At 43.8% G+C, this 72,089-nt stretch overlaps 1 pseudogene; it reads left to right on the top strand.

Moving 5' to 3' along the window:
- The first annotated feature begins 23,406 nt into the window (after positions 1-23,406).
- LOC138089596 (succinate dehydrogenase [ubiquinone] iron-sulfur subunit, mitochondrial pseudogene) lies at positions 23,407-24,332 on the top strand (annotated as a pseudogene).
- The last annotated feature ends 47,757 nt before the right edge of the window (positions 24,333-72,089 follow it).

Raw genomic sequence — 72,089 nt, 5'->3', positions numbered from 1 at the left:
CCTTTTACTCAATGTAATTATTGATATGGTTGGTTTTAAGTCATGTATTTTACTTTACATATACATTATAAACCCCATCTTACAATGCTAGTATTTTTAATTAAATAATTATTTATCTGTTGCAGAAATTAAGAGAAGAAAAGATGTATCTTTTGTATCTATCCATATATTTAACTTTTTTATGTTCTTTAGTCATTCTTATATATCTGTGTTTCCCTCTGATATCATTTCCTCTCACAATAAATAACTTCTTTTAATATTTCTTGTAATGAAATTCTGCTGGAAACAAATTCTCTCAGCTTTTATTTATCTGAATATATCCTCTTTTAAAAAAAGATCTCTTTAAAAATTTCATAACATTGTCTTCTGGCTTCTGTTGTTTCTGATGAGAAGTTAACCATAATTTGAATTATTGTTCCTCTGAATGTAACAGATCATTTCTTCCCACTCATTTTATCTTCCCTTCCATTTAAAAATTTTCTTTATCTTTGACTCTGAGAATTTTGACTACGATCCAGCTTGGCCTGGTTTTCTGGACATGTTGGCTCTGTGAGTTGGTGTGTTTTCACCAAATCTAGGGAAATTTCGATCATACTTTCTTTTTTTTTCTGCTCTTTGACTTTTCCTTTTTTAAAATTAATTTATTTATTTTAATTGAAGGTTAATTTCTTTACAATATTGTAATGATTTTTGCCATACTGATCATACTTTCTTCCAATATATTTTCCTGCTTTTATTCTTCCTCTTCTTTTCTGGGGTTTATTACATGCACTTTAGATCATTTGCTACCCATAGGTCACTGAAGCTCTGTTTATTTTGGCTTGCTCTTACTTCTCTCTATTCTTCAGATTGAGTAATTTATAAGGATCTGCCTTTGAATTCACTGACCATTTCTTCGGTCATATCTAATCTGACCACTAATTCATATTTTCATTTTAAATTTTGTTGTTTTACTTCTGGAATTTCCATTAGTTTCTTTTTTATAGTTTCAGTTTCTCTGCTGAGACTATCTCTTTGTTTATTGAGATCATAATTTCCTTTAAGACTTTCAGCATATTTATTACACCTGTTTCAAAGTTCTTGTATAGTAATTCTAATATCTGGGTCATTTCAGGGTTTGTTTTTGTTTACTATTTTTGTCCTTGATTGTGGGTGAAAGCTGTCTAAAAATTTTTGTTAATATGCTGGACATTTTGGACAATTCAAATGGTCTTTAATTTCTGGAGCTGTATTTATACCTAAGGATTGGTCTTTCTGGTGCCTCAGCTGAGTACTTGAGATGTTAATAAGGTCTCTCCACTGTGGGTGAACTAGAATTCCACTCTATTTAAGAACAATGTATCTTTAATATCTCTGTTCTTCTTTCAACCTTGTAGCAGCTCTCTCTGCTAAGCCTATTGGAACAATACTGAAGCCAGCCCCTGACCAAGGACTCACTGAGAATTATTATATACATTCTTGCTGCTTCCCACTTCTATCTTCCTTCTTCCCCAGGGCAACACCCTTCTCCCCCAAGGCAACACCCTTCTCTCTTATATTCTAAGCCCTGAAATCCAAACTATGCTTTCCCATTTCAGGAGGACCTCCCTCCTTGATCTCCTTGCTGTCCAAGTGGCCCTCAAGAGTCTTCTCTAGCACCACAATTTGAAATCATCAATTCTTGGGCACTCAGCCTTCTTTAGATCCAACTTTCATACTGGTAAATGACTACTGGAAAATCCATAGCAAGGAGATCACACCAGTCAGTCCTAAAGGAAATCAACACTGAATATTCATTGTAAGGACTGATGCTGAAGATGAAGCTCCAATACTTTGGGTACCTGATGCAAAGAGTCAACTGACTGGGAAAGACCTAATTCTGGGAAAGCTTGAGGGCAGGAGAAGAGGGTGACAAAGGATGAGATGGTTGGATGGCATCACAGACTCAATGGACATGAGTTTAAGTAAACTCTAGGAGAGAGTGAAGGACAGGGAAACCTGTGTGTGTTGCAGTCCATGAGGTCACAAAGAGCTGGACACGGCTTAGCAACTAAACAACAGGACTGCCCTACTCTGAATTCTACCTCCTGATGCCCAAAGTTAAGAAATTATCCCCAATTCAGACCCCAATTGAGACCTCACCCCATAGAGCGAGGATGAACATTGGACTCACATTGTGTACTTCCCTTTTTTCTGGGATCCCAGTGTGGCAGTGCCTATTGTTCAGTCCCTGAAAACAAAGTAGTCATGTTGGTTCAGGCTTATAGCTGTTCAGGCTTCTCCTATGGCTCAGTGGCAAAGACACAGGAGACGTGGGTTCAATCCCTGGATTGGGAAGATCCCCTGGAGAAGGAAATGGCAACCCACTGCAGTATTTCTGCCTGGGATATCCCACATGCAGAAGAGCCTGGTGGGTTTATAGTCCATGGGATCGCAAAGAGTCAGACATGACTGAGCACCCATCCATATCAGAATTGTTTGTAGTGTAATGGTAAATCTGGTCCCAGTTACTCCAATCTGGAGAGAAAAAGAAGTTTCTCTATATGTATATTTGAAATGCATAAAATAATAAAATAAAGAGAAAAATCAAAATGTAATCATCTTAGGGCATCTCTTTTAATTCTAAATCAATTTGAATTTAAAACACTTTATAAGTGAATATAGATGACATGTAAATTTTATGTTGTGAAAAAATCTAAACATAAGATATATCTATTTAGAATTTTGCATTTGGGTGTGACAGGCAGGAAAATTCTTATGTTGCTAACAACTCCTGGAGATTTTAGCATGAATTGAATAATCTTATTTTCCCATTGAGAGTTTCCAAGAATGAAGTGAGTGTTTCCGTTAATAAATTGGCCAGACCAGAGGAGCTTGGAATAGCAAAAAAATAAATGACTTCAAGAGAGATGATTTAAGTAGAATGGAGAGGTTGAGGTGGAGATATAGAATGAAGTTGCTGTTCCATTTTGAATACTACAGAAAGTGTGACTCAAAGAGGAGACAACTATTTATTTTAGCTGCTTGAACTCTAGTGGGGCGAGCGTGTGATTGACATCCCAGAATACTACACAACCGTCCTCCAGTCACCAAGAGGCTCACATAAGCCCTCTGGGAAGTTCTTTATTTAATGTTCTCTTTGCTTCAGTGGTCAAATCTGGGCTCCCCAGGGAGAGCCTAACGGGCCAGCCACATTTCAAGCTGAAACCTAATAAATGCAATGAAATCTTAAATGTACTCATGTTTAAAGGACTCATAAAAGAGGTATTGTTATGTGCCAAATATATTGAAGAAAGACTGTGTCCATAACATAAATGAAAGGAAATGTCAGCTCTCTATGCTTAATTCAATTGCAGGTAATTTTTCAGTGTCTGATTTAAACGATTGCTTCCTATTACAGTCAGCTAAGACCTTCGGTCCAGGCAGGATGTATTACAGCACCTGACCCTGAGGAATATGTGGTAACCAGGCAGAGGCAGATTCCTCCCTGGACCGTGGAGACTTATTAGGGTTCACCTGAGGCCAAGATTAAGGCAGGGGAGCATGTGACTGACAAAAGATCAAGGCTATGTGAGCTGGTGCTGAGAGCTCAGGCTTTGGAATCACACCTGCCTGGGTCACAGTGCTGACTGTGACTCTAAGTAGGTTAACTTGACCTCTCTGAAGGTAGTTGACTTATCTGCAGAATGTTGATCATAATTGCATCAACTTCTCAGAATCCACATGATGCTTCAATGAGACTGTTTGTAAGGTCTGAGCACAGATCTTGAAGATCTTTTTAAATTAACTTTAATTATTATTATTATTTTTGGTTGCCCTGAGTCTTTGTTGCTACACACAGGCTCTCTCTAGTTGTGGCGAGCAGGGCTACTCTTTGTTGCGGTGCCTGGGCTTCTCATTGCCGGGGCTTCTCTTGTCGCACAGCACAGGCTTTAGGTACACGATCTTCGGTAGTTGTGGCTTGCACACCTTAGAGTGGGTACTCAGTAGTTGTGGTGCATGAGCTTAGTTGCTTCACAGCATGTGGAATCTTCCTGGACCAGGGATCAGACCCATGTTCGCTGCATTGGCAGGCAGATTCTTATCCACTGTACCACAGAAAAGTCCTTTGAAGATCTTAATGTTCAGTGAGGGGTTCAGTTCAGTTCAGCTCAGTCACTCAGTCATGTCCGACTCTTTGCGACCCCATGAATCGCAGCATGCCAGGCCTCCCTGTCCATCATCAACTTGCAGAGTTCACTCAGACTCACATCCTTCGAGTCCGTGATGACATCCAGCCATCTCATCCTCGGTCATCCCCTTCTCCTCCTGCCCCCAATCCCTCCCAGCATCAGAGTCTTTTCCAATGAGTCAACTCTTCCCATGAGGTGGCCAAAGTACTGGAGTTTCAGCTTTAGCATCATTCCTTCCAAAGAAATCCCAGGGCTGATTTCCTTCAGAATGGACTGGTTGGATCTCCTTGCAGTCCAAGGGACTCTCAAGAGTCTTCTCCAACACCACAGTTCAAACGCATCAATTCTTTGGTGCTCAGCCTTCTTCACAGCCCAACTCTCACATCCATACATGACCACAGGAAAAACCATAGCCTTGACTAGACGGACCTTAGTCAGCAAAGTAATGTCTCTGCTTTTGACTATGCTATCTAGGTTGGTCATAACTTTCCTTCCAAGGAGTAAGCATCTTTTAATTTCATGGCTGCAGTCACCATCTGCAGTGATTTTGGAGCCCCTCAAAATAAAGTCTGACACTGTTTCCACTGTTTCCCCCTCTATTTCCCATGAAGTGATGGGACCAGATGCCATGATCTTCGTTTTCTGAATGTTGAGCTTTAACCCAACTTTTTCGCTCTCCTCTTTCACTTTCATCAAGAGGCTTTTTAGTTCCTCTTCACTTTCTGCCATAAGGGTGGTGTCATCTGCATATCTGAAGTTATTGATATTTCTCCTGGCAATCTTGATTCCAGCTTGTGTTTCTTCCAGTCCAGTGTTTCTCCTGATGTACTCTGCATAGAAGTTAAATAAACAGGCTGACAATATACAGCCTTGATGTACTCCTTTTCCTATTTGGAACCAGTCTGTTGCTCCATGTTCAGTTATAACTGTTGCTTCCTGACCTGCATACAGATTTCTCAAGAGGCAGGTCAGGTGGTCTGGTATTCCCATCTCTTTCAGAATTTTCCACAGTTTATTGTGATCCACACAGTCAAAGGCTTTGGCATCGTCAAGAAAGCAGAAATAGATGATTTTCTGGAACTCTCTTGCTTTTTCCAGGATCCAGTAGATGTTGGCAATTTGATCTCTGGTTCCTCTCCCTTTTCTAAAACCAGCTTGAACATCAGGGAGTTCACAGTTCACGTATTGCTGAAGCCTGTCTTGGAGAATTTTGAGCATTACTTTACTAGCATGTGAGATGAGTGCAATTGTGCGGTAGTTTGAGCATTCTTTGGCATTGCCTTTCTTTGGGATTGAAATGAAACTGACCTTTTCCAGTCCTGTGGCCACTGCTGAGTTTTCCAAATTTGCTGGCATATTGAGTGCAGCATTTTCACAGCATCATCTTTCAGGATTTGAAATAGCTCAACTGGAATTCCATCACCTCCACTAGCTTTGTTCGTAGTGAGGCTTTCTAAGGCCCACTTGACTTCACATTCCAAGATGTCTGGCTCTAGATTAGTGATCATATCATCATGATTATCTGGGTCATAAGATCTTTTTTGTACAGTTCTTCTGTGTATTCTTGCCACCTCTTCTTAGTATCTTCTGCTTATGAAATGCATGTCCCATGACCTCTCTATAACCTGCACGTCACTAACAAAATAAAGTCAACACCTTGTGGTTTCTGCAGTGTTAAGATGCTAGTGGATCACAGGTTGCTGCTAAGTCACTTCAGTCATGTCCGACTCTGTGCAACCCTGTAGATGGCAGCCCACCAGGCTCCCTCATCCCTGGGATTCTCCAGGCAAGAACACTGGAGTGGGTCGCCATTTCCTTCTCCAATGCATAAAAGTTAAAAATGAAGTCGCTCAGTCATGTCCAACTCTTAGCGATCCCATGAACTGCAGCCCACCAGGCTCCTCTGTCCATGGGATTTTCCAGGCAAGAGTACTAGAGTGGGATGCCATTGCCTTCTCCGGATCACAGGTTAGGGATGAACAAGAGTCCTCTCCCTTTTCCACCCCTCCCCCACCCCTGCAAACTTACCCTCAAGGGACCCTTGTTCTCTGCAGCACCTGGGAAGCCCCACATTCACCCACTGACTAATTAGGTCTAAGAGAAGGCAATGGCACCCCACTCCAGTACTATTGCCTCAAAATCCCATGGATGGAGGAGCCTGGTAGGCTGCAGTCCATGGGGTCGCTAAGAGTTGGACATGACTAAACGACTTCACTTTCACTTTTCACTTTCAGGCATTGGAGAAGGAAATGGCAACCCACTCCAGTGTTCTTGCCTGGAGAATCCCAGGGATGGGGAAGCCTGGTGGGCTGCCATCTATGGGGTCACACAGAGTTGGACATAACTGAAGCGACTTAGCATAGCAAAATTAGGTCTGTCACTGTCATTTCAAAATGCTTTTGTTGTTGATGTTAAGCAGATATTTGCACACACTATTTAGGATAATGGCAAAGATTCGTCCTGGAATTTGAATTGGGTGAGCAAAGCTTTTTGAGGCTGAAAAAGGAGGCCCCAGGAATGTAGGAGGCTTTGGGAGAAGGCTACCCTGTTTAGTTCACCACTGCTCAAAGGATGCTTTCTGGTAAGCAGGGTGCTGGGAAGAGCTCATTAAATGCTTGAAATTTATTTGCACAAGTAACAAAAAATCCAGAGACACTGATTTTGAGATGACCATTATATCTATTACTGTGGGCAGGAATCCCTTAGAAGAAATGGAGTAGCCATCATGGTCAACAAAAGAGTCTAAAATGCAGTACTTGGATGCAATCTCAAAAATGAAAGAATGATCTCTGTTTATTTCCAAGGCAAACCATTCAATATCACAGTAATCTAAGCCTATGCCCCAACCGGTAATGCTGAAGAAGCTGAAGTTGAATGCTTCTATGAAGACCTCCAAGACCTTTTAGAACTAACACCCAAAAAGATGTCCTTTTCATTATAGGGGACTGGAATGCAAAAGTAGGAAGTCAAGAAACACCTGGGGTAACAGGCAAATTTGGCCTTGGAATATGGAATGAAGCTTGGCAAAGGCTACTAAGAGTTTTACCAAGAGAACACACTGGTCATAGCAAACACCCTCTTCCAACAACACAAGAGAAGACTCGACACATGGACATCACCAGATGGTCAACACCAAAATTAGATTGATTATATTCTTTGCAGTCAAAGATGGAGAAGCTCTATACAGTCAGCAAAAATAAGGCCGGGAGATGACAGTGGCTCAGATCATGAACTCCTTATTGCCAAAATCAGACTTAAATTGAAGAAAGTAGGGAAAACCACCAGACCATTCAGGTATGACCTAAATCAAACCCCTTATGATTATACAGTGGAAGTGAGAAATAGATTTAAGGGCCTAGATCTGATAGATAGAGTGCCTGATGAACTATGGACGGAGGTTTGTGACATTGTACAGGAGACAGAGATCAAGACCATCCCCACGGAAAAGAAATGCAAAAAAGCAAAATGGCTGTCTGGGGAGACCTTACAAAGAGCTGTGAAAAGAAGAGAAGCAAAAAGCAAAGGAGAAAAGGAAAGATATAAGCATCTGAATGCAGTGTTCCAAAGAATAGCAAAGAGAGATGAGAAAGCCTCCTCAGTGATTCAGCAATGGAATAGAGGAAAGCAACAGAATGGGAAAGACTAGAGATCTCTTCAAGAAAATTAGAGATACCAAGGGAACATTTCATGCAAAGATGGGCTCGATAAAGGACAGAAATGGTAGGGACCTAACAGAAGCAGAAGATATTAAGAAGAGGTGGCAAGAATACACAGAAGAACTGTACAAAAAAGATCTTCACGACCCAGATAATCACAATGGTGTGATCACTCACCTAGAGCCAGAATGCAAAGTCGCATTCCTGGAATGCGAAGTCAAGTGGGCTAGTGGAGGTGATGGAAATCCAGTTGAACTATTTCAAATCTTGAAAGATGATGCTGTGAAAGTGCTGCACTCAATATGCCAGCAAATTTGGAAAACTCAGCAGTGGCCACAGGACTGGAAAAGGTCAGTTTTCATTCCAATCCCAAAGAAAGGCAATGCCAAAGAATGCTCAAACTACCGCACAATTGCACTTATCTCACACGCTAGTAAGGTAATGCTCAAAATTCTCTACGCCAGGCTTCACCAGTACATGAACCGTGAACTTCCAGATGTTCAAGCTGGTTTTAGAAAAGGCAGAGGAATCAGAGATCAAATTGCCAACATCTACTGGATCCTTGAAAAAGCAAGAGAGTTCCAGAAAATCATCTATTTCTGCTTTATTGACGATGCCAAAGCCTTTGACTGTGTGGATCACAATAAACTGTGGAAAATTCTGAAAGAGATGGGAATACCAGACCACCTGACCTGCCTCTTGAGAAATCTGTATGCAGGTCAGGAAGCAACAGTTAGAACTGGACATGGAACAACAGACTGGTTCCAAATAGGAAAAGGAGTACATCAAGGCTGTATATTGTCAGCCTGCTTATTTAACTTCTATGCAGAGTACATCATGAGAAACGCTGGACTGGAAGAAGAATAAGCTAGAATCAAGATTGCCAGGAGAAATATCAATAACTTCAGATATGCAGATGACACCACCCTTATGGCAGAAAGTGAAGAGGAACTAAAAAGCCTCTTGATGAAAGTGAAAGAGGAGAGTGAAAAAGTTGGCTTAAAGCTCAACATTCTGAAAACGAAGATCTTGGCATCTGGTCCCATCACTTCATGGGAAATAGATGGGGAAACAGTGGAAACAGTGTCAGACTTTATTTTGAGGGGCTCCAAAATCACTGCAGATGGTGACTGCAGCCATGAAATTAAAAGACGCTTACTCCTTGGAAGGAAAGTTATGACCAACCTAGATAACATATTCAAAAGCAGAGACATTACTTTGCCAACAAAGGTCCATCTAATCAAGGCTATGGTTTTTCCTGTGGTCATGTATGGATGTGAGAGTTGGACTGTGAAGAAAGCTGAGCGCCGAAGAATTGATGCGTTTGAACTGTGGTGTTGGAGAAGACTCTTGAGAGTCCCTTGGACTGCAAGGAGATCCAACCAGTCCATTCTAAAGGAGAGATCAGTCCTGGGTATTCATTGGAAGGAATGATGCTGAAGCTGAAACTCCAGTACTTTGGCCACCTCATGCGAAGAGTTGACTCATTGGAAAAGACTCTGATGCTGGGAGAGATTGGGAGCAGGAGGAGAAGGGGGCAGTAGAGGATGAGATGGCTGGAAGACATCACTGACTCGATGGACGTGAGTCTGAGTGAACTCTGGGAGTTGGTGATGGACAGGGAGGCCTGGTGTGCTGCAATTCATGGGGTCACAAAGAGTCGGACACGACTGAGCGACTGAACTGAACTGACTGAATCAAGTATCTATGTAATTAACTTATTTTGTTGTATCTGCTTGCTGGCTTTGCAGGGCTTTGAAGAATGGGGAGGCTCTTCAGGGGTGAGTGGGGCTGATTTGAAGGTCATTAAAGGTGAAGAGGAAGTGTGACTGGTTAAAACCATTTGTTGTCTCACTGCCCTGGGACCACTGTGGTTTGGGGTCTCTCCGCCACGACATTTATATTGGGCCACCCTGCTCCCACCCCTCTCTTTGTGGAATGTTTTACTTTACTTCCTTTATCAAAATTGTGTCCATATTTGGTCCCTTCCTTCCAGGCAGTTTTCTGTGTATTGGTGGTAACTTTACTGCTGCTAAGTAGCTTCAATCGTGTCCAACTCTGTGCGACCGCACAGATGGCAGCCCACCTGGCTCCCCTGTCCCTGGGATTCTCCAGGCAAGAACACTGGAGTGGGTTGCTATTTCCTTCTCCAATGCATGAAGGTGAAAAGTGAAAGTGAAGTTGCTCATTCGGGTCCAATTCTTAGCGACCCCATGGACTGCAGCCTGCCAGGCTCCTCCATCCATGGGATTTTCCAGGCAAGAGTACTGGAGTGGGGTGCCATTGCCTTCTCTGGGTGCTAACTTTGGGGAGTGCCTAAAATCACACCTCGTATTTGGCCACATACAGTGGTTGACGGGGAGCAGAGGCTCTGGAGATGGGTTCACACAGCTAATGGGCCTCCTGGTCCTGGAATTCAGACCTGGCCGTCCTCCCCATATGCTTCAACCGCATGCTGACCTCCGTGGGGGCTGCAGCCGTGGGCTCTGAGAAATCCCCTTGGGGTCCTGACGAGGTGTGAGGGGAGCGGCACGTCACCAGCAATGTGAGGAGGCCCTTCCCTCTCCTGCTGGCCCATCTCGTCAGGTGTGTGAGTGCAGAGGCTTCTCCAAGGGGCTTCCCCATGGTCTCCAGCCCCAGGCCCAGGGAACCCTTCAGGGGCAGGACGGGTAGCAGGGATTGAGTGTGGCCACATGCTGGATGGTTGGGTCTGGAAGAACCAGGGCCTTCCTTCTCACTGGAAAGAAAAAAAGGAAAACATGTTAGGAGACTACTAAAGCACCACAGAAAACCCAGAAGAGTGTGTGTTTCTATGAAAAACCAACCAAGCAACCCCCTGTGGTTACTCCTTGCTGGACTTGCCTTTGAAAGTGGATAAACCCTAACTGCCCTTAGTCATGGTCTCCTGTAAGTGTCCTGTGAGTCCCTCAGGCCAGGTCCTCAACCCACCAGGCTCTGGGTCCTCTTGATCTTGCCCTCTTCCCTGGAGTGAGAGAACACTTTTTTTACATTATGATTTGTGATGCTCTTTGACTTGATTATTAAAACTGCTCTCCACTCCCTGAGTATCTACAGAGACTCCCTGACCGTCCACCATGCTCCTCACTCTGCTGGGGGTCCTTCTATCCATCACCATTTCACACCCTGCATCTTGTCTGCAAAATGAGAAAGATTTTAAACATCAGAAGATGTCATAAATACAAAATCATGTTCCCTGTAGATAAGTTTCAGTCAAGTTCAGTTGCTCAGTCGTGTCTGACTCTTTGTGACCCCATGAATTGCAGCACACCAGGCCTCCCTGTCCATCACCAACTCCCAGAGTTCACTCAGACTCACGTCCATCGAGTCGGTGATGTCTTCCAGCCATCTCATCCTCTTTCATCCCCTTCTCCTCTGCCCCCAATCTCTCCCAGCATCAGAGTCTTTTCCAATGAGTCAACTCTTCGCATGAGGTGGCCAAAGTACTGGAGTTTCAGCTTCAGCATCAGTCCTTCCAAAGAAATCTCAGGGCTGATCTCCTTTAGAATGGACTGGTTGGATCTCCTTGCAGTCCAAGGGACTCTCAAGAGTCTTCTCCAACACCACAGTTCAAAAGCATCAATTCTTCGGTACTCAGCTTTCTTCACAGTCCAACTCCCACATCCATACGTGACAACTGGAAAAACCATAGCCTTGACTAGACAGACTTTAGTCAGCAAAGTAATGTCTCTGCTTTTGAATATGTTATCTAGGTTGGTCATAACTTTCCTTCCAAGGAGTAAGCGTCTTTTAATTTCATGGCTGCAGTCACCATCTGCAGTGATTTTGGAGCCCCTCAAAATAAAGTCTGACACTGTTTCCACTGTTTCCCCATCTATTTCCCATGAAGTGATGGGACCAGATGCCATGATCTTCGTTTGCTGAATGTTGAGCTTTAACCCAACTTTTTCACTCTCCTCTTTCACTTTCATCAAGAGGCTTTTTAGTTCCTCTTCACCTTCTGCCATAAATGTGGTGTCATCTGCATATCTGAGGTGATTGATATTTCTCCCAGCAATCTTGATTCTAGCTTGTTCTTCCAGTCCAGCGTTTCTCATGATGTACTCTGCATAGAAGTTAAATAAGCAGGCTGACAATATACAGCCTTGACGTATTCCTTTTCCTGTTTGGAACAAGTCTGTTGTTCCATGTTCAGTTCTCATTGTTGCTTCTTGACCTGCATACAGATTTCTCAAGAGGCAGGTCAGGTGGTCTGGTATTCCCATCTCTTTCAGAATTTTCCACAGTTTATTGTGATCCACACAGTCAAAGGCTTTGGCATCGTCAATAAAGCAGAAATACATGTTTTTTTTGGAACTCTCTTGCTTTTTCCATGATCCAGTAGATGTTGGCAATTTAATCTCTGGTTCTTCTGCCTTTTCTAAAACCAACTTGGACATCTGGAAGTTCACGGTTCACATATTGCTGAAGGCTGGCTTGGAGAATTTTGAGCATTACTTTACTAGCATGTGAGATGAGTGCAATTGTGCAGTAGTTTGAGCATTCTTTGGCATTGCCTTTCTTTGGGATTGGAATGAAAACTGACCTTTTCCAGTCCTGTGGCCACTGCTGAGTTTTCCAAATTTGATGGCATATTGAGTGCAGCACTTTCACAGCATCATCTTTCAGGATTTGAAACAGCTCAACTGGAATTCCATCACCTCCACTAGCCTTGTTTGCAGTGATGCTTTCTAAGGCCCACTTGACTTCACATTCCAAGATGTCTGGCTCTAGATGAGTGATCACACCATCGTGATTATGCAGGTTGTGAAGAGCTTTTTTGTACAGTTCTGTGTGTTCTTGCCACCTCTCCTTAATATCTTCTGCTTCTGTTAGGTCCATACCATTTCTGTCCTTTAGATTAGTTTAGAAGCTAGAAAAAAAAGGAAATTTCAAAATGACTTTTCATACTCACTCCCCTTGCCCCAATTCATTTGGAGATCAGGTAAAACGTGAGCTTGGAGGTGGCAACTCATGATGAACCAAAACTACAAATCTAGACGGCGTGTTAAACAGCAGAGACATTATTTTACCGACAAAGGTCTGTCTCGTCAAAGCTATGGTTTCTCCAGTAGTCATGTATGGATGTGAGAGTTGGACCATAAAGAAAGCTGAGAGCTGCAGAATTGATGCTTTTGAACTGTGGTGCTGGAAAAGAGAGTCCTTGAGAGTCCCTTGGACAGCAAGATAATCAAACTGGTCAATCCTAAAGGAAATTAACCCTGAATATTCATTGGAAGGACTGATGGTGAAGCTAAAGCTCCAATACTTTGGCCACCTGATACAAAGAACTGACTCATTTGAAAAGACTCTGATGCTGGGAAAGATTGAAGGCAAAAGAAGAAGGGGGCAACAGAGGATGAGAAGGTTGGATGGCATCACTGAGTCAATGGACATGAGCTCAAACAAACTCTGGGAGATAGTGAAGGACAGAGGAGCCTGGCATGCTGCAATCCATGGGGTCACAAAGAGTCAGGCACAACTTAGCAACCAAACAACAACAACAGGTTCAAAAAGATCATGTCACCCCTTTAAGTGAAAGGTGCTTGAGCAACTGAGTCATCACAATGAGAGCCTGTGGAGGCTCTGATTTAGAGCCTGGATAGGAGGCAGTGATGACCTGAGATCCTGCACACGGGGAGTCTCCTGAACCAGAGGAAGGTTAGTGTAAACACACTGAGACATTTTTACTTCCTTTTAAGAGGATGAACCATACGTTTCTGGGTGTTGTCACAGATTTCCTGTGTGAAGGATTCTCTCAAGCGTCTCAATCAGAAAATGCTTTTACTGGGACCAGAAAGACAAATGAAAAGCATGACCCTCCCACCTGGGACGAGAGCAATTCTTGGCCGCCAGTTCCAGTGGACACGCAGGAGCCAGGAGTGCCGAGGCCAACACTGACCTCAGCTCTGCTCCTCGGGCTCCCAGCCTGGGTCACAGGGCCTCAGGGCCTTGACCTTGACCCTCAATTCAGCCCCAAACCCCAAGGCTCCCCATCCCAGTGTCTGAAGAGGTCAGAGGTGGAAACTTTATTGACTCACCGTGGGACTTTCCAAGTGGGAAGCTAGGCTCTTCTTCCCGTATATTACAATAATAAAAAATAATCACCGCTGCCATTGAATTTTTATGCTAACCACACCAGGTCCAGACATCTGCATTAAAATAAGCTGCAGAACCTTGGGTAAGGATTTTTCCACAGCTGCAAAGCTCTGCAAAAACTAGGAAATGTCCAACAGCTGCTGCAGCCACGAAAATATTACAGGAATGAAGACATTTCAAATGTAAGAGAAATGGCTGATTACGCACATCAAAGCGGCCTTAATGAAAAGTAGTTTCTTTTGGCTAACACTACAAAAGTGAGGAATGAGCCATTAGTTAAAACTATGAAGATAAAGACCTTTCATTAATCATGTAGGAGACTGGAGAAAGGGGTTTTCCTGCGCTAGGTTGAGGAGATCATATTCAAATGAGAGGCAGCCTGAATAGCATGGGATGGGATAGAACCTCATTCCTGTCAAAGAGGAAGAATCAGCTGGAAAAACTTTGAAAAGGACCAATTTTAATGCTGCTTTTGAGGACCCAGTTTAGTATGATGGAAACTGAAAACATTATCATTACCCAATCTTGTTGCAGTAAATAAATATGGCAGTCATATCTTTCATTAAATGTGAAATCACTTGTCTTTTTTAGAAGAGAACAAACTTGTAACATTTGCAGAAGTGTCTCAGCCTCTCTTGCTTGGTGCATTCAGAGGTCAGCAGGCCCATGTGTCCTGGGCAGGAAAGAAGTTGCTTATCTGACTCGGCCACCCCTCCCTGTGTGGACTACTTTCACCTTCCTGAGGTATCCTTTTTCGGGATCCTGTGAGATTATTTCAGAGGACACAAATCAGGATCCTCTGGAGAAACAGACCAAGAGGATATACAGAAATGAGAGAGAGAGGGAGAGATTTGGGGCTAGAAAGTCCGAAGTCTGCAGGGTAGACCAGCAAACTAGAAATTCAGGCAGTATTCTCATGCTATAGTCTTGAGTCAGAAAATTCCTTCATTTTAGGGAAAACCATATTACTGTTTTTAAGGCTTTCAACTGATTGGATGAGGCCCAACAACATTATGGAGGATAATCCTTACTTAAAGTCACCTTATGCTGAGCATATCTGCAAAATACTTTCACAGCAACACCTAGACTAGTGCCTTACCAAGAAACTGGGTACCATAGGCCAGTCAGGATGATACATAAAATTAACTTCACACCCTGTATTCATTTCAAGAACATTCCAGAAGGTGGGGGTGGGTGTGGAAAAACGTGAGTTGGTGGGATAGCGTTAATACTATTTCCCAGAGGTGGAGTAAATGTCATTCTCTTATTTTCAAATTTTAATAAAATTTCCAAATTCTAAAGACAATAAGGATTATTTAGGGCTAAAAGGATATTGCCATTTAAAATCAGGCCATAGGTTGTTACAGCTGTGAAGCCAGGTTGTGAAAGTGTGAAAATCTCTCCTTTGCTCACTCAGACACACAGTTCACACTGGAAGGTGTGAGGATCCAGACTGTAGAAGGCCCCCAGCACACCTCCTGCTGCCCCTGGGCAGGGGGAGGCCCCTGGGCACCGTGATGCCCGGCTACCACCTGTGCAGCATGAGGGGATCTATTTTCAGAATGTGAACTGTTTCAGGCTGCCCAGGACTCTGTGCTGTTGCTTTTTAATTGGAATATAGTTGCTTTGCAGCATTGTTATTAATAGTTTCTGCTGTACAGCAGAGTGATTCAGCCATATATATGTATAGATATATCCCCTCTTTTTAAAATTTCCATTTAGATCACCACAAACACTAAGTAGAGTTTCCTGGGCTCCACAGCAGGTTCTCAGTAGTTACCTACTTTATACACAGTAGAGTAAATCCCCATCCGCCAATCCATCCCACTCTCCCTTCCCCCCTTGGTGTTCATACACTCATATGTCTGCATCTCCATTTCTGCTTTGCAAATAAGTTCATCTATACCATCCCCGACTCAATGGACATGAACTCAAGCAAACTCCGGGAAATAGTGGAAGACAGAGAGGCCTGGCATGCTGCAGTCCCTGGGGTCACAAGGAGTTGGACACGACTTAGCAACTGAACAACAATACCATATTTCTAGATTCCACACATGTGCGTTAATATAGGACTCTGTTTTGCAAAGTGTCTGCCAGTCCTTGAGAGATAGGATCTCTGGCCCCACAGCCACGGGCATGCTGGGGTTCCTGCCTGCAGGACCACACCCTTGTCCTTGATGCAGGCCCCTCTCCATCCTTCTTGCCCTTTCTGCCGTCTCTGGAAGAGACATTCATGACTTCTTGACGTTTAGGTTCTTGATCTGCAAATTCAGAGAGAAAAGCTTCCTGGTCTCCTTTTCTCTTTTTCACCTGTGGAATCTGCCTCTTCCAGGGTGAGTGCAGACCCTTGTCTTCAGTTAAGCCCTCCAGGGCCCCTCTGGCCACGACTGACCTCCCCCTCCTCTCTTCTTCTGGAGGCTTATTCTTTCTATCATTCATTTGAAAAACATTTGATCTGTTGCTAATATTTAGGCCCAGATTTTGTCTCTTCAACAAGATTGGAAACTAAAAGCTTAACTCAGGTGTCACCTGTGTTTAAAACCTGCCCTGTACTGCTCTCCACCTCCCCTGCAAACACAGCCCCTCCCTACTACAAAAACACCCACCATGTATACACACATACACACACACACACACACACACACACACACACACTGTTCCCAGAGCAGAGATATAATAAATACTTATGAGTGATGCTGATGACTTATACTGCCTCACAAACTCGCATATAGTAATTTGACATAAAATGACAGTTCTTTTCAGAAAAGAAGTTTACCTCAGAGTGTTATTTTAGGTAGTTTTACCACCTTAAAATTTCATTTATTGAGCAATTACTATGTGCTAAAGGCCATTCTTTACATGTGCTGTCTTGTTAAATCTCACAACAGCCCTGTAAAGTGGAATTCATATGGGCATTATTTATTTATTTACTTATCTTTAATTATCAAGTTGTATTTATTATAGCACTTACTACATATTAGGTGTTCTATTAAAAATTCAGTTTTAGTTTATTAACCCTGTCTTCTACCACTTATAATCCTCTTCATCTTTATTTTTTTTAATTAATTTTTATTGGAGTTACTTTACAATGTTGTGTTAGTTTCTACCATACAGCAAAGGGAATCAGCCACACATACACACATCCCCTCCCTTTTGGACTTCCTTCCCATTCAGATCACCACAGTGCATTGAGTAGAGTTCCCCGTCTGCACATTATTAAAATGGTTAATTGTGACTTAGAGTGCTTAAATAATTTGCCCAAGGTCATGGATATTTTTTGCATCAAGCAAGCAGCCCCTGCCTTTCAGAGGCTAAAACCCCAAGAGAGAAGAATCACAGGAAAATCAGTCCCTCCGCTTTTCAGTTTTCTTCTCGCTTCTTGTTGCAACCACCATGACATCATACAGAGATCGCTTCCAGTCTGTTATTTTCACTTTTGATTTTAGTATATGATTTTGGTTTTCACTCATATTTTTATTAGAAAATAGTTTTTCTCCATGCGATGCCACTTCTGAGGCAGTACCCATGAGCTGGCAAAGTTCATCACACTGGCATTGATACAGTAGAAAAAGTCAGTCTCAGTTTACCAATTGACTGGTCCACAATAAACTGAGACACCAATGCAAGCAGAGAATGGAGAAGGGGATGCAGAGGGAAGAGGTGGGAGAGGCATTTTAGAATTCATCAGGATATGAGCACTAGAGTCTCTCTTTTTGTAACAATAACAAAAAGCATGTTTTTGAGGGTAGAGTTCTTTCAGTTCTACTGAACATCTGAGGGACTTAATGTTTATTTTTTTCTTCTGAAAATAGACCACTAAAATTAATATCAAATGGGGTAGAAACTGTTGCTGAAGCAGGCTGTGGAAATCTCTGCCTACCCTGGCCCTCCACCCTGGTTAAATCCATCCCCAACCGCCATGATCAGAACATCCCCCTCCCCCTCCAAAAACCCTGACACCACTGCCATCTGTCTGTCCATCCTGTCCCTGACCTGCCAGGATGTCACAGATGAGTCTCAGAGCGGCCTCCTGGCAACTATGGAAACTAAGGCTTTTCTAAGGAGGATTGCGTCATGGTAGAAGTGCAACTCCAGACTGCCAACTCGCCCTGGTTTGCCTGAAACTTTCCTAGTTGTTGCATTGAAAGTCCTGTGTCCAGGGAAACCCCCTCAATCCTGTGCAAACATTTGGTCACCCTACACCCTTCACCATAGTATCTGTCCATGCGACCAGCCACCCCCCCATACCCGAGAGACATATATTTTTATCTAGAAAGAATCCAAAACATGATTGCTTTGTTTCTTAGATGAAATTATGAGCCTGAGGATTTTCAGAAGTTGCTATTTTTTGTCTTAAAAATCTTCGAGGGTCTTATTAAACCAAAATGATGTCAGAAAGTAATGTTTTTAAGTTGTGCCCCACCCCCAACCCCACTGCTGTGCTTGGCTTTTCCATTAGAACCTTCATCAACTCTAATGACACTTCCTTTTTACTTCTTGTGGTGACCCAAGGACAAAATAGCAGATAAAACCAAGGAGGGTCTTGGAATGCAGGAACAGAAAAACCAGACCCTTATCATCCTTCCCTCCCATGCCCAAATGTTGTAACTATTAATGAATTTCAGGTTCTCCTGTCTCCCCTCCTTCCCCATAGGGGGAGAAGGCATTTGCCTTACTCTCCCCACCCCCCGCCCCCACCCAATATACCTACCTTATCCAATCAGCAAATGACCCGCAAGACTCCTATCCTGCTCCTTACACCCTGGGTATGAAAATTAATGAAGGACCACTGTTCACCGCTGGCTCTCCCTGACTATCAGGAACCTGGCCCACAGTGCTGGCCATGACTCTCCCCTCCACACTCTAACGAACCGGGTTCTTCTTTAATTCTGCCTCCTGTCTGGAAATTCTTTTCCAGCCCACACCTGGACTTCCCTCATGTGTTTTGAATACCAAGAATTTCTACATCTCTATTGCCTCTGCTCAAAGACATTTCTTGTACTGTTTCATGGACAGCATTTTAAGAGCAAGTTGACCTTCTCTTTAGAGCATTTCTGGTAGAACCTGATTCACACTGTATCGAGTTCTTTTATAGCAGCTGTGAACCCCGTCTCTAACTCTCAGCCGTTTTCTTTAGCCTTCAGGGGTGGGGGTTCCAGGTGTCAAAAGACCAGCACACAGTCAGGGCCACTCCAGACGCTTTGCTGTATTTGCAGCTTCCATTCCCAGCCCCCGCCCGGCCCTCCGCCATCGTGCACTCACTCAGAGACCAGGATCAGGATGCTCCTCCTTGGCTGACACTTGCCTCTGGTCCTTCAGGACCACCCATCCCAGGTCTCAGCCAGCCTCTCTGGAGAGCGACGACACACACAGAGCATCTCTGTATGAGTCACTCCCTGTGATCCTGAGCAAGTCACTTAACCTTCCTGGTCTCAACTTACTGTACACAGATGATTAAAATGCCTGACACTTAAAATTATTGGGACAAAATGTTTATTAGAAAAGCACTCCAAAAACTCTGAATCACATCAGTTCAGTTCAGTCGCTCAGTCATGTCCGACTCTGTGACCCCGTGGACTGCAGCACGCCGGGCCTCCCTATCCATCACCAACTCCCGGAGTTTGCTCAAACTCATGTCCATTGAGTCGATGATGCCATCCAACCATCTCATCCTTTGCTGTCCCCTTCTCCTGCCTTCAATCTTTCCCAGCATCAGGGTTTTGGCCAGTGAGTCAGTTCTTCACATCAGGTGGCCAAAGTATTGGAGCTTATGCTTCATCATCAGTCCTTCCAATGAATATTCAGGATTGATTTCCTTTAGGATTGACTGATTTGATCTCCTTGCAGTCCAAGGGACTCTCAAGAGTCTTCTCCAACACCACAGATCAAAAGCATCAGTGCTTCAGCACTCAGCTTTCTTTATGGTCTAACTCTCACATCCATACATGACTACTGGAAAAGCCATAGCTTTGACTAGATGGACCTTTGTTGACAGAGTAATGTCTGTGCGTTTTAATATGCTGTTTAGGTTGGTCATAACTTTTCTTCCAAGGAGCAAGCATCTTTTAATTTCATGGCTACAGTCACCATCTGCAATGATTTTGGAGCCCCCCAAAATAAAATCTCCCACTCTTTCCATTATTTCCCCATCTATTTGCCATGAAGTGAAGGGACCAGATGCCATGATCTTTGTTTTCTGAATGTTGAGTTTTAAGTCAACTTTTTCACTCCACTTTCACTTTCAAGAGGCTCTTTAGTTCTTCTTCACTTTCTGTCATATGGGTGGTGTCATCTGCATATCTGAGGTTATTGATATTTCTCCTGGCAATCTTGATTCCAGCTTGTGCTTCTTCCAGCCCAGCATTTCATATGATGTACTCTTCATAGAAGTTAAATAAGCAGGGTGACAATATTCAGCCTTGACGTACTCCTTTCCTGATTTGGAACCAGTCTGTTGTTCTATGTCCAGTTCTAACTATTGCTTCTTGACCTGCATACAGATTTCTCAGGAGGCAGGTAAGGTGATCTGGTATTCCTATCTCTGTCAGAATTTTCCACAGTTTATTGTGATCCACACAGTCAAAGGCTTTGGCATAGTTAATAAAACAGAAGTAGACATTTTTCTGGAACTCTTCTGCTTTTTCGATGATCCAACAGATGTTGGCAATTCGACCTCCAGTTCCTCTGCCTTTTCTAAATCCAGCTTAAACATCTGGAAGTTCTCAGTTCATGTACTGTTGAAGCCTTGCTTGGAGAATTTTGAGCATTATTTTGCTAGCGTGTGAAAGGAGTGCAATTGTGCAGTAGTTTGAATATTCCTTGGTATTGCTTTTCTTTGGGATTGGAATGAAAACTGTTCTTTTCCAGTCCTGTGGCCACTGCTGAGCTTTCCAAATTTCCTGGCATACTGAGTACAGCACTTTCACAGCATCATCTTTCAGGATTTGAAATAGCTGGAATTCCATCACCTCCACTAGCTTTGTTTGTAGTGATGCTTCCTAAGGCCCACTTGACTTCACATTCCAGGAATGCGACTTTGCATTCTGGCTCCAGGTGAGTGATCACACCATCGTGATTATCTGGATCATGAAGATCTTTTTTATACAGTTCTTCTGTGTATTCTTGCCATGTCTTCTTAATATCTTCTGCTTCTGTTAGGTCCCTACCATTTCTGTCCTTTATTGAGCCCATCTTTGCATGAAACATTGCCTTGGATTCTCTAATTTCTTGAGGAGATCTCTAGTCTTTCCCATTCTATTGTTTTCCTCTGTTTCTTTGCATTGATCACTGAGGAAGGCTTTTTTTATTTTTATTTTTAATCTCTCCTTGCTGTTCTTTGGAACTCTGCATTCAGATCGGTGTATCTTTCCTTTGCTCCTTTACCTTTAGCTTATCTTGTTTTCTCAGCTGTTTGTAAAGCCTCCCCAGACAACCATTTGCCTTTTTGCATTTCTGTTTCTTAGGGATGGTCTTGATCCCTGTCTTCTGTACAATGTCACGAACTTCTGTCCACAGTTCTTTAGGCACTCTATCTATCAGATCTAATCCCTTGAATCTATTTCTCACTTCCACTGTATAATCATAAGGGATTTGATTTAGATCATACCTGAATGGTCTAGTGGTTTTCCCTACTTTCTTCAATTTCAGTCTGAATTTGGCAATAAGGAGTTCATGATCTGAGCCAGAGTCAGCTCCCAGTCTTGTTTTTGCTGACCGTATAGAGCTTCTCCATCTTTGGCTGCAAAGAATATAATCAATCTGATTCAGTATTGACCATCTGGTGATGTCCATGTGTCGAGTCTTCTCTTGTGTTGTTGGAAGAGGGTGTTTGCTATGACCAGGGTGTTCTCTTGGCAGAACTCTATTAGCCTTTGCCCTGCTTCATTCTTTACTCCAAGGCCAAATGTGTCTGTTATTCCAGGTATCTCTTGACTTCCTACTTTTGCATTCCAGTCCCCTATAATGAAAAGGACATCTTTTTTGGGTGTTATTTCTAGAAGGTCTTGGAGGTCTTCATAGAACCATTCGACTTCAGCTTCTTCAGCATCACTGGTTGGGGCACAGACTTGGATTACCGTGATATTGAATGTTTTGCCTTGGAAATGAACAAAGATGTCTTACTAAGGATTTGGTATTGACCTGAAGGGAGGCAGGACCCCAGTGACTTCGGGAGACCCTGCTCTTAGATGCATTTAAAAAGGAAATGGGGAGCAGACACACTCTTTTATAAATAGTAACAGATGTGTATTGAGTCAAACTCCCACAGTGGGTTGGTGGGTCATGTAGTTAGAAACAGGTGAGATTAGTGTATGAATTCAACTGTGATGGTGCCAAGACCCTCAAGAGGAGTCCACAGCCAGGCCCCTGCTCACTTGAGTGCACATCAACCCTGGGGCACAGTAAAAGTAGGGTTGGAGGATAAGGAGATGCCGTGGGCTACAAGGCAAGCCTCCATTTCCAAGCAGACTTGAGAGCCAAGAAAGAGCTTGCGGATTCTTCTTTAGGAGTTCTGAGCAGAAACCTGCAGAATATCCAAAAGCAACAAATATTTGGTGAGATCCACTCAGGATGGGGGTGCTTTTTTTGCCTTGCAAATCAGGGACCCAGACACCTTTATTCAGATGCAGACAAGGAAAATCCCCAATGGCACTGCTCTGTTTGGGTTTTCAATGACTGTTTACTGAAATAGAAGGTCTTCAGAAAAGTTATTAGTGACACAACTATCTGAATAAATCATTCAAATCTTGTTTTAAGTACTACCCTCCATGGGGTTAAGATCTAATTCTGCCTTCATGGTAAAATTCTCTGTAGACCACCAATTTTAACTAACCACTTGGTAGGGCCACTGTAAGTTCCAAGCAACAGAATGTCTGACTGAAAGCAACTTAAACCCTAAAGTAGTTTGCCTCACATAGTATGTTTGAAGATAAGGTCCAGGTTTGGTGCAGAAATTCTGAAAATGTCATCAGGATGTAGATTCATCCTTCTAGTCCTCGAGATATCAAGATTTTATCCCCAGGCTTGTACCCACAAAATACCTGTCACAGTTCTACTATCAAATCCTTGCAAGAGACATTTAATTTAGAAAGAAAAAAGATTCTGGATGAAAAAAAAAGGAATTTCCTTTTACAACAGAAGAAAATATTTCCCAGATAACCCCCTAGCAGCTTCCTCAAATCATCTCATGACCAGATTTGGGTCAAACAGCCACCCTTTTTTGCAAAGCAGTCTGGGAAAAAGAGTATGTGGCAAAGATGAAAGATTGTCATAATTGGCCTAAACCCATCATGAATCATTGTCTGGGGCTGGTCAAATTGCTACTCTGAATAAAATCAGGGTTTTTGTTAGCAAAGGAGAAGGGTGGGAATAAATATTGGTAGGCAGATTTCACCACAACTGAATAAAGCAGCTCCAAGTTTTGAAATTTCAGGGGCGATGTAATCACCTTTATGTGGCTACAAGTCAACTGTCTTAAAGGACCAATGACAGCTGTGATGGAATTTAATATTTATGACTTAACAATAGAGTTTGAAGCAAGAATAAAAGACTTTGGGTCAGGAGCCAAGACGGAGGCTGTGGTCACTCTCTCCTTGAGGCACAGGTTCCCAGCCACCGCCCTTGGTGGGGCTGCCTGCAGGCCTGCCGTGGGGCCCAGACAGCTGCAGCTGCAGCACCCCAAATCAAGAAATTTGCCATCTATCAATGGGACCGAGACAAGACTGGAGACAAACCTCATATGCAAACTTATGAGATTGATTTGAACAACTGTGGTCTGATGGTGCTGGATGCTTTAATCAAGATTAAGAATGAAATTGATTCCACCCTGACCTTCCGGAGATCATGCAGAGAAGGCAGCTGCGGTTCCTGTGCCATGAACATCAACAGGGGCAACTCTCTTGCATGCACCCACAGGATCGACATCAGCCTCAGCAAAGTTTCCAAAATCTACCCTCTGCCACATATGTATGTGATAAAGGATCTTGTTCCTGATTTGAGCAACTTCTATGCTCAGTACAAGTCCATCAAGCCTTACTTAAAGAAGAAGGATGAGTCCCAGGGAGGCAAGGAGCCGTATCTGAAATCCATAGAAGACCATGAGAAACTGGACAGGCTCTATGAGTGTATTCTCTGCGCCTGCTGCAGCACCAGCTGCCCAAGATACTGGTGGAACGGAGACAAGTACCTGGGCCCCACGGTTCTCATGCAGGCCTATTGCTGGATGACTGACTCCAGAGACGATTTCACAGCAGAGCACCTGGCTAAGTTGCAGGACCCCTTCTCTCTGTACCGCTGCCACACCATCATGAACTGCACGCGGACCTGCCCCAAGGGGCTAAATCCTGGGAAAGCTATTGCTGAAATCAAGAAGATGATGGCAACCTATAAAGAGAAGCAGGCTTCTGCTTAACTGCCATGCTCAACCTGACTGAATGCAGTTCATCTCCGAGTTCCTTCAGAGGTCGTGATTTCCCACAAATACAGCATGTACAATAAACAGTCTAAAAAAGAAGAAAAAAAAGACTGGACTGGTGTTATGAAACAACAGTAATTAGACTGAAGGGGAATTTAGTCGTCGGTATATCAGCCCTATATATTCAGAGCCAAGATCTTCCCAATGAATCCAAATAGATTATTCATATACTTTTCAACTTCAGTCATTTATTTTTATAAGACAAAAAAGGCAATGGTAAATTTTAGTGGAATATTTCTGAGAAAGAAGATAGGTAGTGAATTTCTGTGAGGAGCTTATAAATACTGGTGCAAGAGAGAAGGAACATTTGTATTAAAGCAAATGGCTTGGAAACTGTGTCAATGAGTAGCTAGCTGATCTCATAGGTTAAGTGTTGTTGAGAAATAAGCCCCAAAGAACCTAACTCAAGTGCTCACTCAGGCTGTGAGTTTCAATCATGGGATAAGCTCTCAAGTATAGTTCATCTTGAAAAAAGCCACATGTTTTTCTGGTTCCACTGAGCAGTCAAGAAAGAGAAAACATCTATTATCTTAGCATAAATTCATCATTACCAACTCAGTGGACAGGAGTGGAGCAAATTCCAGGAGATAGTGAAGGGCAGGGAAACCTGGCATGCTGCAGTCCGTGGGTTCACAGTCAGACACAACTTAGAGACGGAACAACATTATTAGCAATACCTCTGAGCAGTTCGTACTTTCCCTTTGCTTTGCTTGCTCTGTTAATTTTCATCTTTCTTGCTGTAGTGTATGTAGCTGTTAAACCATCTCCCATCCTGTCTGATGCAGATGGTAGGGTATAAACAAACACTTATCCAATCAATCAGACTCAAAGCATGCATCCCACACGTGTTCAGTGACATTGTGACTATAAAGAAAAGTCTTTCCTTCCCTCGTACAGGCTATTTGTAATTTTTATTTATTTTATTATATATTTATTGTTATAATTTGTTATTATTTGTTGATTTTGACTGCTGGGTCTTCGTTGCTGTGCTGCGTCATTGCTTTTCTAGTTGCGGTGAACCGGGGCTGCTCTGTAGCTGCGGTGTGCCGACTTATTGCACGGCTTCTCTTGTTGCAGAGCACACGCTCTAGGGCACTTGGCTTCGGCAGTTGTGACGTGTGAGCTCAATAGCTGTGGCTCCTGGGCTCTAGAGCACAGGTCAGTACTCGTGGTGCATGCATTTACTTGCTCCTCAGCATGAGGGCTCTTCCCAGAACAGGACTTGAACCCATGTCTCCTGCATTGGCGGTTGGGGTCTTTACCATGGGGCCACCAGGGAAGCCCTGCACAGGCCCTTTAAACCATCCTGAAAGCTGTTTGCCGTGTGCATGAAGCCTCCCTCTAAGAGCAACGAGAGGCTAAGCACAGATCTCCGGGGTCCGCGTCCAGGATGGCGAAATGAGCTGCCCCGTGGGCCTGTCCCTGCAGAGTAAGCACAGCTGTGAAAATGATAAAGAACACCAAACATCGTTTAAACCCTGGAGGTTCTTCTGAGGGGATGCAGCAAATCAAGAAAATTTACTCAGGAAAATCTACCCAGCATCTGTAGGAGTTGAGAGAGTCTGTGGCATTTGAACCATGGCTTCTTCCTTCGCGCACATTCTCTAAAAGATATAAGATTATATAAAGTCATAACTTTGCAGTGTGATATTGGATTTCTAATATAGTATATATGTGTGATATGCTTTGTGATATTGAATTCTAATATATTATATATGTGTGATATGCTTAATAATAATGCCAAAAGGAGGGGAAAAGAAGTTATATAAGAGTAATGTTTCTGTCTTTCACTGGAATTAAGATAGTATCAATATGAATTAGATACTCATTAAGATATATAAAAACCCTAAACTAACCACTAAGAAAGTATTCAAAAATACAGTGAAAAATCATTAAAAGAATGAAGATGTCGCACTGGACAATATTTACTCGATGCAAGGGAAAGCAGAAAGACGCAATAGGGGAACAAAAAGGTCATATATGAACATACCCCAAAAAAGTTAAATGTCAGGTGTAGACACAATGATATCAATAATAATATTATATGGATGGATTTTGAGTGGATAATCCAATGATAAAAAGATAAATCCATCTGGAAGATAAAATAATTATAAATATTTATGTACTTAACAGAGCTCCAAAGTACATGAAGCAGAAACTGACAGAATTAAGGGAAGAAATACACCATTCAACAGTAACAGTTGGAGACATTCGTATCTCCATAATGGATTATAGAACTGCTAGACAAAAAACCATCAAGGAAATAGAAGACGATAGCAGCACTATAACGAGAATTAATGGACATCTCTAGAAAACTCCACGTAATAACAGCAGAATATACATTTTTTCAATATACATGGAAACTTCTTGAAAATTAAAAAAATGCTGCACCATAAAACAAGTCTAAATGAATTTAAAATGACTGAAATAATGGGAAGTATGTCTTATAAATACAATGGAAAGAAATTAAGGATCAATAACAGAAAGAAATTTAGGAAATACATGAGTATGTGGAAATTAAGTAACCAAGAGGAAATCATAAAAGAAATTAGGAAATACTTTGAGATGAAAAAAAATATTTAAGACATAACATACCAGAACTTATGAAATGCAGCTAAAGCAGTGCTTAGAGGAAAATCTATAGCTGTAAATGCCAATAATAGTACAGAAAAAAAGATCTCAAATTAATAACCTCACCCTCTGCCTTAAGGCACTGGAAAAACAACAGCAGTCTAAACCTAAATCAAGTGGAAGGAATAATAAAGTTTAGAGCACAAAGTAGCAAAACGGAGAATAGAAAACAATGGAGAAAATCAATAAAAGCAAAAATGGGTTCTTCAAAAAGATAGAACTGACAAACTTGAGCTAGAAAAGTATGTGTATTTCAAGAAAATGTCATCAACTTTCATCTGAAAATCTAGTCATCTTCCAGCAAATGCAGTTTTCCACCAGGCTCCCCCGTCCCTGGGATTCTCCAGGCAAGAACACTGGAGTGGGTTGTCATTTCCTTCTCCAAGTCATGTAAGTGAAAAGTGAAAGAGAAGTCGCTCAGTCGTGCCCAACTCTTCGTGACCCCATGGACTGCAGCCTACCAGGCTCCTCCATCCATGGGATTTTCCAGGCAAGAGTACTGGAGTGGGGTGCCATTGCCTTCTCCGATTTTCTAGATAAGATGTGTTAGATTTCAAGCCAGCGGTCTTACTCTCCTCTTTCACCCTCATCAAGAGGCTCTTTAATTTCTCTTCACTTTCTGCCACTAGAGTTGCATCATCTGTGTATCTGAGGTTGTTGATATTTCTCCCAGCAATCTTGATTTCAGCTTGAAACCCAACATTAAAAAAACAAAACCAAAAACCTAAGATCATGGCATCTGGCAACTTCATGGCAAATAGAAGGGGGAAAAATGGAAGCAGTGACAGATTTTATTTTCCTGGGCTCCAAAATCACTGCGGACGGTGACTGCAGCCATGAAATTAAGACACTTGCTCCTTGGATAAAAACTATGACCAACCTAGACAGTGTATTAAAAAGCAGAGACATCACTTTGCCCACAAAGGTCTGTATAGCTAAAGCTATGGTTTTTCCTGTAGTCATGCATGAGAACTGGACCATAATGAAGGCTGAGCACCGAAGAACTGATGCTTTTGAACTGTGGTGTTGGAGAAGACCCTTGAGAGCCCTTTGGACTGCACGGAGATCCAACCAGTCCATCCTTAAGGAAATTGGTCCTGAATATTCATTGGAAGGACCGGTGCTGAAGCTCCACTACTTTGGCCACCTGATGAGGAGGGCCGATTCATTGGAAAAGACCCTAATGCTGGGAAAGATTGAGGGCAGGAGGAGAAGGGGGCAACAGAAGATGAGATGGTTGAATGTCATCACTGACTCGAGGGACTTGAGTTCAAACAAATTCTGGGAGATAGTGAAGGACAGGGAAACCTGGTGTGCTGCAGTCCATGGGGTCACAAGGAGTCACACACGACTTAGCGACTGAACAACAACAAAATTTATACTTTTATGTATTTATCTTTTATGCTTACTCTGGATTAGGCCAGTGTGTTACCTAAGTAATAGTAATATCAAACTACTGTGATATCTCTGTAGAAATGGAGCCAGCATCCTGAAAAATTGAGTTTGCTCATATAGTGTCATGATTCAGGGTTCTCTGACGGCTATAGTGAGAAGCCATCCAAACATAGCTGTATTATGCAGACAGTATAAGACATCTGGGCTCATGTGGTGCAGGAGGAGGAGAGAAAACTGAAGGAGGAAACAAAAAGGAAGGGAGATAATACGTAACAAAAAGAGACACAGAGAAAGAAAAAGATGCTCAATACCTAAATTCTCATTAGGTTCGATGAAGTTCTCTTTAACAATTAAGCTTTCAGTCTTTTTAGACTGAATTTGGAAAATCTTTGAAAAAATAAAATCATCCTAGGAACACAAGTAAAAGCTCAAGAGTATTTTTAAAATTAATTTTTATTGGCATATATTTGCTTTACAACGTTGCATTGGTTTTTACTATGCAGCAAAGTGAATCAGCCATACGTATACATATATCCCCTCTTTTGGGGGATTTCCCTCCCATTTAGGAAGGAAAAATGTAAATATACTTACACATAAAAAATATGTTTATCTATAATAAAATATAATGAATTAAGTTTCATCCCCAAAGGGTTGAAGAGGATTCTAATTTTAGTAATATAGGTTTGTGCCACCTTGAAGATGATTGTGGAAATAAGAATGCATCCTGAAGCAACCAGGTTTGTCTTCTGATTTTGTTTTCCCTTAATCCTCAGCACCCTGATATCCTGGCCCTCATGGGGCTGGTGCTCACTCTCCCCACATTGCCCATTCTCTGGCGCACCCACTGTGTTTCACTCAGCTTCACTGAGTTTCACTAAGCATCAGAGACTCCTTCCTCTTTTGGTTTGATTCTGTGCAGGACTGGCCTCATGGCATGTGGTCTGGGTCGTCACCCAGGCCCCTGCACACCAGGGCCTCATGCTTAGAACAGGGCTCTGTGGTCAGCAGCCTGAACTCCTTCATGCTTTCTGTGCAAGGCAGTCCCGATTCATTCTGCATCGGATCCAGTAGCCGGTTTCAAATGTAATCACTCCACCCTTGTGCTCCCCAGATCTCACCCCTTTTTCTTCCTCATCACATCAGAGGGTGTAACTGAAGAATGTGGGACTCTGCACTCTGTCCTGACCACTCCTCTGTGTGGTAAATCTCAATTTTTATAAGCTTTGGGACTTGAATGGCACCTCACAGCCAAGAACTTTCCACCATCAAATTTCACTGTGATTTGCCTAACTGTGGACATATTTTACCTCATTTCTCCAGCTGGCAGAGGACAGGAAGAAAAACAGGATGACCAGGTTAGGGATGAAGGCGGCAAGAGAAATCAAGTCTTCCTAACTCTGGTCTCCAGGCAGACAAGCCAGACTAAGCCGGAAGCAGTCAGGAGACCCGGCACGAAAGTGCTGGTCACAGGATGCTCAGTCCATCATGGACAGGACGGCCTTGCTGCCCAGGAATGTCCGTGGAAAGTTTGGTCTGGCTGCCTCTTATTATTTTGTTTTAGATGCTCCTATCATTTACCCTTATTGCAGATTTGTGGTTTCAATAAATGACTAGAGAGACTTCCCTCATGGTCCAGTGGCTAAGACTCTGAGCTCCCAATGCAAGAGGCCTGGGTTTAATCCTTGGTCAGGGAACTAGATCCCACATGCCACAGTGAAGATCAAAGATCTTGTATGCTGCAACTAAGAAACCAGTGCAGCCAAATAAATAAGTAAAAATATTTTTTTAAAAAAACATTAAATAACTAGAGCAAAGCACATCACAGCTTTACTTGGGCAAGGTTGGGTGAAATCCACAACTGGGCCTGATATTCTTCAAGGCATAATGATCTTCTTCTTTTAAGATAATTATCAGATCTCTAGAGGAGATTGAGGGCTCCCTTAGCTGTGGGATTTAATCCATCCTACCTGGTCATAGCAAACACCCTCTTCCAACAACACAAGAGAAGACTCTACACATAGACATCACCAGATGGTAGACACCGAAATAAGACTGATCATATTCTTTGCAGCCAAAGATGGAGAAGCTCTATACAGTCAGCAGAAACAAGACCAGGAGCTGACTGTGGCTCGGATCATGAACTCCTTATTGCCAAATTCAGACTGAAATTGAAGAAAGTAGGGAAAACCACTAGACCATTCAGGTATGATCTAAATCAAATCCCTTATGACTATACAGTGGAAGTGAAAAATAGATTTAAGGGACCAGATCTGATAGACAAAATGCCTGATGAACTATGGATGGAGGTTCATAACATTGTATAGGAGACAGGAATCAAGACCATCCACAAGAAAAAGAAATACAAAAAAGCAAAATGGCTGTCTGAGGAGGCCTTACAAATAGCTGGGAAAAGAAGGGAAGTGAAAAGCAAAGAAGAAAAAGAAAGATATACCCATTTGAATGCAGAGTTCCAAAGAATAGCAAGGAGAGATAAGAAAGCCTTCTTCTGTGATCAATGCAAAGAAATAGAGGAAAAGAACAGAATGGGAAAGACTAGAGATCTCTTCAAGAAAATTAGAGATGCCAAGGGAACATTTCTTGCAAAGATGGGCTCGATAAAGGACAGAAATGGTAGGGACCTAACAGAAGCAGAAGATATTAAGAAGAGGTGGCAAGAACACTCAGAAGAACTGTACAAAAAAGATCTTCACAACCCAGATAATCATGATGGTATGATCACTCATCTAGAGCCAGACATCCTGGAATGTGAAGTCAAGTGGGCTTTAGAAAGCATCACTATGAACAAAGCTAGTGGAGGTGACAGAATTCCAGTTGAGCTACTTCAAATCCTCAAAGATGAAGCTGTGAAAGTGCTGCACTCAATGTGCCAGCAAATTTGGAAAACTCAGCAGTGGCCACAGGACTGGAAAAGGTCAGTTTTCATTCCAGTCCCAAAGAAAGGCAATGCCAAAGAATGCTCAAACTACCACACAATTGCACTCATCTCACATGCTAGTAAAGTAATGCTCAAAATTCTCCAAGCCAGCCTTCAGCAATACATGAACTTCCAGATGTTCAAGCTGGTTTTAGAAAAGGCAGAGGAACCAGAGATCAAATTGCCAACATCCGCTGGATAATCGAAAAAGCAAGAGAGTTCCAGAAAAACATCTATTTCTGCTTTATTGACTATGCCAAAGCCTTTGACTGTGTGGATCACAATAAACTGTGGAAAATTCTGAAAGAGAGGGGAATACCAGACCATCTGACCTGCCTCTTGAGAAATCTGTATGCAGGTCAGGAAGCAACAGTTAGAACTGAACATGGAACAACAGACGGGTTCCAAATAGGAAAAGGAGTCCGTCAAGGCTGTATATTGTCAGCCTGCTTATTTAACTTATATGCAGAGTACATCATGAGAAATGCTGGGCTGGAGGAAGCACAAGCTGGAATCAAGATTGCCGGGAGAAATATCAATAACCTCAGATATGCAGATGACACCACCCTTATGGCAGAACGTGAAGAAGAACTAAAGAGCCTCTTGATGAAAGTGAAAGAAGAGAGTGAAAAAGTTGGGTTAAAGCTCAACATTCAGAAAACAAAGATCATGGCATCCAGTCCCGTCACTTCATGGCAGATAGATGGGGAAACAGTGGAAACAGTGACAGACTATTTTGGGGGGCTCCAAAATCACTGCAGATGGTGACTGCAGCCATGAAATTAAAAGACACTTACTCCTTGGAAGGAAAGTTATGACCAAGCTAAACAGCATATTCAAAAGCAGAGACATTACTTTGCCAACAAACGTCCGTCTAGTCAAGGCTATGGTTTTTCCTGTGGTCATGTATGGATGTGAGAGTTGGACTATGAAGAAAGCTGAGTGCCAAAGAATTGATGCTTTTGAACTGTGGTGTTGGAGAAGACTCTTTTTTTTTTTTTGGAGAAGACTCTTGAGAGTCCCTTGGACTGCAACGAGATCCAACCAGTCCATCCAAAAGGAGATCAGTCCTGGTGTTCATTGGAAGGGCTGATATTGAGGCTGAAACTCCAATACCTTGGCCACCTGATGCAAAGAGCTGACTCTTTGGAAAAGACCCTGATGCTGGGAAAGATTGATAGCAGGAGGAGACGGGGACGATAGAGGATGAGATGGTGGGATGGCATCATTGACTCGATGAACATGGGTCTAGGTGAACTCCGCGAGTTGGTGCTGGACAGGGAGGCCTCGTGTGCTGTGGTTCATGGGGTGACAAAGAGTCAGACACACTGAGCGACTGAACTGACCTATTAACTAAGCTTCTTTCACCTCAGTCCTGTTTTCTTGTCTGTTTGTGTTGTATCTGTGTGTGTGTGAGAGAGAGATACACATTTTGTTGTTGTTGTTCAGTTGCCAAGTCATGTCAGACTGTGACCCCATGGACTGCAGCATGCCAGGGTTCCCTGTCCTTCATGGTCTCCTAGAGTTTGCTCAAACTCATGTCCTTTGAGTCAGTGATGCCATCCAACCATCTCATCCTCTGTTGTCCCCTTCTCCTGCCTTCAATCTTTCCCAGCATCAGGGTCTTTTCCAATGAATCAGTTCTTTGCATCAGGTGGCCAAATTATTGGAGCTTCAGTTTCAGCATCAGTCTTTCCAATGAATATTCAGGGTTGGCTTCGTTTAGAATTTATATATGCATATCATATATATAAATCACATATAAAATATGTTTCTGGCACAAAAGAGGTCTCAAAATGTTTTTTGGATTCAAATCTATATATTGATGAATCAGATACACTGTTCTCCATAAAGTTTCTAAAAGACCCTAGCTATCTGTCTTCTGCTTTTCCAATTTGACTTTGTCTTTCATGGGTCCACTGAAGAGGCCTCACTTCTCTCCCCAGGCAATGGTTTTGTGGAGTTGTATTTTCCAAGTAGAGAAAGGCTTTTGGCTCCAGGTATAGGATTAAACTCAGGTGAAACACCACACAGGATATCAGAAAGATTCATTTTCTACTTTGTAGTCCGTGATACCCATTTTAAGTAAATCACAAGGATTCTTACAATAAAGATTATTCCTTTAACAAAAATAGAGATACGTGATCTTCCCTCTTTTCTTTTTATTACAAACCTCACAACTTTCTCTTAGAGAAAAAGGTCTACTCTCCATGATCATGGCAGCCATTTAAATATACAAACAAGGCTCCTCCAGCCCTAAACGGAGCGGTCTAAATATCCTAGAGCTCTAAATGTCCCCTCTTTGTTCCCAAATGCTGAAGGCAGTCATAGATTTTCAGGAACACTGGCTCATTTTCAAACGTTCCCTAGAAAGGGTGTAACCCTGCATTTCTCACTTATCTCCTCCCCTTACATCAGCCTGACACTTGCCACCCCAGGCATTTTTACTGCAGTTCATTCAAGGGTGAACCAGAGATAACTTGCTGCTCCTCAGAGGGGAATGCTGAACAAGCGAGGCATCCTCCAGGAAGCAAGTTGACAAGTAAGACACAGCGCCATGATTTCCATCCCTTCTCCAAAGCTGTTTTCTTTCTAATCCTTTTTTTTTTTTTTTCATACATTTGCCTCCTTCAGAAAAGTGTTGCTATTTTCCCAGAAAAGTCTCCAGTGGAGCAAGCTTTCCAAGCCCACGGCTCACTGTGTGCGAGGCCAACACGTGAGAGGCTATTTGTTTACAGAAATGGAATCAACTCTCCGATTGCTCTTCATCAAGACCTGAATCCCCATAGCGCCTTCATTAGCAGGAGACTTGCTGGCGTCTAAGGAACACACTTCTTGGAAGCCATTTATTCTCTGGCCTTCTTGACAGCTAGGATGATGTCACATACACTCCTCTTGTTTTATTCCAGATGTATAACATTAACACAAATGTTGGCGGTCATTGCTTGTCTCTTCATAGTCCTCAAAATGGCTTGCACTTCTAAAAATGGAGCTGGCGTCATTTCCAGCATTGACACAACCGGCGGTTCGGTGGGTGTGGGAGGTGGGAAGTGGGATGGGGTAGGTCTACTTCCATTCACTGGGAGCCCCAATAACACTATCGACCCAAGAATACATCTAGTTCCCAAAGTAGCAGCTTGTTTAGCTATTCTCTTGCATCAACGAGTAGAGCCTCGGATTGCCTTTACCAGGTTATGGAAGGGCTACTGAATGCATTTACCAGGCTGGTTGATTGCAGAGACACCTGTACAGGTATCATGATGCTAACTATCAGCATCTCCATCATGTCCTACCTCCAGTCACCCCACATGACAACAGGGTGCTCTGGAAGCAAGCGTAGCTGGATACAAGTCCCCTACACCCCTCTTCTAACCAGATGGCCAAGCCCACAGCCTTGTCATTTCTTTTATTGAGGTTCACATAGGCTGGGAAAATGTAGTGGTCTCAAGAAGGCTGTGTATTAGTTAGCTGCAGTTACATAACAAATGATCCCAAAATGTAGCAGCTTGAATGATTATCCCTTATTATTTCTTTTTTAAGAATAATTGTATTGATAGGTTGATTCTGTTGCTGCACGGGCTTTTCTCTAGTCATGGCGAGCAGAGGCTACTCTCTAGCTTCAGTGTGCAGGCTTCTTGTTGTGGGGGCCTCTCTTGTTGTGGAGCAGAGGCTCTAGGGCACGTGGGCTGCAGCAGCTGCAGCGTGTGGGCTCAGTAATTGCAGCTCCCGGGCTCCAGAGCAGAGGCCCAATAGCTGCGGCACACGGGTTTTGGCGCTCCACGGCACATGGGATCTTCCCGGATCAGGGATCGAATCCACGTCTCCTGCACTGGAGGCAGATTCATTACCACTGAACCACCAGGGAATCCCCTCCCTATTCTTGTTTTAATTTCTGACAGTTTCTGTGCATCAGGAATTTGGTTAGGGCACAGCTGGGGTGGCCTGTATCTGCTGTGTGACTCCTGGGGCCTCAGATGGAAGACTTGAAGGCTGGGAGTTGAAATCATTTGAAGGCTCACAACTCTCATACGTGGTCGTTGATGCTAGCTATTAGCTGGGGGCCCACCTGGGACTGTGGGCCAGGGCACTCCCATGTGACTCTCCATGTGACCTGGGTGAACCCCGTCTAAGTGTGACCACCTCTAAACAGGGAGAGAGGCAGATCTGTATGCCTTTATGACCTGGCCTTGGCAGGCCTGAGGCATCCTGCCCACTGTGTTCTATTGGCTGAGGTGGTCACAGAGTTCTGCCTTGGTTCGGGGGGAAGGAATGAGGATGCCCCCTCTCTTTCCAGATGCCTCAATTACACAGTCAGAGTGCGTGGGGTAGGATGTGTGTTAGTTCGGCCACCTCTGAGAAATCCAATCTGCTGTGGGTACCTCCATGTACACTGGCTTCCCAGCGAAAGTGGTGGACTCGTCATCAACATTAAATAACAAAGCCACTTCCTGAATAAATCCTAATGGAACTCTGTGAGATCTACAGGGACTCCAGGTCTCCTGTGGAAGACAACAGCAGTCAGAAAGCCCGATTCAGTGAAAGCCCTAGAAGAAACGGCCAACTGCTGCTGCTGCTGCTGCTGCTGCTAAATAGCTTCAGTCGTGTCCAATTCTGTGTGACCCCATGGACAGCAGCCCACCAGGCTCCTTTGTCCACAGGATTCTCCAGGCAAGAACACTGGAGTGGGTTGCCACTGCCCTCTCCAAATGGCCAACTGGAAACAGCCCATTGCTGGACTCTTCTCCCAGCTAGGATTTTGGATCGATGTCTGGAGAGCACAGGGCTCAGCCAGTCAACAGCCACACAGAGTGATGACACTGTGAAAACAGCGCCCTGCTTTGGACTGTGCCTGGCATTTCTGTAAGTGTTGCTGCATCTGATTCACCAGAGACAAGCCGGTTGCAGTGTTGATGGTCTTTCACGGAAATTCCATGGGAAACAAGAAAGACACTTCTCTGTCTCAGGATTTTACATTCTAGCTGGAGGAGATGGAAAATAAACATAACAGAGTAAGCAAAGTAACAAGTAAGTGAGAAAATAGCTGCGAGGGATGGGCATTTGGTAACACTGGCCCAGTATGCCGGTGGGGACACAGCCAGTGCAGGTCTTCAAGAAGCTTCATGTAATTCACGGGTTGTGTGGGTGCTCAGTCGTGTCTGACGCTTTGCAACCCCATGGACTGTAGCCCGCCAGGCTCCTCTGTCCACGGGATTCTCCAGGCAAGATACTGGAGTGGATTGCCATGCCCAACTCCAGTCGATCCTCTCGACCCAGGGATTGAACCTGGGTTTCCTGCATTGCAGGTGGATTCTTTCCCATCTGAGCCACCAGGGGAACCCTATCCATGGTTTCCCACCTCTTAATTCTCTCCCCTCCCTTCCTTAGCCCAGAATTCTAAATATTATGACAAGGAAACTGATGAAAGAGAAATAACTTTTGGCTTTTGAAAATATTCTCACCATATTTTTTTAATTTTTCAGATAACACTGTGTATAAATGTTCTCTTCATCTGGAAGAAAGTAAACAGACCTGAGTTCAGCCCAACCGAGAAAGAAGCTTCCTTGGGAACCTTGTTGACAGTCCACGCATGAGGCTCCTTTTGCCTCCGTTCCACCTTGACTGACGTGGTAACCTCTCCGGGTCTCACGCCTTTATCTCCCACCAAAACCCCCAACCCCAGGATCCATAGGGAAGAGCAAGGCAAACACCAGATGCTCACAGTTTGCTTATCTTTCTTTCTAGGTGGTGGGATTATGATTTCTCAGTTTTGTAAATGATATTCAAGTTTCTTAGTGTTTTCTGTGCTCGCTGAGTTTTTTTGGTCAATGAGCAGGCAGTAGTTTGTACTAAAAAAAAAAAAAAAGAATTCACAATTTTTGAATAGCAAATGCTGTTACTCCTCAGCTTAAAATCCTTCATCAGCCCTTCCTTGTCTCTCCATTGCCTGAAGCAGGAAATCCAAACCCTCTGACTTGGTCCCTCCCCGCTGCAGGACCTGCACCCTCCCTGGCCTGACCTACCTTCACTCTTCTTCCCTGACCTCCCACCCTCCGCTCTTCAAGCTCTTTCCACCCACACCCCACTCCCTGCCCCAACACCACACCCTGACCGGCTGTGCCTGGGACCTCCGCCATCTCTGCCAACACTGCAGCGTTCACAAGACTCTCCCTGCCTCCCCGCCGGGCCTGCACCCCACCTGGCACACTCTGTACCCACTTGGGAGGCATTTGCTGCCCGCCTCTGCTGAGTCTCCCTCTGGACGTCCTCTCTTACTCAGCCTCTTTCCTTTTTTTTTTTTTTAAATTGAAGTATAGTTGACTTACAACATCGTGTTAGTTTCAGGTGTATAGGAAAATGATTATTTTATGTATATATATATGTATATATGTATATATATATATACACTTAGAGAGAGAGAGAGAAAATATGTGTGTGTGTGTGTATATATACACACATGTATATATACATTCTTTTCCAGGTTCTTTCCCATTATATGTTATTACAAGCTATTGCGTATAGTTCCCTGTGCTACACAGTGCGTGCGTGCTAAGTCGCTTTAGTCTTTGGGACCCCATGGGCTGTAGCCCACCAGGATCCTGTGTCCATGGGGATTCTCCAGGCAAGAATACTGGAGCGGGTTGCCATTTCTTCCTCCAGAGGAACTTCCTGACCCAGAGATCGAACCTGCCTCTCTTAGGTCTCCTCCATTGGCAAGCGGGCTCTTTACCACTAGCACCACCTGGGAAGCCCGTGCTATACAATAGGTGCTTGTTTATCCATCTCATATGTAGCAATACGTATCTGTTAATTCCAAACTCCAATTTATCCTCCCCCCTTTCTCTTTTGGGCTTCTCTGGTGGCACAGATGGTAAAGTATCTGCCTACAATGTGGGAGATGGGGGTTCGATGCGTGAGTCAGGAAGATCTCTTGGAAAAGGAAATGGCAACCCGCTCCAGTATTCTTGCTTGGAGAATTCCATGGACAGAGGAGCCTGGTGGGCTACAGTCCATGGGATCGCAATGAATTGGCATGACTGAGTGACAAACACTTTTCTTTCTCTTTCGGTTACCACAAGTTTGTTTTATATGTCTATGGGTGTGTTTCTGGTTTGTAAATAAGTTTATTTTATCATTTTTTAAATTTAGCATATCAGTGACATTACATGATATTATCTTGGTACCTCCTTGTAGTTTTGGCCTGCATTTCTGTAATAACTAGCAATGCTGAGCATCTTTATGTGTGTCTGTTGGCCATCTGTATGTCTTCTTTGGAAAAATGTCTATTTAGGTCTTCTGCCCATTTTTAATTGGGTTGTTTGGTTTTTATGGTATTGAGCTGTATGAGCTATTTGTATATTTTGGAAATTAATCCCTTGTTGGTTGCATCATTTGCAAATATTTCTTCCATTCTGCAGTTAATTTCATGAAAGAATGAAATTAGAACATTCTCTAATACCATATGCAAAAACAAAACACCCTCAAAATGAATTAAAGACCTAAATGTAAGACTGAATACTATAAAACTCCTAGAGGAAAACATAGGCACACTGCTCTTTGACATACATCACACAAATATTTTTTTGATCCATCTCCTAGAGTAATGGAAATAAAAGCAAAAACAAACAAATGGGACCTAATTAAGTTTAAAAGCTTTTGCACAGCAAAGAAAAACGCCCAGCCCTTTTCTGAAGCAACAGGCACGGTGTCCCTCAGGCTTCCAGGGCTGCTTCTCCCTAGACTGGAAGCACCTGACGGCAGGCTCAGCGTCTTCTGCTTGCTTGTGTTCTTGCTGAGTCCCCAAGTCATGTCCAACTTTTTGGGACACCTCGGACTGTAGCCCACTAGGCTCCTCTGTCCATAGGATCCTCCAGGCAAGAATATTTGAGTGGGTTGCCATTTCCTTCTCCAGGGGATCTTCCCGACCCAGGGATCGAACCTATGTCTCCTGCATTGGCAGGTGGATTCTTTACGGCTGAGCCACAGGGGAAGTCCATCTTTACACCTTACACAGTTTTTTTCTCTCTTTTCATATTCATGGAGTTTTTTTGTGCCCAGCACAGTGTCAAACACACAGAAAATAACCCATGAAATTACTCACTGAATGTCTGCCTGGGTTTCAAGTTGCCTGCATAGCATATATAGATCACTGGAGTCTTTTTTATTTTCCCCCAATAAAGGCCACTGGGGAATAAAACCACCAAGAGTCGTATATGCATAGGGGCATCCTAAACACAAGCGACTTTCTTGCGCTGTTGCTGACTCCCGCTGTGCTGGGTTTGTGCTTCTCCCGAAGCACATTCTCTGCTTTCCCAACAGCCCAGAGAGCTGGGACTCTCAGAGAGTGTTGTTTTCACATCTGTTTCCCCCAGAAAGTTCCCTGGGGACTCTCTGTCTGGTGTACTGTAGTGAAGTGAAGTGAGGTTACTTGGTCATGTCTGACTCTTTGCCACCCCATGGATTGCAGCCTACCAGGCTCCTCTGACCATGAGATTCTCCAGGCAAGAACACTGGAGTGGGTTGCCATCTCCTTCTCCAGGGTATCTTCCTGACCCGGGGATCGAACCCAGGTCTCCCGCATTGTAGGCAGACACTTTACTACCTGAGCCACCAGGGAAGTCAAAGGAAGCCACCAGGGTGTACTACGGGTGCTCATTTAATGCCCATGGCGGGAATGAGTTTCACACTTAGGTGGTCCCTGTGCCAGAAGTGTCCAATCAGTATCAAGGGAGGCATTAGGGATGGACGAGCATGGGGCCTCTCGCAGAGTTCTGCTGTTTGATTCCTGGACTGGGTCACCGGACTGGTGGGGTAAGCGGGGCTTCCAAGCCATGCCAGCTCCTCCAGGACCCAGCCTGCCATGGAGGTGCCCAGGGGGATCTGAGATAGTCAGCTTCATGCCAGCCTCGTGGAGGCTAACAAAGGAAGCCACGCGTTTGAGAAGTGCCCGCCTTTCTTCCTTTCCACATGAAACTCTGGATTCTCTGTAACTTGAGAGTTCTCCTTCTCCACCGTTTCTCCAGAGCTTTGTCGGTCCTGAAACCGAAGCATCGTAGAGCGTCACCCTTTAGGAATGTGAAATGACACTTGTCCCAACATGGCTTTGCTTAATAACATACTCCACAAACTCAGGGAGCTCATTTGGGTAAAACACAGTTTTCCCTTCTCATACGTTTGCTGCTTTCTCCAAACAGACTCTCAGAAAGACTGCAACCTCAGCAATTCATCAATTTGGAACTGAAATAGAGAGTCGAGAGTCTGGAATTTTGTGTCCCTTCTGATTGAAAAAATAAAAAATTCTTTGAAGTGTGTGAATCTGTGCTTGGCCGTGCTGTCAGTTGGCATCGTTTCATTCTCACAGACCATGCTAGAGCGGGAAATATTCCTCAACCCTTCCCCACCAAGATTCTCTGCCCTCTAGACCTTCCAGATAACCAGGACAAGAGTCCTCCCTATAAGGGAGTGTGGGTTCCCTTGCACCATGCCAACCATAAAGAAGAACCACCCTCAACCCCACCATGGCCACCCCTTTCATCTTCCTGATGGTCCTCTCCCCACCCCAAACGGCACACACCACGGAACACAACTCATCTGAAGAAGGGGAGGATGGATGATGGTAGCAGTACCCTTCAGTTAAGTCTCCTCAGTCCTAGGCAGCACAGAGCAGGGCTGGAGGTGTGTGCCATTCCAGGGGAGGGGACTGGGCCACCCAACAGGGAGACACGTGTGCCTCGGTCCTTCCATGGACTCTGCCTTGATGCCACGGGGGCAATGAGAGGGCTCAGTTGATATGCCACTGTTTCCCGATTGAATTGAGTGTGCAAGCACTGCTAGACTCCTGCACTACATCCCAGAACAGCAGAAGAAAGTACCGCGTGGAGTCTGGGAGAGGAAAGCATCCACTGAGCTTGTTAAAGGGCGGCTCTATCCTAAAGAAAACAAACTGTCAGCACCTGCTATCCCAAGAAAACAAACACGGCCAGGTCTCCAGGGCATCCTCGCCACCCACTACTCTGGGGACAGTTTGAGAATGCCTGGTGGGGACTAGAATTTGGCATTATTTTACATCTGAAAAGACAGATCCTTCAGGGGCCAAAAAGGACTATTGTCTTTGGGATGGAGATTAGGATATATCCACCAGAGATATTTGGTTGCAGAAGGACCATCTATTCACAGTCTGGAGGGAACCCTGGAATGCAGCAAAGTAACCCAACCAGAAGCTGAGGGCAGGAGAAGAAACGGATGACAGAGGACAAGACGGTTGGATGGCATCACTGACTCAACGGGTGGGTTTGAGCAAACTCCGAGAGACAGAGAAGGACAGGGAAGCCTGGTGTGCTGCAGTTCATGGAGCTGCAGAGTCAGACATGACTGAGTGAACAACAACAAACCCAAACAGCGATGCTCCAGGCCGAGATGCTGTGTTGAGCAACATCATCTGAGCAAGCATGTTACTGATATATTCTCCCCGGAACTGGGCTGTCATGACTGAGCATTATTGTTCTTAGGGGGTGTGGGTCCAAGCACTTGTTCCCAGGAGTTTGGGAGCTAAAGACAAAGGCAGTGGGGACACCTGGCTGATCTCCCCTTTTTCTGATCCTGGAGGGAAGAATGCAAAAAGGACAGGAATGGCATGGCTCACACCCTGGGCTGGAAGCTCATGTCCTCTGGGTGGAGGTTTCTAAGACTGAATGAGTAGCAGGGCAGGAGTGGGTGGCGGGTGATTTTGGACTTTCCTGCCTTGGAATGTTTGATGGACTAGAATGTCCTGTTTAGACCACAGAGCCAGACCACACACTCTGCGTGGGAGGGGGCTTTGCACTGCAAGGAAATGAGTGTTCCCACCTCAGTCACTGGAAAGGTGAACCCCGGGGTGGGACATCCAGGAACAGAAAACTGTGAGTGAAGCAGAGCTGGAGGGCTGCTGCTGGTGGGTGGGACCCAGGTGGGGGGCTCTCTGATAGGAGCCCCCTGGGGTCAGGCTCGGATCTGGACTAGGAGGGCAGGCCCTCCAGGAGCAGCTGTGGGCTACTCTGCGAGCTGAGCTTTCTTCACCTCAAGGGCTCTGGGTCCAGAGTCACTGAGGACAGAGCCCCGCCTCACTCTTGTGCGGGTAGCAGGAGCCTCAGGGTGGGGCTCTCCTGAGGGCCAAGGCAGCAGTTGCGGCAGCAGCGGGAGCCTGGGAATAAGCCAGGGGGTCTTAGTGGCTCATTCTGGCCATGAAGATGGTGCAGAAGGCAGCTTCTAAAACGGCGCACGATGACCCTAGCATTTACACTCTCACGCACTCCAGCCCCTTGAGAGAGTTGCTTCTAACCAAGAGAATACAGCAAAGGTGACAGCTTCTCGTCTCCAATCAGGATTCGTAGCATACCCTGTCCTCCTCATTTTACCTAAGGTTGTGACCTGTGTCTTGCAGCAGACTCTATTGGGCTCCATTTATTAATTTATTTGGCCTTGTTGCTCTATGCGGGATCTTTTGTTGAAGTGCATGGATTCTCTAGTTGTGGCACATGGGCTCTGGAGTGTGGACTCAGCAGTGGCAGGGCTCAGGCTTAGTTGCTCTGTGGCGTGTGGGATCTTAGTTCCCTGACCAGGGATCCAACCCGTGTCCTCTGCATTGCAAGGCAGATTCTTAACCACTGGACTGGCAGGGAAGTCCCTATTGCACTCCTGACTTGCCCTTAAGAAGCCATGTTGGAGAGGCCCAGATGGTAAGGAGCTGAAGTGGCTTCTGGCCAACAGCCAGCAATGGGACTGAACCCCACCAGCAACCACTCAACCTTGAGTGTGGATCTTTCCCCCTGTGGAGCCTTCAGATGAGACCCCAGCCCTGACTGACAATGTAACCACAGCCTATGGGAGACCCTAAGGTAGAGGAAGGGACCATTTAGACCGTTCTTAGATTCTTGACACAGAAACTGTGAAATATTAAATGACTGGTTTTTTAAACTGCTCGTGTGTGATGATTTGTTCTGCAAAAACAGATAATCAATATAAGCAGTACCTTTAAAATGTGATTTAAAAAATATCTGGGAAGATGTAATAGGGAGATGCTACTACTGGCAATTAGGGCACTGGGGACATTTTACAATAAAAATTTGATAATGAAAGAAAGGCAAATTGACAGTCTCAGATTTATGAGGTTTGAAGAGACAGGTTATTTGAGAAGCTGCTGGTGAATGATTTACTTTCTAACATCACTTACCCTTTTCCCAGAACCCTGCTCTCCCGTCACTCTCATCCCCTTACCTTCCACCTGGACCCTGCCTTCTCACCTTCCTTGCTGAGTCAACAACTCAGCCGGACCACGTGCCTGTCTTTGATTTTAGTTTCTCCAAATGGACTTGATGTCCACTGGCTCTTTCGTTGCATCTGGTGATCCAGTGCTACTTCTCAATGCCCACAGTCCCCCAGTGCTCAGTCCTGAGTCTAGGGACCTCATATCCCAAGTGGAACCTCAGAGCCCGCACATGTTTAGAAGGAAGGTTAGACATAGCTTATAGCTGTTCAAGAAAGGCTTCAGGTTTGGGCTGGTGGTTCAGTGGTTGAGAATCTGCCTTCCAATGCAGGGGGTATGGGTTCGATCCTTAGTCAGGGAACCAGGATCCCATGTGGCACAACGCAACTAAGCCCGTGTGCCACAACTACTGAGCCTGGGCCCCATCTAGAGAGAGGCCTAGACGGTACAAGGAAGAGCCTGCATGCCTCAGTGAAAGATCCTGATGCAGCCAAATACATAATAAGTAAATATAGAAGAAAGGAGAAAGGCTCAGAGCAATTAATGTATGATCATTCCAAAACGAGTTAGCAACGGGAGCAAAGAGCAAGATTTAAGGGAATATCAGACAACAACTTTCAAATGTATGATCTGTGTTTACCAGATGCAACTGTTGGTGTCTGTTCATGACTCGTGGCAATTCCAGATGAGACCTGTCACCGTGAGAGTCTGGAGCCAGTTCAGGGGACCTTTGTCATCCAGGAAGTTGCTAACTCCTGTCTCTTCATACTTCTTGGGTGTACTCTGTCTGATGAAGACAAAGACCTAATTTCTTGATCTGTTCCCCTTGGTTGGAATCCAGTTCAAGGGGAAAATTTGGATATCTCGAAGTCTGAAGTTGGAATGATATGGTCTTAAATTTTTATGAGCCTCTTAACTTCTCAGATATGGAAGCTGATGAGCTTTACCTTTTAAGTGGCCTTCTTGATGTTGCAAGTTCTGCCATACCTTCAAGGTTTGATAAAACACAGAAATGCCTTTCTGCAGTGAACAAAATGCTGTGCTTAGGAATTTACCCACATTTCTTTGTTATCAAAAATATTTTTTTTGCTTAATTTGTTTTATATCAAAGTATTTGGATTAAGTTTATTTTAAACTTTTAAACTTTTGGAAGACTTTCTTTTCTGTATCAGTCATTTGTACCTCCTCATTTTGAAAGCCCATAAAAATATATCACCACCTAGAAATAAAGATGGAAGCATCCACCTGTGTGACCACGTTCTCAGGCTTGACCTTTACACAGAGGTTCCTAGACAAAGATTAAATCAGACAACAGAGCCTGCAGGGTGCATAGTCTCCTGCAAGCTTTTGCAAGTAGCATCTTTGGTCTTGGAAAGCTGGTTGGTTTCTGGACCAGGAGGGAGGTTAGCTGGGTGGACCCAGGGGTTAACAAATCTGGGTACCACAGGGTGCTGGTGATGTCAGGAGCTGCAGACTTAGTGTTGGACCAGATAACTCCCAACTTTGCTATCCCAATAAACTTAGTCGCCAAATTCTTTTCATTGGAATGGATGAGTCTGTGAAATTCTGTGCAATAGGGGCTAGATTGTGGGTGTAATCATCCGGGGCAACGTGAAAGTTCAGACCAAGAGAAACAGCAAAACTGGACTGCGTGTGCTCAACATTCTTTCCTTGGCAGTGGGTCTCCCGGGATCTGGCCTTGGCCTGGGTCCTGGGAGCTAGCCAAGCACAGAGGAGGGATGTGGCTGCCGACCCAAAATCAATGTTCAGAATCAAACCGGCAGAGATGGAAGAATGGGAAGGACCTGGGCAGAATGGCTGGAGCAACAAGACTACAACCAGGGACTCCAACGTGAGCATGGCCAAGCACACTGGGAAGGTGGAGACGGCAGAGAACAGGAGAGTCTGTGAGTGCTGGGACCACTGGAGGGCCCTGGGATATCTTGTTTCTGCGTGGAGAAAGTGCAGAAAGGCAGGTTGAGAACAGCAAAACTGGGATTCCCATGCCAGGAATGGAGTTGAGAGAGTTGCCAAGATGGAAGGGAGGCCAGAAGCTGACATCAGAGCCATGGTCTAGGGTTAACAAGACTCAATCAAGTTCAAATAAGGACCAGAAGAAGGTGAGATGGGCGGGGTAGAGGGAAAGCTTTGGCCTTGACAGGATGCCCATTTCAGGGTCTGCTTGCGTGAACAAATCAAACAATCCATGACGTCTGGGTGGATCACGCGTGTGTCGATAGGGCCTGGGCTGGAAGGGACACTTTATGCTCAACACGGATGCTCCTTGCACAACCAGCAATAGAAAAGAACTCAGTGGCTTAGGACAATTTCATCCCAGTGGTGGGAAAAAGAAACACAAACCCACAAGGTCATGAGACCCTGGGTCAGTTGCTTCCTTCTCATTCACAGGGAACAGTGTCTGCCCGTGGGAGTAAGCCATCTACAAGGCAGAGGCTGGATTTCATAATCTGGTCTGGAGCTTCAGGGGCCAGGCTGAGGTCTTGCAAGGGGAGAAGGCAGGTTCTGAATGAGAACACTGAGCGGACGTTTTCTGAAAGCCTGTTCAGGGCTTGTCATCCAGGCTGGACCCTGGGGATGCTCTGGCTGCTGGAAGGAAAATTGCTGATGAAGACGGATGCAGATCTATAAGCCAGAGGATTTATTTTTATTTGCTGAATTTTTGCCATTTTCACAGTTTCCTGCTTCATTTATTTTGTCATCAGGGCTTTTTTTATATATACCTTATTTTTTTCCCTCCTTTGCCAGTAGGAAAATGTGTTTCACGATTTCTCTTGAATGTCATCTCCTCTTTCACCCAGGGGCAGGGGTGGCTCTGGTTTTGTGGGGCCTGAAGCTTACACAGTTTGGGAGTGGTTCTCTTTAAGAAAAAGAATATAAGAATTTTAACATCCCGAGTCACTAAGCAATCCGGCCGTCTACAAATGAACTAGTGACCAGATGGCTTCCCAGGCAACACAGTGGTAGAGAGTCCACCTGCCAATGCCGGAGACGTAAGAGACATTGATTTGATCCCTGGGTTGGCAAGGTCCCCTGGAGCAGGAAATGGCAACCCACTCCAGTTTTCTTACCTGGGGAATCCGATGAACAGATGAGCATGGTGGGCTACAGTCCATGGGTCTCAAAGAGTTGAACAGAGTGGCTGAGCATGCATAAGATGAAATTAGGTGCCATAGTGAAAATATGAATTTGGTGTGAGAAAATAAGCCACAACACGTTACAAATTTTTTTCAGTTGTCAAAAGGCATCAATAGATCTAGAAAAATATTGTACTATTTTTATTAATGAGGTGCCTGGCTATAATATGTCTTCCTACATTTTTGGCTGCATATTCTGACCACTTTTTCATTTAGTAAAAATTTCATACTATTTTTGTTGTTGTTTTTCAATTGCTGATGTATCCAACTCTGTGACCCCATGGACTGCAGCACACCAGCCTTCCCTGTCCTTCACTGTCTCCAGAAATTTGTTCAAACTCATGTCCATTGAGTTAGTGATGCCGTCCAATCTTCTCACCCTCTATCGGCCCCTTCTTCTCTTGCCCTCAGTCTTTCCCAACATGGGAGTCTTTTCCAGTGAGTTGACTCTTCACATCAGGTGGTCCAGTCTTCCCCTGAACTTGGCTATTTTACTATTAGACAGTTTTGCAAAGTTTCTTTAGCTTCTTGACTCAATTTTGATGATGTTGTATAAAGTTTTTGGATCAGTATTAAACTTGGGGAAATCTCTATCAATCTCCCTTCCCCCAGGGGCTGTTATGGACACACTCAGCTTTTTGGGTTTACTGCTGCAAGTTTGTGCCTTCCAAACACAGGAGTTCTGGTACTATCTATTCTGCACTGTTCCCAAGAAAGAAGAACAAAGTTGCACAACGTGTTTATAATTTCACACACTGCACTTTGGCGTATAATCCCGGTAAGAAAGAACTTTAATGTTGAATAGGCATCTGAACTAAATCCTCTGCTTACAATTTTTGTGCTTGATGTGGAGGAACTTCTATGGGATAACTTTTTTTTTTTTTTTGCGTAAACAACGGAAATCTATTTTCTCGCAATCCTGAAAGCTAGAAGACCAAGATCAAAGTGTCTTCAAGGCTGGTTTTTTTGGAGGCCTGTCTCCTTGGTTTGCACATGGCCTTCTTCTCCCTGTTTTCACATTTTCTTCACTCTGTAACTATCGATGTCCAAATTTCCCGTTCCTGTAAGAACATCAGTTGTATTGGATTAAGACCCACCCTAATGGCCTCCTTTGATTTCCTCCGGTGGCTCAGTCATAAAGAATCCGTCTGCCGTGAAGGGGACAGGGGTTCAGTCCTAGGGTCGGCAAGATCCCCTGGAGGAGGAAATGGCAGTGGTGTCGCTTCTGATGCTGTTCATCTGAACCTTGTTTTTTCTCCACTGCCCACGTGAATCCAAGGTCAGGCCCTGGAGCTCCCATGCGTGTCACATGGGAAGACAAAGACTTCCTGAGTCTTTGCCCATCTGTGTCTGACCTGGGGGAGGCAGCAGGTGGGAGGGAGGAGACTTGGAGAATTCCTGGAAGTTTCTCCTGTACCAGCTGGCAATGACTTAAACATACATGGAAACTGTAACGTATAGATAGATAGAGACATAAACATAGACATGGATATGGATACAGATGAGTTTAGTGGGATACATATGTGTGTATTTTATATATAATATAATAGTAATATGTATCTAATACATGTAGTTATCCCACTAAACTCAGCTTCTCTTTCGACAGAGCCCCCAAATGACCATTGACTCTCCAGTGCCACCTGATATGGGGAGAGAGGTGACAATAGGGACACTGAAGGGCAGAGAAATAATGGCCTCGACCATGAGCAGCCAACACATCCTACTTGTGCGAACACCGCCAAAAACTTGTGATCCTGTGACCACATCACTAGGGTCCACCCCAGTTGATGTGCTGGTAACTGGAAACTCAAATCTTTCCCGAAGTTCCTAGATTGCCTTTTCATTCCTAGAGAGAGGTGCTTTAATTCTTACTCTTTTTTTGCCCATTTTCGTATTCTCTGGGTTTACCAGGCAGGCACTTTGCCGGCTTCCCACATGGTGATGTAAAATACTTAGGTTTTTTGATTTCTGTTAACTGTTGCTATTTGGAAAGTGCGAAGTTTTCAGATACTGAAGTTGAATGGGTTGGTCCAGTTGAGAAATGCAGGGAGCCAGCTACTCGCATTCAGAATCTCTACTTTGGCATCATCTTCTCCTGTTGCGGATTTAGGGAAGAGTAAAGCAATGCGGTGGGGCTCAGAAAAGGTGAAGTCCCAGAGTTAAGACTTATGCTGTTACATTGTAAATCACTAGACTGAAAAAAAAAGATCTGAAGAATTTAAATCTCCCGGATTTCTAAAATGTTATACTGTATGTTTAAAAAAAAATAAGGTGTTGGCAAGGGTATGGTTTCGTAGACCCGCCTGTTCTCACTGGTGTGTGAGAACTCAGGGTGCAGGGTGGGCAGGACGCTCTCTCTGTGTGGACCCCTGTGTGGCCTGGGGCACCTGGCCCTGTGCAGGCCTCGGTGCAGAGGCACTTCCTGGACAGATGCAGCCGCAACCGGGCCATGAAGAGCATGGTCACTCCCTAAGGTTCTGGGCTCCAGGTAAACTTCAGTCCTCATTAAAAAAATTTTTTAAGTTGATTTTTTACTACTAGCCCTTCTAAAAGAGGAAAAACAGTTTGAGGTAATATTTTATTCTATTATGAAATAAAAATTTAATACTAATATCTTGTCCTACAATTTGTTTAAAAGAAAAATGAACGGTCACATATAAGACTGAAAAAATAAAATAAAATTACACTCCAATATCTCAGTTTCAACTTTTTTTCATGGACCGCAGCACCCCAGGCCTCCCTGTCCATCACCAACTCCCGGAGTTTACTCAAGCTCACGTCCATTGAGTCGGTGATGCCATCAAACCATCTCATCCTCTGTCGTCCCCTTCTCCTCCTGCCCTCAATCTTTCCCACCATCAGGGTCTTTTCCAGTGAGTCAGTTCTTTGAATCAGGTGGCCAAAATATTGGAGCTTCAGCTACAGCATCAGTACTTCTGTGGAATATTCAGGGCTGATTTCCTTTAGGATGGACTGGTTGGATCTCCTTGCAGTCCAAGAGATTCTCAAGAGTATTCTCCAACACCACAGTTCAAAAGCATCAATTCTTCGGCACTCAGATTTCTTTATAGTCCAACTCTCACATCCATACATGACAACTTTTTTTAAACCATGTTAAAAATCATTCAGCTTTATTAGAAAATTTCCCTAACATGGGAAAGAAAATAGTCAACAAAGCCCAGGAAACCGAGAAGAGTGTCCCAGACAGGATATACCCAAGGAGGAACACAGAGTAATCAAACTGACAAAAATTAAAGACAAAGATAAAATATTAAAGCAACAAGGGAAAAATGACAAATAGCATACAAAGGAATTCCCATAAAGTTATCTGCTGATTTCTCAGCAGAAACTCTATAAGCCAGAAGGGAATGGCATCGTATATTTAAAGTGATGAAAGGGAAGAAACTACAACCAAGAATACTCTATCCAGCAAGACTCTTGCTCGTATCTGATGGAGAAATCAAAAGTTTTCCAGACAAGAAAAAGTTAAGAAAATTCAGCACCACCAAGCCAGCTGTACAACAAATACTAAAGGAACTTCTCTAGGGAGGAAACAGAAGAGAAAGAAAAGATTTACACAAAATAAACCCAAAACAATGAAGAAAATGCTCATGGGATCATACATATTGATAATTACCTTAAATGTAAATGGATTAAATGCACCAACTAAAAGACAGCAACTGGCTGGGTGAACGAAAACATGTGCGTGTACGCACTGTCACTAACGCGTCACTCTAGCTAAGCCCCCAAATTGTATGTATTTATTTTACATTGTTAGGTTAATCGTGTTTCCACTGTGGCTTGCAATTTTAATTATCTTTTATTTTTTGTCTGGCTATTGAATGTGAAAATTGATAAACATCTTTTACTATAGTCATCATGTAACTATTATTCACTTAATATCCTTGTAACATAATTGGACAACAGAAAATAATAGAATTCCATACCACCAAACCTACCATTTAATAGAAAACCCTGTAATTGCTTTTTAAAATCCAGATGCATGTCAGAATTATCTTGAAAGTTTTTGAAAAATACAAATGCCTATATATTCCTTTTTTGCTCCAGAGCTCCAGATATGCTTCTAATGAGAAGCCATGTTTAAAAACAACTGGACTATATGAGGATCTTTTGCTTTTATCTAGTTTGTTTCACTTTTTCTATTAATATGTCATATTCAGTGTTCCCATTTCATTTAGTTTATGTTTTCCAATTTCTGCATCTCTTTATTTTATATACTCTTTCTCAAGCCTTTATCAAGCATAGTAGAAAATCCTTTTTGACTTAATATGAATAGAATGCTAGATTTCTAATTTAAAAAAGATATACACTAAGCAAGAAAAGTTTACAGTATAGCACAGGGACTTATAGTTATCATCTTGCAATAACCTATAATGGAAAATACTCTGAAAAATAATATGTGTATTATATAACTGAATCACCTTTCTGTGCTCCAGAAACTTTGTACATCAACTATATCTCAATTATATATATATATAAAGAGAAAAACCATTCACCTGTATTAATTAACATATAATAAGTTCACATGTAGTCTAAATAAATCTTTTCACAATGCACTATACAATTCTAGCCCAAAATATAGATTACAAGAATTCAGAAACATTCTCGATATTCTGATATAAACAATCTAAGAATTGTGTTTCTTATGATTTACAAAATAGAGGTTAGTTATTTAGTAAACATGAATGCATATTAATGTTATTACCTTTTAGGGAAGGGCTACCTATACCATACCTACCTATATGATGCTATACCTAAGGAGACAAAATATCTGTACTCCGAAAACTATAAGACACTGATGAAAGAAACTGAAGGCAACACAAACAGATGGAAAGATATACCATATTCTTGGATTGGAGGAGTCAATATTGTTACAATGACCATATTACCCAAGGCAATCTACAGATTCAATGAAACTCCTATCAAATTACCAACAGAAGTTTTCACAGAACTAGAACAAAAAATTTTTAAGTTTGTATGGAAACACAAAAGACCACAAATAGCCAAAACAACCTCGAGAAAGAATGGCGTTGGAAGAATCATGCTTCCTGATGTTTTTCCTCTCCACTGTTGGTGGGAATGCAAACTAGCACAGCGACTATGGAGAATAGTGTGGAGATTCCTTAAAAAACTGGGTTAGAACTGCCATATGGCCCAGCAATACCACCGCTGGGCCTCCAAGAAAACCAGATTTGAAAGAGACACATGTACCCCGATGTTCATTGCACCACAATTTATGATAGCTAAGACATGAAAGCAACCTAAATGTCCATCAGCAGATGAATGGATAAGAAAGTGGTACATACACAGAATGGAATATTACTCAGCTATTAAAAAAGAACACATTTGAATCAGTTCTAATGAGGTGGATGAAACTGGAGCCTATTATAGAGTGAAGTAAATCAGAAATGCCTATATATGGAATTTAGAAAGATGGTACCAAAGATCCTACAAGCAGGGCAGCAAAAAAGGCATAGATATAAAGAACAGAATTTTGGACTCAGTGGAAGAAGGCGAGGGTGGGATGGTTTGCAAGAATAGCACTGAAACATGTGTATTACCATATGTAAAATAGATGACCAGGGCAAGTTCAATTCAGGAAGCAGGGCACCCAAGCTGGTGCTCTAGGACAACCCAGAGGGATGGGGTGGGAAGGGAAGTGGGAGGGGGGTTCAGGATGGGGGGGACACATGTGCACCCATGGGTGATTCATGTGAATGTATGGCAAAAACCACCACAGTAGTGTAAAGTAATTATCCTCCAATTAAAATAAACTAATTAATTAAAATTTTTTTCAGTGCTAACACAAAAGAACTTTCAAGAACTCCTTTTGCTCTGAGAAGTGGATGTCCCGCAGTGGTTGTTCAGACATGAAGGGTCTTGGCAGGTAAGGAAGCTGGTTCTCCTTCAGGGCAGGAGCACAAGTCAGACTCCGGAAAAAATATATTTCCCGTTCAAGAACCTCCAAATAAGAATATTCTAGAACCTGTTCATTTGGCCATTTGACAACTGTCTATTTAGCATCTTTGGTGTCTCAGAAGAGGTGCTGGGGACGGGAAGATGTGGGAGCTAGCCTGAGAGGCCCTCCCAGCTGGTTGGGGAGTGGCCAGATGCGCCGTCCTGGGGAAGCCGGAGAGAGGGGAGACCGTCACACCCTTGGCAGCTTGTGGGCCAGATCTGGCTCCCAGCGTGTTTTGTTTGGCTTCAACAGTGTTGTGCTAGATTAGCTTTTAAAATTATGAAATAGCTGCCAACGTGAAAAAATTTGGAAAATTCATGCACACTCATGAACACGCACTCCCCACACACATTTACCTCCAGATGTTTGACATCTTTTTATAAGCTCGGGAGACCTAGAGACAACCAGGCCCACATTTCTGCCTTGCTAGGAGTACATAATTTGGTTCCCCATGTTCCCTTGCAACTGCCCATGGACACCCCAGAAGGGCCGCCTGTGTTACCAGTCAGACCACCAACTGGAGCTTCACTAATGGGAGTGTATCATCAGCCACAGATGCAAGCCATATATGCAACATACATTTTCTAACACCTGCATTTTTTTAAACAGGAGAAATAGATAAAAGTAATTTAGCAATGTATTTTGTTTAACCCAATATGTGGAAATGTGATTCCACCAATATAAAAATTATTGAAATACTTAGATTCTTTATTCATACTAAAGCAAAAGTGTTAGTCGCTCAGTCTTGTCCCACTCTTTGCGACCCCATGGACTGTAGCCCACCAGGCTCCTCTGTCCATGGGATTTTTCAGGCAAGAATACTGAAGTGAGCTGCCATTCCCTTCTCCAGGGCATCTTTCTGGTCCAGGGATCGAACCTGGGTCTCCAGCATTGCAGGCAGATTCTTTACCATCGGAGCCACCAGAGAAGCCCATACTGAATCTTCGTAATTCAGTGTTATTCTTACAGCACATCCCAATTCAGCCTCTCCCTGTTTCAGCGCCACAGGTTGGGGCAGACAGGACAGCGGAGGGTTACAGCGCAGTACCAGGCGTGGGGCTGGGTGGTAGAGGGCCAGACTGGAGAGAGAGGTTGACATCAGATCATGAGTGTCCTTAAGGGGGTGCTTTCTGTACTTCTAATTGAGCTGACTCATTGGGAAAGACCCTGATGCTGGGAAAGATTGAGGGCAGGAAAAGGGGTGACAGAGGCTGAGATGGTTGGATTGCATCACGGACTCAATGGACATGAGTTTGAGCAAACTCTGGAGTTGGTGATGGACAGGGAGGCCTGGCGTGCTGCAGTCCATGGGCTCACAGTCAGGCATGACTGAGTGACTGAACTGAATTGAGAAATCACTGAAATTCTATTTGGAGGCTTCAGTTTGATGTTTTGAAAAACCCTGTATTGTATCTAAAGTTCCTCCTCTCACATTTTAAATCCACTTGCTCTTTTTGTTGTTGTTACAAATTCTTTTTTTTTCTTTTAATTTTTAATTTTTATTTTTACTTTATTTTACTTTACAATACTGTATTGGTTTTGCCATACATTGACATGAATCCGCCACAGGTGTACATGAGTTCCCAATCCTGAACCCCCCTCCCACCTCCCACCCCATATCATCTCTCTGTAAATCCACTTACTCTTTTTTTTTTTTTTCAGATATTTCCCAGAAAAGATACATTTATTTGGCATCAGCAGAAAATTGCAGTTTTTTGGTCTGCAACTATGGGGAGCAAAGTCTAAGTTCCCCAGGGCAAAAGAAGAAGAAGCTTTTACAGAGAAGAAAAGGAGGTTGGAATGGCTGTAGTAAATGAAGAGTATGTGGCTTTTCATGGGCTAAATCTTTGCCAGGAAAGGAATCTTTCTTCTTTGTGTTGGGCTCTGCTATTGCTACCGTTCATGAGAGCTCCCTCTTTTGGTCTCCCAACTCTGTGTAATTAAGGTTTTTGTTATTCAGTTCAGTTCAGTTCAGTCACTCAGTCATGTCCGACTCTGCAACCCCATGGACCTCAGCACGCCAGGCCTCCCTGTCCATCACCGACTCCCGGAGTTTACCCAAACTCATATCCATTGAGTCACTGATGCCATCCAACCATCTCATCCTCTGTCATCCCCTTCTCCTCCTGCCCTCAATCTTTCCCAGCATCAGGGTCTTATCCAATGAGTCAGCTCTTCGTATCAGGTGGCTAAAGTATTGGAATTTCAGATTCAAAATCAGTCCTTCCAACGAATATCCAGGACTGATCTCATTTAGGATTGACTAGGGCTGGAAGAAGTACAAGCTGGAATCAAGATGATCGGGAGAAATATCAATAACCTCAGATATGCAGATGATACCACCCTTATGGCAGAAAGTGAAGAGGAACTAAAAAGCCTCTTGATGAAAGTGAAAGAGGAGAGTGAAAAAGTTGGCTCAAAGCTCAACATTCAGAAAACGAAGATCATGGCATCTGGTCCCATCACTTTATGGGAAATAGATGGGGAAACAGTGGGAACAGTGGCTGACTTCATATTTTTGGGCTCCGAAATCACTGCAGATGGTGATTGCAGCAATGAAATTAAAAGATGCTTACTCCTTGGAAGGAAAGTTATGACCAACCTAGACAGTATATTAAAAAGCAGAGACATTACTTTGCCAACAAAGGTTCATCTAGTCAAGGCTATGATTTTTCCAGTGGTCATATATGGATGTGAAAGCTGGACTATAAAGAAAGCTGAGCACTGAAGAATATGCCTTTGAACTGTGGTGCTAGAAAAGACTCTCGAGAGTCCCTTGGACTGCAAGGAGATCCAACCAGTCAATCCTAAATCCACTTACTCTTGAACCACCTGAATGTGTGTGGAGAACAGCCGAGTAAGAGCTTCTAGATGTTTCCAAACTTTTTCTTGTAGAGTGCTGGGAGTTCCAAGTCTGGACCTCAGAGGGAGGGGGATGGGACAGCGGGACCTGGAGCACCTTCCAGGAGCCAATGGGAGGAGCTCTGTCAAGTCAGTTTTACATGTTTCGAGTATGTGCAAGATTTTATTTATAGAAAGAGCTCTGCTGGCTTTTGTTTCTTCACTGTTTGAAAAACACTCCTTTACAAGATAATTTTCCAGAACTATAAAATAGTCTCTTTCATGTTAGCTGGTTAAGTACTTGGTGTGTTTCCCATTCTCTTCATATATCTTTTATGGAACGTTTATTCACATTAAATCCCTTTATCCGGGTTAGCCCAATATAAACTGGGTACCAGAACTACTCATATTACACCAAAAGAGGTCTTTAAAAAAATGTAGTCATGTTTAATGCCTTTAAGTCCTAAAGGGGTCATTTTGTTACCATGTATCTTCAAAAATCTCATGTTAATGAGTAATTATGGATCTGATTGCATAATTAATTATAAGATTTTTAAAATAACCTTTAAACTTCATTTTTATTAAATGAATCAGTAACAGATGATCAGAAACAGACTACAAGAGGAAGTGGAGTGTGAAGAAAGAATTGGCTTCTAAACCTTCCAACTGAACTGACCAAGCTCACCCACGCCCTTCCCCAAACCCATCTGTAAGTTGATCTCTCGGCAAAAGAAAGAAAAAGGGCTTTCCGTCTTTGTGACTTATAGGGAGTAAAGAACAAAGTCTCTGCCTCTAGACTCTGGCCACCTCTGATTTTCCTGTGATCTCCAGTCCTTTCTCTGTGGTGAGAGGGTGAGTGCACACGGGAGGGCTTGTCTGCATTGCTTGGGAGCGTTTATCTGCCTCCATTGCTGACTTCTCTGACCTTCTTTCCCTTCTCCTCACAGGCTTTCTCTGTATTTTCATTAATAATTGATCATTCCTTACCTGCCAGTCAACTGAAACATTTAATGATGGTGCCAAATACTCCTCCACAACACAAGGCTGTGTTTTAGGGAATTCCCTCCATCTGATGACTCTGATGTGTCCAGGTAAATCCTGTGACAGAAATCTACTCAAACCCAGAACTTTCAGCAAAGGAATTCTCTATGTGTTCAGTTGAAAGATTTCTCTAAATGTCCTCAATATCCCTCACTCCTGAAAAGGGCTGAGGGAAGCCATATGTGACTGTAAGTTACAATGGTTAGTGGAACAAGGCCTGGGGTGGGGAAAGCATGATGGCAGACTCTGGGGGTCGGGGGAGGACAGTGGCTGTGCCCCAGCACAGGTTTTTAGACATTCAGCCCTTCATTCCTCTAAATGCATTAAGGGGCTCATTAATCCTGGGACAGGCACACAAGACATCGTCCAGAAAGCGGAATCAAGGCTGGAGCATCGACTCTAGGGAGAACTATGGGGAGAACAGAAGATGGTGCTCCCAGGCATGGCCCATCCACGAGCAAGTCCCAGCTAGATCGCACTGATTCCACCCCTTCACTCTTGCACAAGAATATGTGCGTACGCGCATGCTAAAGCACTTTAGTTGCATCCAATTCTTCGCAGCCTTATGGACTGCAGCCTGCCAGGCTCCTCTGTCCATGGGCTTATTCACATAAGGATACTGTAGAGGGTTGCCGTTTCCCTCTCCAGGAGATCTTCCCAACCCAGGGATCGAATCTACACCTCTTATGTCTCCTGCATTGGCAAACAAGTTCTTTTACCACTAGCGCTAACTGGGAAACCCACAGGAATATGTAGAAGAATGCAAAGAAGAGTGGTACTCTTGCAAAATTGCCTTTATTTGCAGAAGACATGATCTTATATTAAGAAAATCCTAGAGATTTCACACCAAAAAAACTGTTAGAACTGATTTTAAAATGCAATAGTTTCAGGATACGAAATTGGCATAAAAATCAGTTGATTTTTTTTTTGTACAGGAACAATGAACTATCTGCAAAAAGATAAGGAAAAATTCCATTTTAAATGGCATCAAAATAATAAAATTCTTAGGAATAGATATAATCAAGGAAGCAAAAGATCTATATATTGAAAACTATGACATAGATGAAAGAAATGGCAGAAGACACAGTAAATGGAAATATATCCCATGTTTATGAATCAAAAGAATTAATATTGTTAAAATATCCATGCTACCCAAAGCCATTTATAGACTCAATGCAATCCCTATCAAAATTCCAAATTCATTTTCCACAGGAATGACAAAAGTTATTCTAAAATTGGTGTAGGGAACCACAAAAGACCCCCCAAAGCCAAAGCAAGCTTGAGAAAGAAAAAAGCTGGAGGTATCACACTTTTCAACTACATTACAAAGCTATAGTAATCAAAATGTATTAGTACTGCCATTAGAACAGACATATACCAATGGAACAATATCAAGAGCACAGACATAAATTCATGCATATAAGGTCAGCTAACATTTGAGAATGGATCCAAGAATCCTCAGTTGGGAAAGACAGCCTCTTCAATAAATGATGTTAGGAAAATTGAATATTCACATGCAAAAGAATGAAACTGAACCTCTATCTTATACCACTCACAAAAATGAACTCTAAATGGATTAAGAATTTAAATGTAAGACCCCAAAGGGTAAAACTCCTAGTCAACAACACAGTGGAAGACTTCCTGACATTGGTATTGGCAATTAATTTTTTGAACATGACACCAGAAGTATAGGCAATGAAAATAAAAATCAACAAGTTGAACTGTATCAAATGAAAAAGTTTCTGCACAACAGGAGAAATGATCAACAAGGTAAAAAGACAACCTATGGAATGGGAGAAAATATTTGCAACCATACATCTGATAAAGGGTTCATATCCAAAATATATTGGGAACTCATACAACTCAATAGCAAAAAAGCAAATAATCTGATTTAAAAATGGAGAAAGAGCCTAAATAGATTCTTTTCCAAAGTAGATATACAAAATGGCCCCAAAACACATGAAAACATGCTAAACACCACTAATGATCTGGGAAATGCATATGAAAACCACAGCACCCTATCACTTCACACCTGTTAGAATAGCTACTTTCAGAAAAGTAGCTGAGGAGCAAAATAACAAGTATTGGTGAGGATGTGGAGGAAAGGGAACCCTAGTACACTGTTGGTGGGAATACAAATGATACGGTCATTGTGGAAACTATGGAGATTCTTCAAAAAATGAATAAGCTAATTTAATAGCACGGCTGCATGAGCCAGTAATTCCACTTTGGGGTATTACTCTGAAGGAAATAAAATCACTATCTTGAAGAGATATATATATATACCGACATATTCATTGCAGCATTATTCATAATAGCCAAAATATAGAACAAACAAATATATACCTAATGGAATAGTATCCAGCCACAAGAAAGAAGGAAATCCTGCCATTTGCAACAACGTGGATGGACGTGGAAGGCATTGTGCTAAGTGAAGTAAGTCAGACAGAAAAGGCAAAATACTGTATCATGTCACTTACATGGAGAATATGAAAAAGCCAAACTCATAGAAATGGTAGAATGGTGATTGCCAGGTGCTGGGGGTGAAGGGAAATGAGTGTGATGGTCAAAGGGTACACTTTCAGTTATAATATGAATAAGCTCTTGGGATTAATATACAACATGGCAACTATAGTTAACAATATTGAATTTTATCCTTGAAAGTTGCTAAGAGAGTAAATCTCAAATGTTAGTACTACCACCACCACAATTAAAAGATGATAATTACATGAGGTGAAGGATATGCTAACTAGCCTTATTGTGGTAATCATTTCATAATATATATGCATCAAGTTATCACATGGCATATCTTAAACTCATATGATGTTTTATGTCAATCATATCTCAATAAAGCTGGAGAAAAAAGAATGATGTGGAGTTGACCTGTAGGCTTGGTTTCCAGGTTTAGGGACATTTAAGGAACTTGGGTTTAAGAAGCTTATTGCTATAGTTGAAATAGATGCAATGCAGTTGACCCTTGAACAACACAGGTTTGAACTGAGCTGGTCCACTTATAGTGGATTTTTTCAGTAAATAATAAATGCATACCAGCTACTATAGCTTCCCAGGTGGCTCAGTAGTAAAGAATCCACCTGCCAATGCAGGAGACGCAGGAGATATGGGTTCGATCTCTTGATCAGGAAGATCCCCTGGAGAAGGAAGTTACAACCCACTCCAGCATTCTTGCTTGAAAAATCCCATGGATGGAGGGGCCCGGTGGGCTATAGTCCATGGGGTCACAAGGAGTCAGACACTGCTGAGCATGCACACATGCGCAGTACCATATGATGGTTGAATCTGAGGATGTGGAACCTCACATATGGAGGGCCAACTGTAAAGCTATGCTTGGGTTTTTGATTGTTTAGGGGAATGATTCCACCAACCTCTTCATTGCTCAAAGATCAACTGTACTCAAGGCCTTGAGACTTCATGAGACCCAGAGGGATGTTTAGAAGGCTGAGGAGCAAAATGCTAGCAGGGAGGGATCTCACCAGGGCTTGGAGGGTTGACTTACCACAGACAGTAGGAGCATGACTGGGTCTCTCTGTTGGCTGAACTGTAATCTGTGTGTCTTGGCTGAGGGCAAGTTGAAGTCTTGTTGATATAACCCTGATGGCCATGTAGGCTATAACAAATGGGGCAGGCCAAGCAACAAAGGCAAGTAATGCTGTGTCTGAACTTGAAAAGCATATTCTGGGTATATAAACATACAAAATGCATATGTTTATAGGAATGGAAAAATTGCAATAGTTTATCCATTTTTTCCTGGGGACTTAACGAAAATAAAGTGGGTAATTTTTCGGGTCCATTGTGTCTGGTAAGGTAACATATATGCACACAGATAAATAAACAAATACTTGCAACAATCTGAGGTTTTCCATAATAAGTTCACTCTGTAAAACTTACAGTGTTTCTGCCTCAAGGGTATCATATTTACAATGGGGTGATGTCTTTACTGAAATGTGTTTGGGTGTGTGTGTATTCTTCACTAGGGGAACTACCACAAATTCAGCATGGCTTGGGTATGTCAGTTCTTCCAGAATCCAGGACTTGGACCCATGAGCCTCTCTTCCAGGGCAATAAGAGCCTTCACACAGATGATATTCTCAATAGAATTCTGTGGCTATCATCTTCAGAGATTGAATTTAACATAGTTATGATCTTTAGCCATGTTTTCCTTTGGGAAAAGGAGAAAGTCATCAATGAAATTCACCGTAAATCACTTTAGCCAAAACATTTTTTAGGAAAATAAGAAATGTCTATAATAATAGAGAAACCAGTAAGCTGTAATATGACTTTGTAATATGGATTCCACCAATTCTGAATTCATTTGTGAGGCTGCGGAAATTGGCCATGCTACAATATATAAAATCAACAAGTTGTAAAACAATAATGAAGACAGCTACGACACTCAGGGAAACTGTTGATCTTTTATGTTTATTTACAACATCAGCAGCCATCACAGGGTATTATCTTAAGATATAGGATACAGTCTGTGGAACTGTTGATCCACCCCACAAAAGATAGACTGAGGTCACAATCCCCAGTGCCTGTGAATGTGACTTCACTTGCAGATAAAATCATGTTAGGTTGAGGTCAGTGTGGGTTAAGGTGGATCCTAGATCCAGTGAGTGCTGTCTCAAGAAAAGGAGAGAGAGATTTAGATACAGAGACACACAAGCAGAAGGAAGAAGTGTGCGTGAACACAGAGGCAGAGACTGGAGTGAGGCAGCGACAAGTAGCGTGGAGGATTGCTGGCAACACCAGAGGCAAGAGAAACAAGGAAGCATTCTCCCCTTGAGCCTTTGGGGAGCCTGGCCCACTGACATCATCATGGCAGACTTCTGGTCTCCAGGACAATGAGAGACTAAATTTCTGTTCTTTCAAGCCACCTGGTCTCTGGTAACTGTGTAAAGTCAGCTCTAGGAAACTGATACAAATGTAAACAAAAGTTTGCAGTCAAATGCTCTACCCGCCTCTGCAACTGTAAACAAAGTTTTGAACAAACTAACGTTTCTGTCCCTTCTCTGGCACTCTGCATCAGCAACCCAGGGCTGAGTCCTTTCAGGTTCACCCTCTTGGTCTCTTGACTGGTCCATTTCTCCTCTCCATTCACCCCAGTGGGGACCCAGGCTCTGGCACCAGCACCACAGGGTTCTCTGTCCAAGCCTCCCCACCCCCCTGCTTCCAATCCTTTCTGCTGCAGCCAAGGCGATCCTCGCATGTAAGCCCAGTTACACCCCACCCTCACTCTCCCAACCTCCCCCCTCTCTTTTATATAGTTTTAACCATTTTGCACTATGGTGTTGGAGAAGACTCTTGAGAGTCCCTTGGACTGCAAGGAGATCCAACCAGTCCATCCTAAAGGAGATCAGTCCTGGGTGTTCATTGGAAGGACTAATGTTGAACCTGAAACTCCAATACTTTGGCCACCTGATGCAAAGAGCTGACTCATTGGAAAAGACCCTGATGCTGGGAAAGATTGAGGGCAGGAAGAGAAGGGGACGACAGAGGATGAAATGGTTGGTTGGCATCACTGACTCAGTGGACATGAGTTTGGGTGAACTCCAGGAGTTGGTGATGGATAGGGAGGCCTGGCGTGCTGTGGTTCATAGGGTCGCAAAGAGTCAGACATGACTGAGAGACTGAACAGAACTGAACCATTTTGCGCATTTTCCTTCTCATGGGATAAACCATGAAACTCTTGCTGTGGTGCCTGGTGCCCCTGTAGTCTGGTTCTTTCTGGCCTCTGCAGTTCTAGCTCATCTCTCTCTTCCTCTTGCTCCCTGCTCTCAAGACAAGATGATCCAGTCATCTTTCTGATCCTGGAATTCCCCAAGCTCTATCTTCTCCCAGTTCCTTGGCATATGCTGTTCCCTATGCCTGGAGCTGGAGACGGGAATGGCAGCCCACTCCAGTGTTCTTGCCTGGAGAAACGCATGGACAGAAGAGCCTGGTGGGCTACAGTCCATGGGGTCACAAAGAGTTGGAGACAACTTATAAACGACAGCAACAAGCCTGGAGTGATCACGCATCCTCTGTGGGTTTTACTCCATGTCCTGCCTGCGGAGTTAACCAATCTTGCATCCTGCGTGCTCACAGCTTCCAGAACTAGCCCTTCCTGTTTAAAGAGGAATCCCCCCAAAGATATGCATCTGAGTAACCATGATCCTTTGTTCCATTCCTTTCTCTCACTCTTGTACCATCAAACTTGAAAAAATTTGTATATGATTGGCACACAAAAAACAAATTTAGCTTAACAATCCCAGGCTTGTGGAATTACTAAGTGATGAGCACATTTATTGTGAGAAACATATTCTCATTGAAAAAGGAAACAGACCATAAAAAAAGATCATATCTTGTCTCTAAAGCTCTTTGTAAATACTGTCAAAGCAGCAGCTCTCTACAGCTGTCTGGTCTGCCTCTACACAGAGTAGCAAACTACTCTGCTGATAAGAAAGTTGGCTCTGATGAAAAGTGAATTCATGGGACCCAGTCAACAAAAGAAAATTTATGGGAAACTGCTTTAGCCCAGGAACAGAAATCGAGTTTCTAAAAGACACACTGCGCCCAGTTAAATGAACCATCCTTCCTGGGCAGGGCATGGCTGAGATCTGGCCTCTCTCTAGTCCGTCTCCAAACCTTGGCCATCTCTGCCTCCACCAGCCCCCAAATTGCTTCCCCTCTGAGCGGATTCTGGAGTGCAGTCCTATCTAGAAGAGCAGTCCCTGAGACATCCTACTGCCCATCCCCATCACCCTTACTCAGGACAGTTTACGATTCTTTGCAGGTGACCAAACCTGCTTCAAGCGATGTGCAGATGTGTTGGATGTTGCCATTTCTTTGCAGCAGCTGGAGGTGCTTTGCAGAGGGCGGCACTGGCCTCCCTCTACCCTGGGGCTCCAGCTCTGGGACAAAATACAGTTGCCTGGGGCCCTGCTGTTCCCAGCCTACTTCAGTCCCCAGACATGCAATCAGATGTCCACTTCCATCCAAGGAGAGGGGGCTTCCTGGGAAGTGGCTTGCTGATGGGTCTACAAGGTGGACAAAGGATGCTACAACAGATGTCCCATGGCATGCTACACAATAAAAGTGTCTAACAAACAGTGTGACTCACACAGCTACAAAGCACCCCCTCACCCATCCAAACTGGCGTATTGCTCTGATGCAAACTGCCAATAAGAGGTTTGTATTTTATTTGTCAGTTGGTTGTTGTCGTTTAGTCACTGAGTCGTATCCGACTCTCATATGATCCCATGGACTGTAGCCTGCCAGTCTCCTCTGTCCATGGGATTTTCCAGGCAAGGATGCTGGAGTGGGTCACCATTTCCTCCTCCAGGGGATCTTCCCAACCCAGGGATCGAGCCCATGTCTCCTGCATTGCAGGCAGATTCTTTACCACCGAGCTACCAGGGAAACCCACATTTGTTGGTTTACTCATATTTTATGTGTTGGCTTCTATTTATTTGCTTGATGTAAATTCATTTATTTTCGTGATGTATGTTCATACGCTCTTTGAGGTTACATAAAAGATATACAGGCATGAATGATGGTTCATTCCAAGGACCCAAAGGGGACAAGGGGCCATGTGGGATGTCCAATCCAGGGAGTGAAGGGAGCTTCACGGAAAACCAGAACCGCAGCTCAGGATGGTTGAGAAACAGGTCAAGCATCTTGTAGGTGCATCTGGCCTCAATCACACCAAGGAAGATGCTCTGAAGGATATTCTCGGCTCATCCAAAGCCACCTCGTGTTCCGCCTGGATCCTCATTATCCTTGGCTTGTGCACCTGCCGTGTGACAAGGACCAACAGGAGCAAATGCCCTGTTTGGCGGGCATTCCCCAGCAGGGAGGCGTGGCCTGGCAGCCACAGGCATTCAAAGGAAGCTTCCGTTCTAGTGTTTGACACACTTCCAAATACCTTAATTCTCACAGCAAACATGAAAATCCAGTATCATCATGGCAGTTTCAAATATGAAAGAGCAGCCACCTTCAGGGAATCAGGTCATTCGTGGAGAATCCAGGATTTGAACCAGGCCTGGGTTTGCCTCAAAGCAGAACTCTGGGGCAGTTCCTTGGCAGAGCTCAGTGGCATCCTTATTATTTATGCACAAGTAACTCGGTCTCACTAATTCCCACAGAATCGGCCAGTTTGGTTTTGTGTAGCAGGAACTAATTTTCGCAATGGCAAGCTGGAGTGAGTAAAAGTTAATTTTTCATAATTAGAACAATTAGAGACATTTCTGGCTCTGAATCCCGTTCAGTTAAAAACTAAACACATCCAGACATGACTTTCTTCTAGTCGTGTCTGGGAAACTCTGTCAAACGTAGAGATTTCTTGGCAGCTGTGGGTTCAAGGGCTGGTCTTAGCATCACAGTCCCCGTGCCTCCCCTCCCTGGGTTGTGCCCAGGTGAGCCCAGCAGGTGGGGGATGGGGACGTCCCCATCTCAGTCTCCATCTGCTTCTAGAATCCAGCACAGGTGAAGCTCACCCTGTGTGGTCCTCGTCATCAGGATGGGCTATGCCAGGCGTGTGGCCTTCCTGTGCCAAGTGGGCAGCCTCCCAGCTGTGTGGGCATCCCTCGTGCTCCTGAATTGCTGCCCTTTGTTCAGGTCAGCGACCAGTGTGCTTGCCATTTGCTTCCCGCTCTCTTCCTCCTGCTGCCCCCCTAATCCCCCCCCACCCCCCAATTCCCATGCTGCATTTGGGCCCATGGAAACTTCAAGACGCTATCTTCCCACACCCCTCTAGAGGCACAGACAGTCCCTGGATCCGTCTCTGACCTCCAGAGCCCTCTGGAGCTGCTGCGACGTGTCTGGGCTGGACTCCCCAGACTGCACCCTGGAAGCAAGCACTCCTACTCGACGCCCCCTATTTGGATCCCTCAGGTTTCAAAGAGGGACTCCATTAGGTGGCCCCAGCTCCCTCCCAGGTGGTCCTTAGCCTCAGAACCCCCTGCTCACGTCTTCCTGCCCTGCTTCATCCTTGACTCTCTGCCTTCTTCCCAGCTCAAGGGATTTTAACAAACCTGGAAACCAGAAGGGAGGGTAGGGGACACAATGATACCAGGTCACAGCGCCCTTGAAATCCTTTGTGTCTTACGCCTGGCTCAGTTGAAAAAAAAGAAAAATTTCAGAAGACCAGAAAGATACATTTCAATGATCAAATTCAGTCTTTTTCAAAAGAATTCTTGCTCCTGTCACCTTATGTTGTAAACACTTGACAAAATTCCCATCCTGACAATTTCAAATTAATATTAAGTCTGGAAAGACAGATATATTCTTGGAATGTTATCTGCATGCAACTACATGTTTAAATGTGAAAATAAATTTAATCATTAAATTTTATCATAATAGAAAAAAAATAATAAAGTTACTGGTAAATAATGATCCCCTTTGCTTTCTGGCCCCAAAGCAGTGGGGTCTCTTAAGCTGAGTTGGTGGGCTGTGGACTGAAGGGGAATGAGACAGTGTTAGGAACTCCTCTGGTGGGGGTAGGGCAAGGGGTAGGCTGGGGAGCATGGTGGCTGCAGGACTTAAGTCTCTGCTTACAGGACCACTGATCAGAGGGAGGCCCTGATGACTCCGTCCAAAGAAAAAAGTCATTGTCAGCCATCACTCTTTCACCCTACACACTGTTGTATTTCTCACAGTAGGTATCACCAGCTCGCATGTACATTTATTTACTTGTCCATTATTCATCTACCATGACCCTCTCTCCCACAGACATAATGAAATACAGTCTCCCTGAAGGATGGACTTTTTTTCTTTTTTTGTGCCTTAATACAATAGTGTATTTGTTTCAGGTATACAGCAAAGTGATTCAGTTATGCTCAGAAAGGTAAATGTCTATATTCTTTTTTTCAGATTCTTTTCCCTTACAGTTTGTACAGTTTATTGCAAAATATTGAATATATTTCCCTGTGCTATACATTAAATCCATGTTGCTTGTCTATTTTATATATGGTAGAATGTATTTATTAACACTCCCAATTGAGGGATGGACTTACCTTTGTTGCTGAATCTCCAGCATCTAGAATATACCAAGCATGATATCAACTCTCAGTAAGTATTTACTGAATGAATTAATATATTGAATTCCATAAACTCTCCCACTTAAATTGAGCTTACAATAAAGACCCAGTTAAAAAAATTTTTTTTAATTTTTATTGGTTTGGCTGCGTTGGGTCTTAGTCGCAGCACATGGGATCTTTCATAGTGACATGCAGGATTTTTCTTGCAACATGCAGACTCTATAGTTTTGGCTCAGGCTTGGTTGCCCCATGGCATGTGGGATCTTAGTTTCCTGACCAGGGATTGAACCTGCGTCCCTGCATTGCAAGGCAGATTCTTAACCCTTGGGCCACAAGGGAAGTCCCTAAAAACCCAGTTTGGGTTTTACAAAGTTACTCTATTAGAGATGTGCTGTTACATGCCTCATGCTCCCAGATCCACCAGCAAGAGAGCAGGACAACGTGAAGCCTTTGCATGAAGGGAGGTGATGGCTTCCGTTCTTTTCTCCTCTCGGCCCATCAGATCTCAGGCCATCTTTGCCTCTCCACCTCATCGAACGAAAGAAACCAATAGATGAAAGAAGTCCCAGTATACATGTTTCCAAGGCCTTGCAGTATATATGGAGGACTTTACAGAGTAAGTGGCAGTGATTACAAGTTCGGATAAAGCATAAAAGACTCCTGGTCCTTCTAGAGGGTTGGGGTTGGGAAATTATTAAAAATCTAGTTGGAATTTTGAACTAGGAAAGCAAGGTTCATCATTTAGCATTTGTTAGCCAAACATTCTTTCCCAGGCTAGAAACCACTTCTCCCAGCCAGTATTGGTGTCAACAGGTTACCAGAGGATTATCCATCCATTCATTTCTGTGGTAAATACTATAAATATGGAAAAATAGAGTATTCCCGTTTGAAGAGGAGGATTAATCTCAATCTGTTGATAACAGATAATATTTTGCACAGTTCTAAACATAACTGAACAACAGATTGACCCTACAAAACTGCAAACATTATGTAAACAGAGCTGGCTCGGTCTGACATTTCAGACCCAACGCTGGCAGGTACATAGGTATAAATGGCAGTATTTGAAAACATCAGGAAGAGTCTTTTACTTAAGATAGGCTCTCTGCTGGTGTTCAGCCGGGTTGCATGGGTTTCTGGTTCCTTCCAGTTTCCTGCTTAGCACAGATTCCCCAAGTGGATCTCCATATTTTCTTGGCTACTGGCTGTTACCACCCCGTCAGTGAGTAGCCCTGGCTCACCCCCTTACCTCTGCCGCCATAGTTACCTCTGCCTCTGACTTTGCAATCACTGCTTCCGGGTTTTAGGGCGCTCTGTAACTAGCTGTGCGCACTAACTAGTGAGGGACCATCCATGCTCCACTCAACCTCAGTCTTTGAAAGTGTTCTAAGCAAGTGTAAACCCAGTTATGGGTCAATATTTCATTTGAGTTGCGTGGGAATAGCCATATGAATAACAAACTGAATGCTTAGTATCCATTTAGAGTTTCGTTTTCAACCAAGTAAACTTGATGCCGGAGATAATATGATGTATCTGGAGATGTCCATAATTGTTCCCAGGCTGTCTATACTTTTGACATTAATATTTAACTCAAACCTGGCAATAAAATATTAGTCATATCTTCACACTGTCAGCTGGCAGAAAGAGTGAGTCTGGGCGGAGAAGGTAATTCCAGCCTCAGGCAAACATGAACTCCCTAAACAATGGGGTGCTTATTCAGCAGGAGGGAGGAGGGAACGGGGAGGGAAGGCGGAAAGGAGGGTCCTCAGGCACAAGGGCAAGGGCCCCTGGACTTGGGTCCTGACTCCCCAGTGATCAGGAGTGCTGAGACCAGACGTATTTTCAGGGGCTGAGATGGGAGGGGCTTAAAAACTGTGGTACTTGAAAGTAACTACTCCATACACGACTGAAATAAATGAAGCAGATGAACAACAAGTGCCTACATGTAGCACAGGGAACTGTATTAAATATGTTGTAATAATGTGTGATGTTTACTGGAAAAGAATGTATATATGCAATATATAAATGCAATATATATTATTGTAATGTATGTGTAATATACATAATAAAATATATGTGTGTAATATATATATTATATATATGTAAAACGGATTCACTTTGCTGTACACTTGAAACTAACACAATGGTTGTAAATCAACTACAGTTCAATGAAAAAAAAAAAACTACCCCAATTCTTTGTCTTCTAACGCTTTATGCTCTCGGTCAAACTCGATTCCCTGCCTCTTGTATGATTCTGGAGGAAGAATGGAGCTTCTGGTGTCTTTGGGGGCAGGGAATGGAGAGATACCCGTGCCTCTTTTCTGCCACTGGAAGAAGTTCTTACCTTCTGAGAAGGAGACAGCCCTGATGTCAGCTCCAGCCCCACTGGGTCCTCGGTGTCACAGGTGAGTGAACAGTGAGAATACAGATGTCTTAGAGATGCCAGTGCACGAACTGGTTCATGTCTGAGCTCTAAGACCTCTCAACACGTATGGCTTGTCTAACATTTCAAGAGGAGAAATAAAAGTGTTACCTAATTAGCTGGCTCCGAGACTCCTTAGTCACCTGCTCATTCATGCAAGGCCGCTGACTTCATCACGCCACAGGCTTGGCTTAATAAGCCATTGGAATTTTAGCTGAATATAATGAGTAATTTGATTTTGAGCTCAACTGAGTGCTTGACATCGAGGCTACTAACAAAAGCTGAAGATTATTTATAAAAGAAGACAACGTGAGTTAAGAGTCTCCATGGGCCCTGGAATGAAATCATCCAATTTGAATTCAACACCAGTACAGACCTGCTTCATGCACTCTTCTTGACCTTCTTGTCATCAATCATAAGTCAGGCTGAGAGCTCAGGTAAGGATTCCTGCTCCCAGTGTCCACTGGGTAAAAAGCACAGCTCCTCTCCCTTGAGAGCCTCAGACGGTGGATGCATCTCTGAAATGAGGCATGTGGCAAAAGACAGCCTGGGATCAGAAGTCTTTTGACTTTTTTAAAAGATTTTTTTAAGTCACTCTGTGCATCATGTGGGATCGTAGTTCCCAACCTGTGGTCGATCCCATGGCCCCTGCATTGGGAGGGCAGTGGCTTAACCATTCGACCCCCAGGCAAGTCCCAGAAGTCTTTCGACTCTTAGAACTGTTCAGAGCAGCCCACGGAGGAGAAAGGGGCCTCTTACAGGCTGAGTCGTGTCTTGCTCCTCACCCCGCCTCGCCCCACCATGGAAACCTCATACGGGGAAGTCCCAAGCCTCGGTACTTCGGAAGGACCTTATCTGGAAATGGGGTTATCGCAGATGTGATGAAGGCAAACTGAGGTCACGCTGGAGTGTGGTGGGCTCCTTATCCAATGGCTGGTGTCTTTATAAAAGAAATGCCATCTGAAGAGAATGAGGTGTGTACGGGCTAGGGAAGACAATGTGAAGACACAGAGGGAACCCCACTTTCAAACCGAGGAGCCCCAAGGATTGCCATCCAGCACCAGAGGCTAGGAGGGAGGCGCGGACTGAAATTTTCCTCACAGTCCTCAGAAGAAACCACCCCCTCTGACACCTTGACCTTGGACTTCTAGCCCCCAGGACCGTGTTGTTTAAGCCCCCAACCTGTGGTCCTTTGTTAGAGCCTCTGACACGGAGTCAAGTGACAAGGCAGATAAGCAGCCACAGCCTTCGTCGACTCAGTCAGCCTCCTTCCCTGACACAGAACATCCAGCCTGGGGTCAGAGTTTGGGCTTGTGCTGCAAAGGGCAAAAGCAATTTGAAAATGAGCGTATTTGAGGTGTTACCTGAGAGTCTTTGCACCACCTCTGGTGGCACTGATGGCATCTCTCACACACAAATCTCAGGGATGATTTCTTAAAGGTAAGGACTTGCCTTGTTCCCAATCCATTATTGTATCAACAAAAGACATCTAGCTTTGGTTGCTTATTAGATGCACGTTACACCTCAAGTCCAAAAAGCAAAACCCTGTACCCCGGCCTTGTGCAAGTCCTAGATTCAATCAATTTAAAACTAAAAGTAAAGAACAGCTTTTATGCCTACCCTTTAAAGAGCATGCCTGTGTAGCAGAGGCTGCTTACCAGTGTCAATAGCCAAGAAAGAAAGTGAAGTCGCTCAGTCATATCTGACTCTTTGCGACCCCAGGAACTGTAGCCCATCAGCCTCCTCTGTCCATGGAATTTTTCAGGCAAGAGTACTGGAGTGGGTTGCCATTTCCTTCTCCAGGGGATCTTCCTACCAGGGATTGAACCCTGGTCTCCCGCATTTCAGGCAGACGATTTACTATCTGAGCCACCACGAAAGCCCCAGGAAGCATCGTGGAAGCCAAGAGAAGCATCAGATCCTTGACTGAGTTTCAGTAGCAGAGACAGGAGCGTTGAGAGCCAGGGCTTTGAACTACAAGGGTAGAGGGTTTGGGGGAGAGTTTTCCCTCGGGGTTCATAAGCTTGACTTTGAGTGTGAGGAGGGAAAACATGTATGGAACTGAGGGCCCACGATATACAGAAGTAGAGTGGGATGGACTACGTGGTGATGTCAGTTGGCTTTCCCACAACATAGAAGATAAGAAACTTTGCCAGCCATTGGAATAAAAGCACCGATGTGACTTGGTGTACACTCAGCTGCTAGTGAGCTCCTGAGGAGAGAGTCCTACTGGGCTTTCAGGTCAAGCTCCTGATGGCGGGAGGTTGAAGGACGTCTCAGGAAGGTTGGAGGGAGGACCTAGATTTGGGTTCTGGGTTTGTCTCTGAGCTCTGGGGGCAGCAGCCTGTATGGGGAAGAGCCCTGCTCAATCAGGGGGTGGGAGAGAGGAGCGGTGTGCAGATGCTTTCATCCGGAGGAGGCAAGGAACAGCCACAACGGCTAAAGCCTATGAATCGGAGGTCAGAGTGAGGGACTGGCTGAGGTTGCCTCGTAAGGCTTGGATCTGTCCTATGGGTTCAACCTCTGTGTGAGAAGGAGAGCCGGGGATGTGGAGGGAAAACAGGGAGGAAACAACATGGAGACCCAGACAGAGAACGTCGGAAGGACCACTTTTCCCCACCCGGTCCTAGGACAGGCATCGCAGGGTTCTTCAGCCCTTCCAGGTCCCTGCCCCTCCTCACGCCCACGTTCTACGGTCTGTTGGCCCATGCAGGGTAACAGGGTGGCCTGGCCTGGAGAGCCATGGTATCTGAGCAGTTCTGTCATGATGCTCAGGATGAACCAGGCCACAGGCTCCATCAGGAGCTATGCTCTGAGCCACAGTAGACACATGTATGAACACCCTTCTCTGTCTCTCTTGCTCTTATCGTATTTCCGCAGGCAGAAGGAAGAGTTCCATGGATCACTGTGTGTAGCTAGCTGGGGTCTGGGCTTTGCCAACTAGGTTTAAAGAATTAAAAAAAAAAAAAATTCTCTGCTTTCCCAAACTGTGAAGGGTTATTGATTGTGAGCTCTCTTAGACTAT

The sequence above is a fragment of the Capricornis sumatraensis genome, chromosome 13, assembly GCF_032405125.1.
Source record: "Capricornis sumatraensis isolate serow.1 chromosome 13, serow.2, whole genome shotgun sequence".
In the NCBI taxonomy this organism is placed as follows: domain Eukaryota; kingdom Metazoa; phylum Chordata; class Mammalia; order Artiodactyla; family Bovidae; genus Capricornis; species Capricornis sumatraensis.
This window is presented reverse-complemented; position numbering and strand designations above follow the sequence as displayed.